This window comes from Nelumbo lutea, chromosome 1, assembly GCF_056320005.1.
Source record: "Nelumbo lutea isolate HS-2025 chromosome 1, American lotus-T2T, whole genome shotgun sequence".
Classification (NCBI taxonomy): Eukaryota; Viridiplantae; Streptophyta; class Magnoliopsida; order Proteales; family Nelumbonaceae; genus Nelumbo; species Nelumbo lutea.
Genome location: NC_142684.1, coordinates 110808933 through 110881021, shown reverse-complemented (window position 1 = coordinate 110881021; position 72089 = coordinate 110808933). Strand labels below are relative to the sequence as shown.

At 40.4% G+C, this 72089-nt stretch overlaps 3 protein-coding genes across 4 annotated transcripts; 2 read left to right on the top strand and 1 right to left on the bottom strand.

The window, feature by feature from the left end:
- Window positions 1-16096: 16096 nt before the first annotated feature.
- Window positions 16097-19716, top strand: UNE2 (Major facilitator superfamily protein). 2 transcript variants are annotated; one of them, XM_088970149.1, is made up of 3 exons: window positions 16097-16800; window positions 17739-18490; window positions 19012-19716. In XM_088970149.1, the coding sequence occupies exons 1-3, from the start codon at window positions 16513-16515 to the stop codon at window positions 19517-19519; spliced, it is 1548 nt and encodes a 515-aa protein (XP_088826275.1). In that variant the 5' UTR covers window positions 16097-16512; the 3' UTR covers window positions 19520-19716. The 2 variants fall into 2 exon arrangements, with proteins under 2 accessions (XP_088826275.1, XP_088826279.1); XM_088970153.1 differs by having other exon boundaries at window positions 16339-16944.
- A 23409-nt stretch (window positions 19717-43125) lies between these two features.
- On the bottom strand, window positions 43126-65120 carry LOC148876788 (S-adenosyl-L-methionine-dependent methyltransferases superfamily protein). The gene is made up of 8 exons (XM_088970119.1): window positions 64823-65120; window positions 47665-47762; window positions 47363-47503; window positions 46873-46957; window positions 44760-44953; window positions 44458-44569; window positions 43755-43862; window positions 43126-43437 (listed from the first exon to the last, which is right to left on the bottom strand). Exons 1-8 carry the CDS (start codon window positions 64985-64987, stop codon window positions 43297-43299), a joined length of 1044 nt encoding a protein of 347 aa, XP_088826245.1. The 5' UTR covers window positions 64988-65120; the 3' UTR covers window positions 43126-43296.
- Window positions 65121-65157: 37 nt separating this feature from the next.
- On the top strand, window positions 65158-71275 carry LOC148876787 (Pentatricopeptide repeat (PPR) superfamily protein). Its single transcript, XM_088970112.1, has 4 exons — window positions 65158-67801; window positions 69406-69867; window positions 70004-70057; window positions 71024-71275. Exons 1-2 carry the CDS (start codon window positions 65295-65297, stop codon window positions 69530-69532), a joined length of 2634 nt encoding a protein of 877 aa, XP_088826238.1. The 5' UTR covers window positions 65158-65294; the 3' UTR covers window positions 69533-69867; window positions 70004-70057; window positions 71024-71275.
- The last annotated feature ends 814 nt before the right edge of the window (window positions 71276-72089 follow it).

The following is a 72089-nucleotide window of genomic DNA, read 5'->3' as shown; positions in this document are numbered from 1 at the left end:
CAAAGCTACATCATGCTAAATAACCGCAATTTAAGGCGCAAAAGGGCCACGTGTGTGGCATGATAGAGTGGGACCCGCGATGTAAGCAATAATGCATTAAAAATGTTGCGTGATAGCGACGGCTAGTCTACATCGGATTGGGCCGTGGGTGTAAGATAAGGGGGCCCACGAAGGCGGGGCGGTGGCTCAAAACCTGCTCCACATTGCACGGAAGTAATGAAGCCTCCTCTCTCTCTCTCTCACAGTGAGTCCTGACTGACACCGTCCCCACCCCACCTAGCTTATGATGTCGACATCGACAATGGTTGCTACTTGTTTGTTACTGTACAACCTCGGCCGGGACTGAGAGTATTATACGCTCTCCCTCTTGTTTTGTTCTGATGGAATGGAAGCGAAAACAATGATGTGACTCGTGATGAAATGTGGGCCCATAATGATCGGACGGCTACAAGATATGTTGTATTATACTGATTGAGTAGGGTGGGCTGGACTGGACTGGGCTGGGCTGTTTGTGGTTTGGCAGGAAGTTGTCAAGGTCTGATGTGGAGAGAGAGAGAGAGAGAGAATGCATCATGAATTAGGGGAATAATTTTAAGATGGGACGAGACGAGACGACAGATGAGTTTTGGACGGCAAGGGAAAGCAAGCAGGAGTAGTCCATGACTACATGTGAACTGTGAAAGAAAGAGAAGCCGGCCCGCCTTTGAGAGTAGCAATGATAACAATAATAGATGATGATGCGACTGCGTCGGCCTGCTAAAACCCAAAACGTGCGTTGATGTCGGGCGTTGGCCCTGTTTGTTGTTTGTTCTTTGTTGCGTAATTTCGACAGACACAGACCAAGATGGAGGGGAGGACCCCCGGACCCTGACCTCGCCAGTCACCATTACGAATCTAATCTTTCACTTTGAGAATTAATGCACGTTTCAGAACAAATTGCCTTCACTAATCACCAATCACCATGTTATATTTTTTAGTCTGTTGGGCTGGACTACTAAGATTGAGCCATAAAGTCTGAACATCTTTTTGTCTTATGGCCAGGCCCTTTGAAGCTTTGATTGGAACTAGCTTGGTACTGAAAGCTCAATGAGAAAAATGGCTTAAATTCATTCGTATTATATAATTTTTTAAGACTTATATTTTTCTTTTCTATTTTTTATAACACATAAGTTGTGTTCATTAATTATTATTGATGGTGCGCTATTACCCTCTCGCTCCCTCGTGTCAATGACTTGATCCGAATTGCGTTCTGATCTGGCAATGCCGAACTGTATTATCGAGCTCATGGTTTGCAAAACTGGACCAACCGGATGGTCGGACCGGAAAAACCAATAACCGGTCAGCCCTCGAGTCCGGTTTTACTAAAAATTTGAAATTGTAAAAAAAACGTTGAAAAGGTTAGAAAACCGCTGACCTGGGCGGTCGGACCACTAAACTGTTCGACCCAGTCAGCGGTTCGTGGGTTAGTATTTTTATTTTCAATATTTTAAATAAAAAACAACAAAAAATAAAATACCTATTATATCCCAACCCAGTTTGAATCACGTACTCCCTTTAGCTTTAGGGTTAGAATTTCTAACCCTTCCCGAGTTCCCTCCTCAGTCCTCTCTACCCTCACACCCTACTGATCGACCACCTGCAGCGGCCATCACCTCCGGCGTCCGACGGCGACCGGCGAGCTTACAGCGACAAAAAGACTCACCCTCACCAGCACTTGCAACGGCGTTCAACGGTGAAAACTGAAAAGACTCACCAGCACTTGTAGCAGCAGACAACGAGCTTGCAGCAGCACTTGGCACTCAGACTCGGCATCGGGCATTGGCAAGCACGCCCACTGTCTTCGAGTCGGAGTAGTACTCGTAGGCTTGCGGCAACAATTTGCCTGCAACCAAGCCCGATTGCCCGAGCCCATTGGCGGCGAGCCCACTGTCACACCACCATTACTTGCACTCGGCAGTGAAACCTTGAAGGTATAATTTTTTGTGATTTAATTGATTTTTTAAATTGTTTTGCTTAATTCTTTGTTTATTTAATCTTGCTTTATTTTTTTGAATTCTTTGCTCAAAAAAATTTATAAAAAAAGGAAAAGATGTAGATCCAAATTAGAATTTGACTATTCTTGTATGGAAAATTTGCAATAAAACCTATGAAAAGTTGTACTTTTAGTGATGTATTGTATCGGGGAGGTTATTGTAACTCATCAGAAGTATTTCTTTTTCTTTTTCTTTTTCTTTTTCTTTTTTGAGAAGAGGTTATTGTAACTCATCAATTTGATTAAATTCAAAATTTAAATCAATTTCTGCTCTGCCATTTTCTGTTAATAATCATATTTGTCATCAATTTGGTTGGATACTTGGAGAGTTGGATCTATGGTATTTTATTATTTGAACAATAGATTTTTATGGAAACCCTCATATTGAAGACTGTTGAAGTTATTCTGTAGATGTATTCTCCGAATCCTGTTAACTTGGTATTACACATACATCATACAACATACCCTACCCCATGCCCTGTTATGTTGGCATGAATGCTTCAGGTAGGCCAAAGGGTCTAAGTACTACAGTTTCTCTCAAATCTGCAATTTATACATTGATATGTGTAGACTTCATGGATTTGATATTTCGATGAAGGATTGGAAATGCATGAGTGCAGTTAGATCACATGGACGTTTGAAATTTTAAGTGAACAGAGAAAGCTCCATGGCAATTGTAAAACAATGGAGGAAATATATAGGCTTTGCATCAATGTTCATGGCTAATTTCCATATTTAGAAACCTTGAGAGAGAGAGAGAAAGAGTAAATGTTCAATGGGTAATTCATTGCTTGATTGGGAAATTTAGAGAGAACTGAAAGGATCTTCACCTGATTTTGATTGACTTAGAGGAAAATGATAGAGTCCTGAAAGAGATAATTGTGAGGCTTGTCAATAAGGTCTGAGGTTTCAGTATTATTTGGTAAAAGAAGTTCATTCAAACACGTGGTATCTTTGGCATGTATGATGTAGCTAGAAGCTGTTATGTAGATTCCAAGGTTTTAAGTTATCAAGGGATTAACAATTATTATGTTTAGTCAAATATTAGCATAAGCAATCATTTATCCAAAGGGTTGTAATTGGATATTTCCTTGACTCGTTTTGGTTTCACAAGTTTGATAGTAATTAATTGAAGGGATGAGAGATTCATCATATGGATAGCCGAACCCTACAGGTAGATAGAGTGAAATTTCAAAAATTTCCCTCTCTATTATGTGGGAATCACATTCCTTGTTTTAGAAAATTTGCATTTTTAATGATCAATAATGAATCTAAACCAAACCAGATATAAAACCAAAAGGTAGGAGAGGGATATACCTGATAGGAGTAGCAATAACTCCCAACGAAGGTGTTCACACCCAAGGAAAGCTCCAAATTCCCACTGAAGATGACATAGTGTAGGGTGGAGCAGAATCAGTAGGTGGTTCTTCACAAGAACCGAATCCTTCAGCAAGAATTCGATGGAGGGTATGTGAGCACGACTTCAGATTAGTTTTTCTCCAAAAACTGATATCAAGAACCCTTCTTGATCGCTCCTACAGTGGAGAATGAACTGACAATGGCGGCAGTAGGAGGAGGGCGCAAGAGCAGAACACGACACAATCTTATTGTAGTTGTCTTCTCTCTTTCTTTGATTTGAGATTTGAATGTTGTGTGTCTGGAGGTTCACCCTCCTCCTCCTTTTATAGCGTTAAGGAGAGCTCATAATCTCATTAAGAGTTTCCTAATCCAAATCTGTATTTGGATCAGGACTCTCTTCAAGAGATAAGGATAAGCCCTTATCTTATTTGCAAATTAGATCAGCCCTCCTAATCTTATTAGGAGTTTCCAAATCCAAATCTATATTTGGATCTGGACTCTCTGAGTGGATAAGGATAATCCCTTATCCTATCTGTTGATCCAAATCCCAGATCCACCCCTCTTTAATTAATCTAATTAAACCAGTTCGAATTGGGCTTTAGGCCCATTAAGTACATGTGCTCACTAACCTTCCAAACTGCTGCCTAGTTGGGTTTCCTTGTATGGTGTGGAACCCAAACATTGATTTACACATCAGCCACATGGGTTCAGCCTAGCCTCTGTTACAAGGTCTGGCTGAATTCACTGTTATGGACAGTGAACCCCTGAGCCCATCACCATGGGCTCTTAATGGGCCCAACACTTACACTAAGTGGTCCCTGGGCCAAGCCACCTTATAAAAACCCAAGGACTGTGGGCAGATGCAAAATTAGCCCATCAGGCATTACCCTCAATGATCTTACACTTAACCTCTCAGCCCATAATGATCAAACATTGCTCGACAAGAGAGGACCTCTCCCTCGGCTGCAAGGAACATTGTTGCACTCTCTACTCATATGGATCTCAGGAATTAAAACATTTTGCAAACATTTTGAAACCGTAATATATATGTATATCTTTATATATAAATATATTTTGCAAAAAACAAATTTCAACGATTGAAATCGGCTATCGGTAGCTTTGGTTTCCATCAGAGAGTGTGTATCCCCAATCATTACCTTTGTCCGACAAAGGGGCTGATCCTGTCAATATGATCACCCACTCAGATGAATTCTCGGACTGTCCCAACATACCCAGGTTTTGACCCCCTCTAAGGATCTCACTAATTAGCATATCAAAGACGGCCCAATCTAACACCTAGTGAAGTATCATAATCGAGTCTAGGGGTCAGGTGTAACATTCCAGTTTTTCCCATCTATCTCCAAGGTCCAGGGCAATACTGGAATTCTGATCCAGTTTAGGGTTTCAAGAAAACCCACACTGCATGTACCTTAGGTCTCACCCTAGCAGATGAGACAAGCCACCCCAACCAACTTGGTGGCACATCAGTGTCAGCCTTGACAGGATAAATCTCCCTAGATCTATCCAAAGACTGTGAAGATTATAAACTAACACGAGTCTCATTTGTGTCCAGTTTAAGGGTATTGCATAGAAACACACTATAATAACATGAATCAAATATGTACTTTATTAAATGTCATAAGGTACATCATTTTGGTTGGAGCTAAGGGCATACACTGTCTAACATTAATTTGCCTAGAACTCCAGTTGTTCAAAACACTTTTGGAATAGAAGTGCCAAATTAAGTTATCTTTACCTAGGTCTCATGAATGATTTTTTTGATTGTGAAGGTGCAACTGGCTCATCTGGTAAAGTCATAAGATGTATTTCCTACTGACCTGGGATTGAATCCCACATTCACCCTTCCCACCTCAAATTTTGAAACTTATTGACTTTAGAGATATAGCTATAGTTGGGTTGCATCAATAAAATAATTCTCTTTGTCTAGTTTAGAAGGATGATCTAGTATTAGCTTTGGTTCAAGTAAACTACGTCTCTAAAAAAAATTAATATTGGTAGCACACCATTAACTACAAAATTCCATTTACAAGTTGCAACTTGCTTTACCTGGTAAGGCTGGGGATGAATGATGATGCCTGATCTATGTAGGGAATTTATCTCACCAAGAAGATATTTCAATTCTTGAAACTTATTAAATTTACACACCATATATTTCTTGTGTCTCTAAGCCTTTTGATTCAACAATTGTCACATAACTAAGCCTTCTTGATGCTTTGTGTTAGATACCGAGTTCAGAACTGGTTTGGAAAGGTCTAAGAAATTAACCAAGGATTTAGATTGTTTCAAGGAGCAAGGCCATATCATTCTAGAACCATCATCACCTAGGGTATCTTATAATCATTATCTTGAAGACTTATAAGAAAAGGATCCTTAAGCCTTCCTCTGTCACTTTTACAATATCTACTTTGCCCATTCTGTTGGGGAATGATGTTTGATGAGACAGAATGTTTTGAATCTGTCATGTCACCATCCATCAATATGGTAGAAAAATTGTCTCATTTCTGATCCGTCTGATTCAGTCCATGACTGAAGACGTCGAAGACTCAGAATGGATTTTGAGGGTTGTTAATCCCTTGGCTTACTCTAGCTAAATTGGAGGTGAAAGCACTTTTTGTAGTGTGTACACTTTGCAGAGAAAAGGGCTGATTAGCTTGTGGTACCATTTGTTTATCTATTGTTGATGTTATTTTTCTATCATTAGTTAGTTGTGCCAGGTTTTTTTCATATTGGTGGAAGGGGTATTCTTGTCATTATACTTCTTTTATTTGTTTTATATAAAAGAAGCCACATGGTAATTTTCTATAATTTTTTGAATTTTTTTTGTATTGTTTTGTATTTTTTGTATTTTATTATTTTTATATTTAGATATTTTTATTTTTTTCATATGTTGTTCTTTTTCTTGTATTTTTCTATGTATTTTTTGTACTTTATTTAAATTTTTATGGTATTTTTTAATATATATATATATAATATAAATATTTTGTTTTTTTATTTATTTATGATGTCATGGGTTGAACCGTTTGACCCAGATAGTTGAACCGCCGAACTGGAAAATGGTGCCCAGAACGGTTCCATTTTCAAGTCGGCTTTAAAAACAATGGTTGAGCTGGTAACTCTAAGTCCGAGCTGAGAAGGGCTGTGAAAAGAGAAGAATTAGAGTGCCTGGGTAGGTTTTACCTAGGGGAACACTCCGATGCTTAAGTCAATAAGGAGATTTTAGTAAGAGCTTGTGAGAGAGTTCAAGATCTTTTGTGCACATACCTTTCAGAGTGATCCTGGGGGTCCTTTTATAGCTATCTGAGGTTTAGGTGCCATCAGGCAACGTCTTTGACTCTTTTGCAGAGTTGTTTCTGCAGTTTGGGGTGTGTTGGGCAGTTAGTTACTAGATTCATGCGGCGGTTATAGGTCACCTGTGGGTCTTGTGGCGTACGGTTCGGCAAGCTATTCCTATGGTCTCAGTAACAACATTCATGCAGGTGTGGTGCGTGGGACAATTTCGGGGCAAGCTGGCTTTGTTGGCGGTCCGGTCTCGCCCTAAATCGGCCGTACACCTACTATCGATTCCCACGTGCTAGTTTATCGAGTTGTCTTGCTAAGTTGGATGTTGTGTCTCAAACAGCGTCCATGTGTCAGTGATGACCAAAATGCCCCTCATCAATTGCCCTCCACTCTCGAGCCACTATCCAATAGGCGAAGAGAGTAGGACTTTTGAGGGTGTTTTGGGCTTGCTCACTCTAACTGTCGGTACAGTTCGCTCCTGTTACCAGCTCATCTCACTTCTAACACCGGCCCAGCTCGCCTGGCTCAGATTTGGCCAGGGACTCTTCTTCTAGAATGTTTTGGCGGTAAGGGCGCGACTTTCGTGCATGCGAGATGCCGGGCTTTTTGAATTTGAAAGCGCACACCTCTTTTGAATTTGAAATTGGGCGCGCTAGGGGTTTGAGCACACATGCCAAATTCTTGCTGCTGACAATCTGTCGTGTACTGGCACCATTGGATCTTTGGTAGTGTGCTCCCGCCAGTTGTGACTCTTCATCTAGGTCATCAATTCCTTCACTCGTGAGCTTTAAATATGGGATCCCTCAAGGTCCCCACTCTGTCACTATTTTTGGACTTTTCTGGAGAGAGGAGAGTGATCTACGAGTAGGTTTCTGGAGGTCTATTGAGGCGAGCTCCATTTTCCGCCAACGAGCTTTGTTTCCTTCTTCTCTGGGGTTCGGTTGCTATCATTAGAGGTTCCTTTTTGCATTTTCCAATAAGTATTCCTACTATCTTCTCATCATGTCTCATAACTACGCCGACGATAGGGTATCTGGTAATGGGTCGGAAGAGGAGTCTAGCTCCTCCGGCGAATAAACTTTGGAGTCATTTCTTGGTGGGGCCTTGATAGGTAAAGGGGATGAGGTTGAGGCTGTGATAAACTTGTTTGGGCGAACCCAACTGTTTGGGGAAGAGATAGTTGAGTTGTGCCATAGGTATGAGATTCCTTATGAGTACCAACGGATCGCTCCCGCTTCTAATCACTATCCTTGGGACCACGACAGTGAGGGCCTGTGTGTTTATGAGGAGTCCTTGGCGACTAGCCTCCACTTCCCCCTTCATCCTTTTATCAATGCTGTGTTGAGACATTACCGAGTGTCACTGGGTCAAATTGCCCCTAACGGGGTTAGGACGTTGGTTGGGCTGATTAGCTTGTCCCACCACCGTGGCTTCCCTTTGAGTATTGAGGCCTTATCAGCTCTGGTGCAAATGAATAGAGTTTCTAGCCATTTTTGTTTCTATCTTCCTTTCCGCAGCAAGAGGAAAATTTTTAATTTCCCCAACAAGGTTAGGGGATGGAGGCAAAGATTTTTTTCCTTGAGAAGGAAGGTGGTTGGGATGTTAATACTGCCTGGTATAGTAGTCATCTGAAAGTTGCTGAGTGCAAGGATGACAAGCTATGGGCTACTGTTCAGTGACTCCCCCTGGAACACGTTAGGATTGAGGATTTTCTAGTCGAGTCGATGCTCGTGCAGGCGGTTCTGAGCTGTATAGGTGGGTGGGCTGTCAAGTCGCACATTGCATGTTTTGTTCAGATTGCATATCTATTTGTTTTTTCTTTCTGCTAGCTTGGGAACTAACATTTTTGTTTCTACAAGCATGGCAAGCTTGGCTTCTATGATGTTTGTTGATGAGGATATGAGGTCTTCTCGTAAGAAGTGCTGAGCTGAGCACAGACTATCTAGGGGGGTGAGATGGATCTTGCAGAGGTTGGAGCTTGGATGACCTAGTGCAATATTTAGGTTTTGTTGCCTTTTTCTCCATGGGGTTTCTTGGTTTTTGTTTTCGCAGGCAAACTCCTATGGTTAGGCCTTGTTGGATCGTGCTCACTCCAGCCAAAAAGAGAGAGCTAACTTGTAGACTAGTATTAGTTTGCTTAATGCCGAGGTGCAATTCGGAAGGGGAGTGTGTGGAGCGCCAACGATTGTATTATGTGAACCTAAACCTACAGTGCAAGTTGACTGAGTTGAGGTTGAAGTGTACCCAGAAGGTGTGTTCAGGAGCCGAGTGAGCTAGGGAGGAGGTTATCGCCTCTTACTTGGAGTCTCTTGCATATGAGAAGCAACAGACATTAGATGGGATCCCCTCTATGATGAAGGGGTTCAAGTTATGCCGCCACTACTTAAATCCTTGTTTCCCGATCTCGACGTTAGCTTTGTCACTTCACGAAAGGTCCCGCATGAGCTCGTCATGCAGGTAAACAAGGAGCCTTTGACCCCGGAAGAGGAGGAGGATGACGAAGAGGGGGTTGGAGGAGAAGGCGATGAGGAGGCTTAGGATAACATCGGTAGTGACGAGTAGTCTGCTCTCTAGCTCGACCAGTAGCTCTGTGGTGGGGTTGGTGGTTCTTCTACTATTTTGGGGGCTTCATGCTCCTGTAAGATTTTGGGGCCTGCGTGCCCCGTATTGTTCAGACCTGTTGAAACTCCCTTTTTCTTCTTTTTTCTTTAAGCGATGACTTGGCTTGCTTCTTGTAAGGCTTGCTTCTTGATCAATGTGGTTCAGCTACTTTTCCATTATAGTGCGGTTTTTGTTGTCCTTTATCACCGCTAAATGAGCTGTCAGTCGGTGAGCTACCTAGCGTCCTGTTTAGACATAGTACCGATGCAAAGTTGCCCACGTTCCACGCCCGGGGTACTACCTTACCCTCAAGTGTTTTAAGCTTGTATGCGTTCCCACCTATAGTCTTAGAAACCCTATAGGGGCCTTCCAATTTGGGTTGAGTTTCCCTACACCAGGTTCGGGTACCATAACTTTTCTAAGCACCAGGTCACCAACTCTGAAGTTGTGTTTCTTGACTCAGGCATTGTAGTATTGAGCTACACACTGCTGGTATGTTGCAGTCCAAATGTAGGCAATGTCTCTATCTTCTTCTATCAAGTTGAGGTTAGGTCACAACTCTTCCTCATTTGAGTCTTCGGCATATACTTCAGATCGAAGAGTTGGAATCTCTAGCTCACTTAAGCTCGCCGTAGGCATCACAGGTAAGGTAATGTGAAGGATTTCCTGTAGAGCAGCTCACTATTATCACGTAGCGGGTTGCCTATTGCTCTATTCACCGAGTTGCATTCCTTTTTATCGGTAGTGTTTCATGTCTTAGGTAGTCGTAGATTGGGTCGATCTAGCTTGGCTCTGCGTTTGTGATGCTGGTGATCTCTTTACCCATCCTTTCTATCAAAGGGCGAAATAGTTCTTTGTAGATATTTTGTTTTGTCGAGTCAATCGTGCTTGCAAGTTTAGAAAGGGCATCAACCTCCATGTTTTCCGATCTCAGAATTTGTTTAAGGTACTAAGAGTTGAAACCGGGGAGGAGTTCTCTTACTTTGGCTAGGTATGCTTCCATGGAGGGTTCCCGGGCATCATAGTCCCCATTTACCTGATTTACGACGAGTTGTGAATCACTACAGATGATTGTGTTTTGCTCCCACTTCCTTCTCTAGTGCCAAGCCTGCTAGTAAGGCCTTGTATTAAGCCTCGTTATTCGAAGCTCAGAATTGAAACCGGAGCGCGTACTCCAGCTTTGTTTCACAAGATTCGTATAGCATTAACCCAGCTCCACTTCCACCCTGGTTGGATGAGCCATCTACATGAAGTATCTAGGGATCCTCGTCCCAACTCGCTATCTCATGAGGAGGGGGTGCCGCTTTGGATGAAGCTTTCGCTTCCAACTCTATTGGTTCGGGTGATGGCGAGCTAAAGGTACACTCAGCAATGAAATCTGTCAGGACTTGCGCTTTTATTGTTGTGCATAGTTCAAACCGTATATCGTATTCACTGAGCTCGATTGCCCATTTGGTAAGTCTTCCGAAGACCTTAGGGTTTTGAAGGACTTGTTTTAGAGGTCAATTGGTTAGTACCACGATGGTGTAAGCTTTCGGGCGGCTAGCACCAACGCGAAGGCTGGCACTCTTCAGTCCACTCAAAAGCCTGGTTTTTCTTTATTGCCTTGAAGAAGGGAAGGCACTTCCCAGCCAATTTAGACATAAATCGGTTCAAGGCTGCTACACGTCCTGTTAGTCTCTAGGTTTCTTTAACTGACCTAGGTGGTCTCATGTCCCAGATAGCTTGGATCTTCTCGGGATTGGCCTCTATGCCGTGTTGGCTAACAATGTAACCTAGGAACTTGCCCGAGGATACGCCGAAAGCACATTGTTTGGGTTTAATTTTAGGTTATGTTTTCGTAAAACACTAAACACAAGATTTAAATAAAAAACCAAATCTTTTGAAAAAAGCATTTTTACAACCATGTCATCCACATAACATCCCACTTTATTGCCAATTAAATCAGAAAAAACAAAGTTCACTAAGCACTGGAAGGTCGCCCCAGCATTTTTTAAACCAAAAGGCATGACCTTGTAGTAGTACAAGCCTATTTTAGTGGTAAAGGTGGTCTTCTCTTGGTCCTCTGGATCCATTAGGATTGGTTGTAGCCTAAGTAGGCATCCATAAAACTGAGTAGCTCAAATCCCGAGGTTGCATCCACCAGGCGATCTATGCTTGGTAAAGGGAAGCTGTCCTTTGGGCAAGCTCAATTCAGGTCTGTAAAGTCTATGCACATCCATCATTTGCCATACGCCTTCTTTACTAGAACTAATTTTGCTACCCAGCTTGGATATTGGACTTCCTCTATGAAGTTCGTTGCTAACAGCTTCCCCAGTTCCTTGTTCACAATGTTCCACCTTTCCGGGGCAAGGTTTTTCTTCCTATGCTGGATTGGTCTAACTATAGGGTCCACATTAAGTTTATGAGTTATCAAACTAGGGTCTATACCAGGCATTCCAGCTGCCAACCAGGCAAACATATCTAAGTTATTTAATAAGAAGCTTACCAGTTTAGATCGCAAGGGTTCCTTCAGGCGAGCTCCAATCTGGAGCATTTTCTCAGGCTCAGCTTGGGAAACCTGCACCGCAACCGTTTCCTCAATTGGGCGAGTTCTTTCCTCTGTGTTTTCTGGTAGTGGCTCTAGGTTGATATCAATTGTAATCTTGCCTTTGGCTTTCAACGAAGCTACATAACACTTCTAAGATTCTAGTTGATCTCCTCGTAACACTCTTATACTTGTGTCCGTTGGGAATTTCAGCACTAGATGATATGTTGAGACCACAACCCGCAATGCGTGTAAGGTTGGCCATCCCAAGATTGCATTATAAGGTGATGAGGTGGCCACTACCAGTGAAGTGCACCGTGTGGGGAGGCAAGCCCGCCTTGACCGGCAGCCTTACCCTGCCAATCGGGCGAACTACCTCACCACTAAATCCCACTAATGGTATATCTTCGGGCTGGAGGTCGGCTTTGCTAAGTTCCATCCTCCTGAACACTTCTACGAACAGAATGTCTACCGAGCTACCCGAATCTACTAGAATCCTCTTCAATCTAAAGTCATTGACTAGTAGCTTCACCACTAGGGCATCGTCATGGGGGTATTGGACCCCACACATGTCATCTTTTGTGAAATAAATTATTTCCTCCTTCCGAGGACGCTTCATGGCTGACTATCCTCTTGCTCTAGTTCTCATATTGCACTCTTTCTTGCTGACGTGGCACAACCTATTATTATTGAGCCTCCAGTAATTACATTTATGGTCCCTCGAACTTGTCTATCCTGTGATTGCTGGTTTTGGGGAGAATGCTCCTGCTTCAGACTGCCGTTCATCTTTGATAAATCACCTTAGATAACCTCTCTTGATGAGGTCCTTGATTTCGTTTTTCAAGTTCCAGCAATGTTCAGTATCGTGTCCAACATCTTTATGAAAATAGCAATATTTATTTGGGTTTCGGGTAGTAGGATCCATTCTTATCTTTGGCGGCCATTTGATGTAGTCATTGGATTGAATTTGCATCAAGATTTCTTTCCTCTTAGCATTCAATGGGTTAAACACTCTTGTATATGCTGGCGGTGTCGCTAAGCGCTAACCTAATCTTCTGACTGGAGACCTGCTCTTGTGACGTGGCGAGCTATTGCGCCTCCTTCTTGGCAATCTGCTTCTCTTCGACGACTATCTCCTTCATCTAGTCCTACTTGTGCTTACTTCCTCATCAGTTCGCTTTCTCTTCCCTGTTGTGTCAAACTCCGCTCCTACTACCTCTTCTGCCTTGATGAAGTTGTGAGCTACATAAAGGAATTCTTACATGGTGGCTAGTGGATGTAGTTCAAACTCTCATTTCAGTTTGCGATGCTTGATACCTTTCTTTGCTGCTATGAGCTGCACAACGGGATCCAAATCTAGAATCTGAAGTCGCTCCTTGTTAAACAGGCATGATGCTGATTTGGAATGTCGCTTACTGGTGACAAATTGGTTAATGAAGAGTCTAGCAAATTGATCCCCATTTTTGATGGATCCCGGTGCCAATCCCGAATACCAAAGCCTCACCTCCTCCTTCAGTGTGGTGGGGAATGCAATGCACATGCTGGCATCGTTTGCTCCGTGGAAGAGCATGAGGGATTGGAAGCTGTTTGCATGCTCCACCCGGTCTGTCTTTCTCTGGTCAAATTCCAAGGTTGGGGCTCGAAAGTTCTTCGGATGTGGCGCTTTGAGAATCTCCGATGCAAGTGGGGTTTCTTGAGTCAAATTGGGCGGTTCCAAAGGGGAAACCATCTTACTGGTTGCTATGCTGTTCTCTCCTAGTTGGGTTTCGCTGCTTGCGCGGGCGAGCTGTATTTTTCTCCTCGCATGATTTGTACACTTCTTGTTCTTCCTTTGGGAACATTCGATGGAGCTAAATACATCGATTTCGGCAGGAACCTTAGCTCGGCTCTCTACGAAGCACTACTCATTTCGGGCTACTACATCTTCCCTATTTGGGACTTGAATTTGACTGTGCACCTGTGGGCGAGGTGGGTCCTCCTGATTCAGGTTATTATTTTGCGGAGGGAGTTGCTAGTTGCTCCTCCAAATATCCGGGTTGTTGTTTGGAATGTGCTGACCTTTGAACAGGACTCATTGGCTATTGTGGGGTTGTTGTTGGCTGTTGCGAAGCTAGCTGTTACGTGGCACTTGTTGACCATCGCATGGAATTGTCTAATCCGATGCCACGAGGTGCTGCTACTATTGTTGGAACTGCTGTTCTTGTTGGAATTGTTGTTGTTGTTGTCCGGCAACAAAGACGAACCTATTCTCCCACGACTGAATTTGCTCAGTCATGTTGTGCACATATCGCACCAAGTCGTTGAACTGCTGGACGTTCACTGTTGCAGGAGGTGCCATGGGATCCACGGTTGGAGGTGGAGGTGGCACACTCACATTGTTCTGTACATCGACTGGCGGTAAAGGAACATCAATTCGGCCTATTGTAATAGTTGGTACTTGGCCATTGACATTGTTCGCAAAAGGGTTGCCGGAAGATGCCATCAAGGAATTTCTTTGAGAAGAATAAGAGAGACAAAGAGATTAATGAAGGGAACAGTAGCTTTTTGCTACGTTTTCCACAGACGGCGCCAATTGATGATGTGCTATTCGCTCGCTCCCTCGTGTCAATGACTTGGCCCGAATTGGGTTTTGATTTGGCAATGCCGAGCTGGTAACTGTAAGTCCGAGTTGAGAAGGGTTGAGAAAAGAGAAGAATTAGAGTGCCTGGGTAGGTTTTACCCAGGGGAACACTCCGATGCTTAAGTCAGTAAGGAGATTTTAGTAAGAGTATGTGAGAGAGTTCCAAAGCTTTTGTGCGCATACCTTTCAGAGTGATCATGGGGTCCTTTTATAGCTATTTGAGGTTTAGGTGCCATCAGACAATGTCTCTGAGTCCGTTGTGGAGCTGTTTCCGTAGTTTGGGGTGTGTTAGACTGTTAGTTACTAGATTTGCACGGTGGTTACAGGTCGCCCGTGGGTCTTGTGGTGTATGGTTCGGCGAGCTATTCCTATAGCTACGATAACAACGTTCGTGCAGGCACTGTGCGGTGCACGAGACGGTTTCGAGGCTGGCATTGTCAGTAGTCTGAGCTCGCCCCAGCTTGGCTGCACACCTATTTTCGATTGCCATGTGCTGGTTTGTCGAGCTGTCTTTTTGAGTTGGGTGCTGTTTGATCCACTTGTCAGTGATGACCAAAATGCCCCTCGTCAATTATTATTTGGTGATTGAAAAGTTAACAACTTTGAACTATTCTCCCCTTTTTAGTGGATGTAGGCTAATAATAGTCGAGAACTCGAACCGGTTAAATTCATTACTTCCTCTCTGCCCTGTTCTGAATCCATGTTGATGTTTTGGAATATTTTTAGCACTGTGCTTTCACATGCCATTGCCATTTCAGCCGTCATCAAGCGCTACCGTGGACTGAACTTGTGCTTGTGACATCTACTCAATCGCCTTTTGCCTGTGGAGCGTGGAAGATAAATATATAAGAACGAAGGAAGCACATTTTATTTTCAATTGTCTCTGTATACATCATTTGCAGCAGGATGTTTTATATTTCTCTCTCTCTCTGTCTGTCTTTTGGACCTTTAGGATGGCAATCAGTAAGCAGATAGATGGGAGGTGGAATGGCAAAAGCTGATGTTATTTCTTGTAACAGATTCATTTGGGCCGAGGTGGATCGGCCTGAGGTTGGTGGAGAAGATTTGAGAGGTGAATTCGAGCATGTACAAATCCAAAAGAGGCAGGCCCAAAGCTCAAGCTCATTTTCCCAGACCTATAGTCCAAAGGAGGAAGAGTGCCTTGTGGAGTTGGAAAAGAATTTTCAATTTTGAAAGGTGAAGTGCTGCTGGTGAAAGCCTTGTTTCATACGGCCCTTGCCCACTTCATAAATGGGCCAGGTCAAAGGGAAAGGGCCCACTAAACGTGCTGGAAACTGGAAAGTTGATGATTAGGGTAGGGTCGGTGTATAGTATAATCATAAATAGTGATACTCTAAACAAATCATGTCTATGTGGTTGATCTTGTACAGTCAGAGATACCTATTAAAAAACAAAACAAAACAAAAGCTTTATTGATCTGCCGTTGCTACTTGCTATCCTATTATGCCCCAAGCTTTCTATTTTGGGCAATTTTATTTCCCCAGAGTCAAAGAGTCCCAGACTCTCAAACTCTTCCTTCTTCCCATTAATTTAATTTTGGCAAATCTCTCTCATCCCTGCACTTCCCAGCAGTTAACACCCACCCAACCTCCTGCACTTCCATTCATTTTACGAAATGTGTCTCATTACAGGAGGTGTCAATGAAAAATATAACAAGTCAAGGTGAGTCAAACCACCAACCAAAATATTTCGCTCCTTCGGTTTACGACGCAACCGTCCTTCCGACCACACCACTGATAGACACGTACTCGGTATTATTGTATAGATACTTGATGACTGACGTCATAATGGCTTACGTGTCCACAAGTGAAGTGCTCGGGAGGAGGCAAGCGTACGAGTGAAGCTATACTCGAGTCGACTGATCTCCTACCGAAAAACCAAGCAGATAGAGATCCTCTACATTCCTCTTCTCTTTCCGAGGGAGGAAAGAGAAAGCCGACTAGCCGAGAGCACCGAGAGAATAACCAGAGAGAGAGAGAGAGAGAGAGAGAGAGAGAGAGAGAGAGAAGCACTTATTAGGATGACAAGGAGGTGATCAAGAAGAAGAGCAAGATGAAATCGGAGACGTTGACGTTTATACTGGTGAACCTGGCGGGGATAATGGAGAGGGCAGACGAGTCCCTGCTGCCTGGGGTGTACAAGGAGGTCGGGGCCGCCCTTCATACGGACCCAACTGGTCTGGGTTCACTTACTCTCTTTCGATCCATCGTCCAGTCTTCCTGTTATCCCCTCGCCGCCTACCTCGCCGTTCGCCACAACCGCGCCCATGTCATAGCCCTCGGTGCCTTCCTCTGGGCCGCTGCCACCTTCCTCGTCGCCATCTCCTCCACTTTCTTTCAGGTTCACCCTCTCATTCTTTCTGAATTTTCAATTCGTCACCAATTGCATTAAATTACTCGTGAATTCCCATTCTTTACATCCAAATCTAGTTGGAGTCCGCTTGAAAGAAGAGCTGATCAATGATCATCCAACGCTTTTAGCCAGGTTGGATTTCTTGCTTTTCCCTGTCTTCTGCTTTAGCTAATATGAACAAGTTACTCCTTCGTTCTGGACATGCTCTGATTGCTTTGTCTTGTAAAACTGTTATACATGAAACAATTTGGGTTACTCGATTAATCCTACTACAAAGAAGATAACTTATCGGTCTCAAAACTGATCTCTTACTATTAGAACTAGTCCACCTACATATATCTTATTTCCTTTGATCGCTGTAGTTCCTGTCCTTATTACAACCTTACAAGACAACTTTCCGATTGCCAATTTCGGCTAAGCAGGGTCAACTGTTAATGTAGAAATGCAAAACCTAACAAGTGCATAAATCAGTGCCCTGCTACATTTACAAAGACTAAGGCTGGAGCCATCATCAGATTCATCACTTGTTTATGGACACACTTTTCGGCAGTCGTGTGTATTCAACAGGCTGTTAAATCAAATGCACAAAATCAGTGAGTTAAGATGGCTTACCTTCCAATTGGGGTAAACCAACAATCCTAAAATTGTATATGTGAATGCATGTACTGATTTAAATGATAACTGTCCAGTATAGGACATACACATCAAGTGAAATGCAGCCTTTGAAAAATGAATGAAACATAACATAAGCCCATACCTTCTGAGAATTGTGCTCCACATGGACAATCTATCTTCTGTGGTGAAATGGAGCTCCAAACAGTTTATATAAACCAAATCAAAGAAGCGATGGAAAAAAATGAGATAGAAACCACAGTTCTTCTTTCATGATCATGTCTATTCTAATCTGTTCCATGCCTACTGTTTAGGTGGCTGTCTCAAGAGGTTTAAATGGAATTGGGCTTGCCATAGTTACACCTGCCATTCAGTCTCTTGTTGCTGACTCAACTGATGACACCAACCGCGGTATGGCTTTTGGGTGGCTTCAACTAACAGGGAACCTGGGCTCAATCATTGGTGGCCTCTGTTCAGTTTTGATAGCTTCAACATCATTCATGGGGATCCCTGGTTGGAGAATTTCCTTCCATCTGGTCGCAATAGTTAGTGTTGCTGTAGGAGTTCTGGTCCGACTCTTCGCTAATGATCCACGTTTTTCAGATGAGGGTAGTAAGCCTAGCGATTCTGGTCCAAGTAAGTCCATATGGTCTGAATTGAAGGACCTGGTTCTGGAAGCCAAGTCAGTAATGAAAGTCCCATCGTTTCACATAATTGTAGCTCAGGGTGTTACTGGCTCATTTCCCTGGTCAGCTTTGTCATTTGCACCCATGTGGTTAGAGCTTATTGACTTCTCCCACAAACAAACAGCGTTTCTAATGAGCATGTTTGTAATTGCTAGTTCTCTTGGGGGACTATTTGGAGGGAAGATGGGGGACATCCTAGCTAAGCGTCTCCCGAACTCTGGTAGGATTATTCTATCACAGATTAGCTCAGTCTCAGCTATCCCACTAGCAGCAGTTTTGATGCTTGTTTTGCCCGATGATCCCTCCACTGCTTTTCTGCATGGTTTGGTCTTGTTCATCATGGGTTTATGCATATCCTGGAATGCACCGGCTACAAACAAGTATGTTCTTATTTCCCCTCTTGTTTGTGTGCAGGCTTTACTTTTCATTCTTTCTTTCTTTCGATAACAATAGCTTTGCTAATACAATAAGAAATGATGATTTCACTGGAGAGATTGTCTTGTCAGTAATACTGTAGCTAGTTCACATAACTTGTACATAGATGTTGAAGGTCACCAGGCAATTAGTTCTATGGCTGGGGATCCTAATCATTTTGATCTAACAGGATATTCTGGACATTCAGAAAAAATTACACAATGACTCATCCAGAAAAATGCCAAATAACTGATGGTTAGGATTATCTGGTTGACTCGATCCTTCTTGGACAATAATATATCCTTGACGAAGCTGGGATGGTTGTCCAACTCCCTGCTTATCAAAATGTATTTGGTTAGCAATACATCCATGAGCTTTTCTTGTCATACCACACAGTTATGTGGAAAGGACAAAGAAATTTGACCTTACATTAAATGGCAAAATGATACACTGCATCTTTATTTATTGATACATATGATGTTTGCAGTCCAATATTTGCAGAGATTGTACCTGAAAAATCACGACCAAGCATCTATGCTCTGGATAGATCTTTTGAATCTGTGTTGTCATCATTTGCTCCCCCAGTAGTTGGGTTACTGGCTCAGCATGTTTATGGTTATAAACCTATTCCTAAAGGATCCAGCAAATCTGTTGAGATTGCAACAGATAGAGAAAATGCTGCATCTCTAGCAAAGGCACTTTACACTGCAATAGCTATTCCAATGACTCTATGTTGCCTTATCTACTCCTTTCTCTATTGCACTTATCCAAGAGACAGGGAGCGAGCACGCATGCATGCATTAATAGAATCAGAGATGCAGCAGATAGAGTCTGAAAATCCTCTTGTAGGAGAGTACACAGAAGTTCAGTTCTCGGAATCAGATGAACAATATGAAAATGAAAGAAGTGTGATTGAAATAGATTATGGAGAGGACGGTATTGAAATTGATGAAAGTGATGAGAAGACCTTGCTTTCCGACCAACTGGCATTGTAATATAGTCTTTGATGGATTTTATCATTTCCATACAAGTGCTAAAAAATTGAAGCTAATGGTTTTTTTGTTTGAGAGTTGAGAGCATATCTGTCCATCTGATTGAAAGAACAATGCAACATTATGGTCTAAATGGGATAAATGTATGGTCTCAGACTGTTCTCCACCTTGTTAATTTAATTTTACTAAGTTGATTTGAATATTGTACGAGTTTCATATTCATTATCCCAACTACCAACTGGTGGTGGTTCAGTTGGCAAGTTTTCTGACTGGCTGTGCAAAGACTTGGGTTCGAATCCCATTGTCACCAGGGTTAGGGGTAGCCTCAGAGAGAGAGAGAGAGAGAAGATGATGATGATGATGATGATGATGATGATGATGATGATAAAGTCTTATCTTAACCATATGGGGCCAGATGCATGAATCCCTTTTCACCATTCTGCTCTGTTTAGTGCCAGATTCTATTGTTAAATTAGCACTTAAATCATCTATCATGTCCACCTAGTCTATTCACCCTTCTATCCCATTCAACTTGCAATAGATTGCTGCTTCTTACAGGTGCTGTATATATGGTCTTATGCGCGCGTGACAAACCATTCTAATCTACTTTCTCTAATTTTATCACCCATTGGTGTTATTCTTAGGTTCCTTAAAATGAATTCTTTTGTTTATGACACACTTGTAGACTAATTTTCTATTGACAAAGATGTATGACACAAAACCCTGTTAGAGTATCAATCCCCAGCACGATTTAATTAGTTGTATTGCTGTAGCATGAACCAATTCCTCAATGCACTTGTTAAGAAAACAATCAATTCTCTTTACAATATCTGTATGATACATAGCTATGGCGCATTATATACCAAGAAAATTAAATGAACCTCATTCAAAATCTGTGGGGCATTAAAAACTGAACTTATTTTAGTTGTTGCAATTATATTTTACGTGTTGAAAACTTGAAATACTCTGGCAGCGGTTGTCAGAATTGTCAAGGCCACTATGTCCGTCATTTAATCTCAAAAAGTGATCTATTACAAGTTGAAATAAGAAAAGAGTAAGCCAAAAGGGCAATAGTTCTAAACTTCAAATGAAATGCCCAAGACAGAAATAATTCATTAATCAAGTATTTTTAGATACAAATCACCGATTAACACTCTTAATGCCACTTATGTTTACATTCTTACTAACTAACCACATTTGATATACATAATTTGACACGTGTAATATTCTCCCTCAAGTTGGAGCAAGAGGTGTAACAACGCCCAACTTGGGTAGAAGGGACTGAAGGTGATCCCATCCAACAGCTTTAGTCAAAATATCTGTAGGTTGTAGTTTAGAAGAAAGATGGGCAGTACTAATGGTGTTGGACTATAGATGCTCCGGGATGCTCAATGTGCTTTGTGTGCTCGTGTAACACAGGCTTAGCAGCAATGTAGAGAATTGTTTTATTGTCACAAAATAGACGCATAGGTTGAGGGTGAGCTAAAGCCCAAGTCTGAGAAAAGCCATTTCAGCCAGAGCAGTTCGTAGGTGGCTACAGCCATGGAGCGGTACTTTGCCTTTGCGAAAGATCGTGCTACGGTAGTTTGCTTTTTTGTTTTCCATGACAAGGGAGAAGCACCAAGAGTCACAAAATACCTATAGGTAGATTTGTGAGTGGTTGTGCTCGTATTGAAATATCACTCACTGTAGGTAGAAGAGTCCCATGATCTGGTGAAGATTTCAAGTAACGCAATACATGCATTGCTGCATTAAGGTGTTCTTGTCGTGGATCATTAAGAAATTGGCTGAGAACATGAATTGAATAAGTAATCTCAGGCCAAGTGATTGTGAGGTAAACAAGACGACCTACGAGGCGTCTGTACTGTTCTGGATGGCTATGGGAGGCCTAGCATCAGGTGTGAGATGGTGTTATTGTGTCATTGGAAATGAGGCTAGCTTGCACCCTAGCATACCAGAAGTTTAAGAAATTTTAATGCCCAAGAAATAACGTAATGGGCCAAGGTCCTCTATAGGAAAACATGAACTGAGGTATTCCTTAAGAGAATGTATCTGTGTTGAGTTGTCACCTGTAATGAGCAAGTCATCCACATAAACAACAACAAGAAATCCACTAGTGCTTCATCAAGTGAAGAGGGTGCGATTAGCAACACTTTGAGTAAAACCGCGACAGCTAGTGCCTCAAACCAATTACGTGAGACTTGTTTGAGACCATAAATGGATTTGTTCAATCGACAAACTCATCTACCATTAACAGGAAGAAGTTCACGTGGTGGCAACATGTAGACTTCCTCATGGAGGGTGCCATGAAGAAAAGCACTATTGACATCCATTTGTTGCAAATCCCAATTGCGCACTGCTGCAAGAGCTAAGCGACATCTGATAGTCATAGGTTTGGCAACAAGGGCAAATGTTTCAATGTAATTCACCCCTTCGGTTTGGATGAACCCTTTTGCCACGAGATGGGCCTTGTATTGTTACCATTGGTTTGTACTTGATGCGATACACCCACTTACAGCCAATGAGCTTTTTATCAGGTGGCAATTTAATCAAGGTCCATGTATAAGTAGCTTGAAGAGCAGTCAATTCATCTGCCATAGCTTGATGCTACTAAGGAAGTTGCTGGGCTTGAAAATATGAAGCTGGTTCAGATAGGCCTTGAGTAACGAAATTGAGGGTAATGTAATTGCTGATAGGATAAAGTACGGTGGAGGCCCATGGTTCATTGGGAGGTAAGATAGGACAAATGGAATCCTCTAAATGAGCTGGAGGATGTCTTAACCGAATGGGTCATGCGGGTGGGTCAAGATTAGTGGATGCTGAATTCTTAGGTTGATGGTCCTAAGATAGTGAAGATTGTAGTTCAGCTGAGACTGTGGGCTGAAGCATGGGAGTAGGAATGCTAAGACTGTGGTCTGCTTCATCATCCAAAATAGTTAACGGGACTACAGTTGAAATGAGCTCAGATGATGACCTGATTTTGAAAGGAAATTGTGTTTCAAAGAATGCCACATCTCTTGAGACCAAAAAATGTTTGGTTTCAAATTATATAACCTATGCCCTTTCTGCCCATGTGGGTACTCGATAAATATACATTGGTTGGCATGAGAAGCAAACTTGTCACGGCCTTACTGTGAAGTACTGGTATAACACAAGCAACTAAAAACCCACAAGTGCTGATAGGAAGGCTTACCAAACAACATCCCATAATGTTTTACCATTTAAGATAGGAGTTGGCAAATAGTTAACTAATTATATAATTGTCACAATGCTTTTACCCCAAAGCCAACTTGAAAGCGTAGAGAACGAGCCACTTCGAAAAGATGTCGGTGCTTCCATTCGACAACTCCGTTTTGTTGGGGAGTGTCAATGCAAGAGTAATGATGTATAATACCATGTTCTAACAAATAATGTTGCATAGGACCAAATGTAAACTCAGACCCATTATCTAAGTGTATGCATTTTACATTGGTATGAAATTGGTTTTGAGCCATGCCACAAAAGAGTACAAAGTACATATGAGCCTCGGATTTATGCTTTAATAGGTCTATCCAAGTGGCTCGGGAATAGTCATCCACAAGAGTAAGAAAGTATCTGGAACTAGTGTGGGACGGGGTACGATAGCCTCTCATATGTCACAATGTACAATTTCAAACAATTTTGTAGATCGTGTAGTACTGATGGGGAAAGGTGATCTTGTGTGCTTGGCACGAAAACAAGTGTCACAACAAACATTGCAAGGAAGTAAATGTTTCAATTTGAAATGAGAGACAATATATGATAAGAAGTATGATCTAAATGGGAGTGTCAAAGCTTGGGTGTGATGGTTGGGGTAGCATGTGAAGCAAATGATGGCTGAATGGGTTGAAAGTAGTAAAGCGCATCACACATAGTGCCCAGCCCAATTAGGGTCTTGGGGGTTAGGTCCTGAAATACACAAAAGGATGGAAAGAAATGCACAACACAATTTAAGGTGGCAGTAAGTTTGCTGATGGAGAGAAGATTGCATTTAGGGGTTGTTTTTTTTTGTATTTTTTGTGGGAGAAAGTTGGTCAATTGGATCTTGGTTCCTATTGACCAAGAATCCTATGTTCTTTTTTCAGTTTTATGTAGAAATCAGGGAAAATTTATTTTCCAAGGTACCACTTACCCAAGAAATTGATACCCATCTCCTATATGTAAATAACTTTCCACATAGAGAGAAAGTTGTCAACACTTGAATATGACAAAAATGCCCCTTTTAATTAATAATGGATTTCTATGACTAAAATGATCATTGCCTTATTTACCTGATGATATTGGGATCGATCTTTGGAATCGTTAGAATTCTTGGAATTCCCTTTGGAAGAACTAGTGGCTACATGAAGTGCAGCTGCTTCAATAGTTGGTGCACGATGACAACAAGTTGATGCTTTTCTTCTTGCAAGATCAAGGCATAAATCTTGGCCACACTTGGTAAGGGATCCATTCCAAGGATGTTAGAATGGATCATGTTAAACCTTTCACCCAGCCCCATTAAAAATTGATAAGCACGTTCTTCTCCCTCTCGATAGCCATATCCTTTGCTGCACCACCACAAGAGAATGTCGGGATCATTGTGTAAACTAAGAGCTCATCCCACAGGCCCTTTAGTTTGGTATAGTAGATGGAAACTAAGAGGCCTTCTTGTTGCAGCAAAGCGATTTCACGCTTCAGGTGGAACACTCTTGGTGCGTTGCCTTGAGAAAAACGTTCTTCCAAGTCTCGCCAAATTTCTTGCGCTGTGTCAATGTGTGCTATGCTATCGTGCATATCATGAGCTAGAGCATTGAATATCCATGATATAACTATGGAATTACATTTTTTCCATGCAAGCAGCTCTGAAATCAGATTTGACGATTGTTCCATCAATGAAACCCATCTTGTTCTTTGCATAAAGAGCGATCATTGCTCTCCTCCAAGTCTGATAATTGTCACCATTTATCAAACAAGAAAACAAAACAATTCCAGGGCTATCTGAGGGGTGGAGATAGTAAGGTGAGGAAGGATCGGTGAAGTTATCAATGTTTTCTTTAGTAGGCATGATGAATTGGTTAAGGACAGGTAACTAATTGTTGCTGGTAAAAAAAGCAGAGTACTGATCTTGAAGAAACAAGGTGCAGAAATTCAAGAAAATCTGAAAGAAAATTTGTTGTCGTTCTTGTAAACGAGCTGTTTCTCAGATCAATCAATTGATTGGATTTGAGAATGCGAGTAACTGAACTCATTCACCAAAAAAACAAGATTGTCAGAAAAATAAGAATATATGTCATCGGAGCTAAAAGACCAGTAGCTCTGATACCATCTAAACTTCAAATGAAATGCCCAAGACAAAGAAATAATTCTTTAACCAGGTATTTATGGATACGGGTCACCGACTAACACTCTCGATGCCACTTGTGTTTACATTGTAGCTAACTAACCACATTTGATATACATATATATTTTGACATGTGTAATAATTGTTGAAGTAGTGAAAAATGATTCGAGGGCCCATAATTTAACTATCAAATATTACACTGAACATGGTGCAATGACAGAAATAGTTCCCGTGTAGCAGAACCGATCAGATTAGCTGAAAGGAATGGCTATGTAGCGGGCTATTGGACCAATTATAACAGCCTATGCAGCCAATCATTAATGCATGTGGGTCACAGCCACTCACTCTCTCCCTTGGCATTGGCACTTGCATTTATGGCTGATGAGGCTTAGTTCAGAATTGCATAACAAGAAACAAAGTATAGGCAAAGATGCATGTTTAGATGGACGGAAGCAATAGATTATTGAAAATGTTGGTCTTCATAAAAAAGATTTACTTTGCAAGGTGCCAACTACCCCCGTTGTGTAGCCCTTAAAATGATATAAAAAAAAAAAAACAAAAAAAGAAAATGTTGGTCTTCATGATCAATCTATCATTTTTCCATTAGTTTTTAAAATTCAGAATTTGAAAATCATTTGGATGTGGTTTAATTACTTAGAAGACTCTCTATTTGCTTATAATGAAGTTCTTTAAGGCTGTTCGAAGGTTCCTTGGAAATGCAAGTGGTTGATAGAAGATTGTCATGAGAAAGCCAGTCAACTATCAGGGCGGATTGTCTAGAACGGAAGGAAATTGAGGGGGCAAACTGGTTAGCAAACATCGAGAGGAGTGCTCTCTTTAGGTTTACCCCGGGGCCTTAGTTCTATTGTTTTTTTCTTTTCTTTCTTTATTTTTTTATGCAATTGGCAGGGCTTGCCCTTGCTGGTACTGACTATCTTCCAAATTATCAAAAATAAAAAAAAAATCTTAATTTTAAATTTATCCCTCTGAGGTTAAAAATATATTTCTTCAAACTATGAAACCTGATGGTGCGCGACCTAACTATTCCTAGCTGGAGGACGATATGGATTCTAGGTGGACGGTGAGCTGGATCGGTGGACTGCAAAACAATCTATCAGAGAACCCGGGGTGGTTAACCCGGCGAGGTCGCTCCGATGCTTAAGTTAGTATGTTGTAAATGCAAGCTGAGTGCTTGAGAGCTTGAGTGCTAGAGAGTAGAGTAATCACGCGTACCTTTACCTTGAGGTTCCTATCTTTATATAATGGAGTAGTCGTGGGTCTCACGAAAGAGCTCCGGGATCTCCGGGGTGTAGAGATAGGGTTCTTTCTGCTTCTAAAGGAGTAGTACGTAGATAAGGCTTTATCGTTTCACTTCCGATTCTGGCGGAGTCGGGATGAGTCCTCATCGTGATCTCGGAAAAGTCGGGATTTGTTAGCTCATCGTGATCTTGAGAGATTCGGGATCTATTAGCTCATCGTGATCTCGAGTAACTTGAGATCCATTGGAGAGACCTCTGGAGTCGGTTATGATGCTTTGACTTGTTAGCCCCGAGCTAGAACTTTGATTCCTCAGTCTCGAACTAGACTAGATACCCGAGGTGCCTCTACACCGAGGCAGGTCTGAGCCGAGGTGGCTGGATACCCGAACTGTGAATGTTGCGAACTAGGCTTGTCTGGCTGAGTTGTCATCCCTTGATTAGATCATGCCCACATGTCCCCTTCTTACTAGGTTGGGCCAAATAACCCATCATCAATTGCCCCCCACTCCTCGAGCAAGGGGTCTCAACCCAGTGCGGGGAGTTCATGACGAGTCCAGGTGGATTTGGCACGAGGTCTAGGTGGCTTGACAGGTAAATCGTTGGTCGGATCTGTTCGACCACTCGACTCAACCCAGGAATAACCTAGGTTGCGTCCGAGTTAGTGCGAACGTCACACCATTTTATAAACTCCGCAGACGTCAAAACACGCACTAAATCGATTTCAACCTTGGGGGTCATGCAACTGGTTTCCCTAGGAGTCGTTCGATCATGTTGATCTCGACCGTTGATCCCCAGATATACTAGCTATAAATAGGGGCCAAGGGGCTCATTTTCCTCGCCATAAGTCCGCAAATCCACAATCTTTGAGGTCACGTTCAAGTTTTTCGAGGTCGTTTTCCTTTCTTTGGTCTTCCTTTTGATGAGTCTTCCTTTGTTTTTTCTTTTCAATTCCATGTCTTTTTAGTATGTCTAGCTTTAGTTTTGGTAGTTTCTTAGATGGGAGCGGTGAATCCGCTGGAGCCGAGGTGGGTACCTCGGATCAAACCGTGGATCCTCATCCTACCGAGGAGGTTACTTCGGGCCAGGATGCGGTCCACAGTCCTCCCGAGGTGAACTCACCTCGGCGGGAGCGAGAGGCCTCAGGCAACCAGGCTTCCACCTCACATTGAGGTCAGCTTCTAAACAACTTTGGCCCGTCGACAATGACGGTGGACAGGCTCCTAATCCTAGTAGCTCGGCACAAACTTCCCAACGACTTTGTGTATAGCATTCCCTTAGGCAACTTTCCTTGGGATCATGGTCACGATGAGATCATGATCTTCGAGGATCAGCTTACAGCTAGTCTTCGCCTTCCACTTCACCCTCTCATAGTCAAGATCGTAAAATTTTTCAACATCACCATAGATCAGTTACACCCGAACTCTATCTACAACATCGTAGGGACCATTTCACTTTTCCATGATTACAATCTTCCCCTTGACCTCGACGTTTTTTCTTCTATTCTTTCCATAAAGAAGAATTTGTCTTGTGTTCTGCCCGAGCACAAGTGAACTTACTATCTACCACCTCGCCCTGGTTTCAAAATTTTGCACGAACTCCCTGACAAGGTCCTGCCCTGGAAGATGTGCTATTTCATCGTCTGCAACATTGAGGGGTGGCCTTTACCAACTCATTAGAGGGCAACCATCCAGGACCTTGGTGTTAGATTGGACCTGAAGACAAGGAAGGCCTCCGATCTTGGGCGGAGCTTGGCCTAAAGTTCAAAGACTTTGTAACCGAGGAGAAGCTCGTGCAAGCCGGTCTAAGTCCTGGTAGGTCACTGTTTGATGTACTTTCCCCATTAGTTTTACTTTGGTACTGTATTTTATAGCTCATTTTTTGTCACAACTGTCATGGACATCCCCGCCAACGAACTCTTTGGGAGCATGAAGAAGGGGAAGAAGAAGACAGCCACCAAGAAGGCTCGCGTTGAGCACCAACTACCTGCCGTTCCTGAGCCCAAGCAACCGTCAACTGCCGATCAGCCTCCTATTATAGATCTGGTTGAAGAGGACTCGGGCAAGCCCTCCCCACCCTGCATGCCCGAGGAGGCTATGCCTTTGGAGCCCGTCCTGGTAGCTGCCGCTTCTTCGGGCAGCGACGACGCAATTCAAAGTATTTTGACTCCAAAATTTGGCCTTCTTAAGAGCAATGGTGCGGTATTTGTTGAGGAGGTCGCTTGTTGGGCCGAGTTTCCAGTTGCTCAGCTCGGGGCCCGAGTAGCTACTCACTGCATGGTGGTAAGTTCTCAGACTTGTTTTTTCAAACTTTCTTTACTTGGATTTTTGCATACTGATGCTTGTTTTCTTCTCTTGGCAAGTGAATTCCACCATCCACGCCTTGGCTTATCAGTCCGAGGTGAACTTGAAGTGGGCCCTCAGAGCCGAGGAGTCTTTCCGGAAAGCCCACGCTGAACTGAACTTAGCTCACAACAAAAATAAATAGCTAAATAACGACGCACAGGCTAAAAGGGAGCTACTTACTTTGTTAATGTCGGAGAATAAGGAGCTCGAGGAGCGTGAGGCAGCATTGAAGAGGGAAGTGGAGAACCTCGAGGCCCATGTGAAGGAATGAATCGAGCTACTTCTTCAGGCGATGGAGGAGGCCAAGGCTAAGGCTGTCGAGGAGTACAAGTCCTCAATGGAGTTTCGGAAAGAGATGGTCGAGGTAGGGATGGTGAGTTACCGCAAAGAATTCAAACTTAGCAGGTGGTTAACCTGACGTGAATATCCCCAGCTCGACCTTAATGCCATAACCACTTCGAGAATCACGAAGGAGATGGCCATCGAAGTTGCCCAAGATCCGGACTCCGAAGCAGAAAGTAATAGTGACCTGCTTGACGAAGATGAGACTGGTGTTGGCAAGAGCCGCATGGAGACAAATCCTCCCGGCAAAGCCTCCAATAAGGATGAGGAGCTTCGAAGTGACTAGATGCTTATTTTCTTGGACCCCCTTCTACAATACTCCGAGCTCGGTCTGATTTCTTTATAGCTAGGGCTGTGGAAAACTTAACCATGACAATGAATATAATTTTATTATAATTTATCCAAGATTGTGATTTCCATATATTCTATGAGTTATTATGCTTAATGCAATTAGGAGTGGCCATCTCTTAATTGATTGGGTTTATGTGAATGAATCGGGAGAGGAATTCATATAATGAACTGAATAATTCATAGTGTGAATTGAATTGTATATAGGGATATATATACATGATTCATCTGAATGTATAAGTTTTTCTTTGAACTTAATGCATTTCTATCTTGAGAACTCTAATCGATGGATCAAAGGGTTACTTGATAGAAATAGATTTGATATATCTTGGAAAAAAGAATTAAATAAATTTGGAAAAACTTCAACTAATGGAAATGATAAATTATCTTGGTTAATCTCATCCATTAATACTCATTGGAATGGTTAGGTGGACCAACGGTCCTAGTGATTTCAGTTAGTCGTTGCATATTCAGTTATTGATTACCCTTGCTTTTATTTTCTTTCTCTATTCTTAATTTTCAGTAGTTCTTATTGTTGGATCTGAATTTTAGTTGTCCAAATAATTAAGGAAGGCTGTAATTCTAATACTTATTTTGTTAAATCCTCGTGGGAACGATGTTTTTATACTACTTGATAACTAATGCACTTGCTAGGGTTATAATTTTGGCTATCAAGTTTTTGGCGCCACTGTCGGGGATTTAATCCTAAAATAATATTAGAACTTATTAACCTTGGTTAATTTGGATTTTGCTCTTTATTTAAAGAGAGCTTAAGAAGTGTCATCACCATGGAATACCAGTTTGGCATCAAATTCAAACTTTTTATAATGGTATTACTCCATCTAATCGCTCCATTATTGATGCAGCTGCAGGAGGCACAATCATGAGGAAAACTCTAGAAGAAGCCTATGATCTAGTGGAAGAAATGGTATCAAACACCAATGGAATAATGACAGAGCTGGTCAAAGGGGAATGCATCATATAGATTATTTTTCAGCTTTATTTGCTCAGCTTGCTAGTTTGAATAAAAAATTAGACAATCTTAGTGTTGCTTCAATAAATGTGTCATCTTATAATCCATGTGATCTTTGTGGCCAAATGGGACATATAAATTCTAATTGTCCAATAGGTAATCCTTTTGTTTCACATGAAAGTGCTAATTTCGTTTCTCATGGTGGCAGGCCAAATTTCAACCCTTATTTGAATACATACAATCCAAGGTAGAGGAGTCATTTGAATTTTTCATGGAATAACAACCAACAACAAGCACCCATGAGATTTCAACAACAGCCGCCCCCACAAGAAAAGAAGGGAAATTTAGAGGATTTGATTTATAAGTTCATTAATACTGTTGAAGCAAAGTTCCAAGATCACAAAAAGAGATTCTTAAATCAAGAAGCAGCTATTAAGAACTTAGAAGTTCTAGTGGGGCAGATTGTGAGCAAGCTGTCAGAAAGAAGAGAGGGATGATTGCCTAGCAATATAGAGAAGAACCAAGGGAGCAAGTGAATGACATTGCCTTAAGAAGTGGAAAGACTATTGGCGAGTTCAAGGATGATGATCAAAAAGTTGAGGTAGCCAATTCTCAAATGGAGATCGAAGGGAGTACAACTAAACTGAATTTAGATGCTATTAAACTTCCTCTCCCCTACCCTAAAAGAGTTTTGAAAGCTAACTTGGATGAGGAAGTTAAGGAGGTTTTGAACTATTTGGAGGCCGGTCAAGAAGAGTTCAAGCCAAGACAAGAAAAATTTTTTGGACCGATCTCTACCAAGCAATTGCGACTTTCCATTGAAACACCTCCAGCTCACACAAAACTCCTCCAATCTATTGTGCAGGTCCCTATTCCAGATTTAAATCCACCCATGATGGATGAGAGGGGAAAACATCGGAAGTTGCAACTACAAAGCCTGGAGGATCCAGTTTATGATTAAAAACAATGAAGTTTGCTTTTCTTTTCTTTTTTTCCTTCTTGTTTTTATAGTTAAGTTACTTCCACCTTTTCTTTTTACCATATATTGAAGACAATACGTAGACTAAGTGTATGGTGGGGGAGTGGGGGGGAGAGGAAAATTGAAATAATGTTCTAGGAAAATTCTTGTGAACTTAGTAATGAGGTACGATCAAGGAGTACATGGCTTATCTGAAGCCATTTCCAGTTAAGCTAGTCCTAAATTCAGGTTTAAGTAAATGGGGTAGTTGTTTTATCATTGCTACAATTGGTAGGATGGTGTACCAGCAAATTCAACAATAGGATGAAGCATAAAATGCACCTACTAGCCAGCAAATTCAACAGTAGGATAGAGCATAAAATGCACCTACTGGCCGAGTGATCCAAAAGTGAAACAGAGCATAAAATGCACTCACTCCCGATAAAAAGAAAAAAAAAGAGAAAATAAAAGAGAGGTTTTCCCTGATTTACTACCTGGTTTGTAGTAGCAAAAATTGGATTGACTGATGAATGAGATGTGTATGACTTGGTTGTGTAAATTTAACGGTTTGCAATAGTTAACCTAGAATGTTTGTGGAGAAAGATGAAGGAGAGTTGAGTTTAAAAGTTAGTATTATAGTTAGTTTGTTCTTGTTTATTTTTGCTTGAATTTTGTCTTGCCCAAGGATGGACAAAGTTTAAGTGTGGGGGGGTTGATGTGAATAAAAATTATCATATTCTTATCTATGAATATTTAGTCTTTCTACACTTAATTAACACTTAATTGGACTCATTACGTTGGTATTTTGATTCAGGGCAAGGAAAGAAGTCATAAGAAGGAAGACAAGGCTAATCGGATGGTTTTTCACAATTTCGGCACCGTTCAGTAATCTGGTCCTAACTCTTATATCAGGGCTCCGATTGGGATGATTCAAGATGCACTGGAAAGATAAGAGCGAAATCTACAACTTTCATATTTTGGGTTTTGACAGATTCAGCCTGCACTGAAGTCAAAATCAGGCCCAACGTCGAAGCGGATCCGTAGTAAAGCCCAACTCACAGCTGAAGCCCAATTCACAGAAAAGCCTTGTAGCAGCCCAACTTATTAAAGCAGTCCACTCGAATTCAAGAATATAGAGTCCTCTTAGATTTGAATTCTAAATGTAATTCTAAAAGTTAAAGAAGATTGAGATCATTAGATAAGAGATAAGATAAGATAGGATAAGATCAATGTAAAACTAACCTGGATTATCCATTCTTGAGATAACTCCAAGTAGTTGTAACAGCCCCTTCCCAAAAACTATGTAAAGAGTGGGCGTACCAGCACCTGGTATCAATAAATTACTGAAGCTCTCTCTGAAGCAATCAAGAACACCATCAAGAAAACTTCAAGAAAGAGATCAACAAAGGCAAAAAAGCTTCAAGAAGGAGGTGGCAGCAAGAAGAAGAGAGGATCTCAGCTCCAAGGGCGATATCATGAGTTCTTTCTTTCTTCTTGTTTGTTTTATTTCCTTTATCATGAATTGGTTTCTTTATATCTAGGGCTGTGGAAAGCCTAACCATGACAATGAATATATTTTTAATCTAATTTATCTGATATTGTGATTTCCATATAGTCTATGAGTTATTATGCTTAATGCGATTAGGAGTGGCCATCTCTTAATTGATTAGGTTTATGTGAATGAATTGGGAGAGGAATTCATGTAGTGGACCAAATAATTCATAGTGTGAATTGAATGGTATATATGGATATATACACATGATTCATCTGAACGTATAAGTTTTTCTTTGAACTTAATGCATTTTTATCTTGAGAACTCTAGCCGAGGGATCGAAGGGTTACTTGATAGAAGTAGATTTGATATATCTTGGAAAAGAATATTAAATAAAATTGGAGAAACTTCAACTTATGGAAATGACAAATTATCTTGGTTAATCTCATCCATTAATATTCATTGGAATGGTTAGGCGGACCAATTGGATCCGAAATTCAGATCCAATTTGTCATTTCCATAAACTGAAGTTTCTCCAATTTTATTTAATATTCTTTCCCAAGATATATCAAATCTACTTCTATCAAATAACCCTTCGATCCCCCGACTAGAGTTCTCAAGATAGAAATGCATTAAATTCAAAGAAAAACTTCTACATTCAGATGAATCATCTGTATATATTCCTATATACCATTCAATTCACACCATGAATTATTCGGTCCACTATATGAATTCATCTCTCGAATCATTCACATAAACCCAATCAATTAAGAGATGGCCACTCCTAATCACATTAAGCATAATAATTCATAGACTATATGGAAATCACAATCTTGGATAAATTAGAATAAAAATATATTCATTGTCATGGTTAGGCTTTCCACAACCCTAGCTATAAAGAAATCAATTCATGATAAAAGAAATAAAACAAACAAGAGGAAAGAAAGAACTCATGATGTCGCCCTTGGAGCTGAGATCCTCTCTTCTTCTTGCCGCCACCTCCTTCTTGAAGTTGTCTTGCCTTTGTTGATCTCTTTCTTGAAGCTTTCTTGATGGTGTTCTTGATTGCTTCAGAGAGAGCTTCAGTAATTGATTGATATCAGGTGCTGGTACGCCCACCCGTTACATAGTTTTTGGGGAGGAGCTGTTACAACTACTTGGAGTTATCTCAAGAATGGATAATCCAGGTTAGTTTTACACTGATCCTATCCTATCTTATCTTATCTCTTATCTAATGATCTCAATCTTCTTTAACTTTCTAGAATTACATTTAGAATTCAAATCTAAGAGGACCTTGGATTCTTGAATTCGAGTGGGCTGCTTTAATAAGTTGGGTTGCTACAAGGCTTTTCTACGAATTGGGCTTCAGTTGTGAGCTGGGTTTTACTACGGATCCATTTCGACTTTGGGCCTGATTTTGACTTCAGTTCAAGCCGAATCTATCAAAATCCAAAATATGAAAGTTGTAGATTTCGCTCTTATCTTTCCAGTGCATCTTGAATCAGCCCAATCGGAGCCCGGATATGAGAGTTAGCCCTAGATTACTGAACAATGCCGAAATTGTGAAAAACCATCCGATTTGCCTTGTCTTCCTTCTGACGATTTCTTTCCTTGCTCTGAATCAAAATACCAGCTTAATGAATCCAATTAAGTGTTAATTAAGTGTAGAAAGACTGAATATTCATAGATAAGAATATGATAATTTTTATTCACATCACGATCCATTGTAAATTTTTTTTTGTACCCGAAATTCCATATCAATGAAATACAAGTGTTTTTGCAATCTTTGTATGCAAACTTTTTTTTTCTAAGTGTAGATAACTCCCGGACTAGCGAACTAAACCAAATAGGAGTGAATGCTTTTTAAGTGTAGGTTACCCCAAATTGTCGAGCTAACGAGCTGGACTCCAAGGAGGGATAACTTCGTATCATTTTATGCCGAGGTGGGCGGACATTGTAGGGTATATACCCGACCTGTCTACACACATGCTACTCACTTAGGTGTTGGTTATCCCTTAGTGCTGAGCCAACGGGCCTGACTTCAAATGGGATTAACTTATTGTTATACACCGAGGTGGGCTAGATGTCGTAGGGTTTGTATCTGAACTGTCTATGTCTCAGGCGTGAAAACTGGTATCCCTATGCCAAAGAGGCAAATAGGACTTGTCTGCCTTTGCCGAAGAGGCAACTAGGACTTGTTTGCCTATGCCAAAGAGGCGACTAGAACTTGTCATAATGTCGAGGTCTTATGTCAGCTCGGCACCATGGCCCTTACACTTTTGGGAGTGACTTGCAGTCCTCTCTCCAGTTCGGTGATCCTTTCTGATCCATTCAGTGGTCACAAGTAGTACCTTCTCAGGTTGTCGATATTCCATGCTCGAGGTACTTGCTTCCCTTCCAAAGTCTCAAGCTCGTATGTGTCTTCCCCGAACACCCATCTTACTCGGTACGAACCTTCTCAATTCGGTCCGAGCTTACCAACGCCAGGCTCAAGTATCATAACCTTCTGAAGAACTAGGTCGCTGATGCAGAAGTGTTGTTTTTTTACCCGGGTGTTATAGTACCGAGCTACTCTTTGTTGGTAAGTTATAGTCCGAATGTAAGCAAGGTTTCGTACCTCTTCTATCAGCTCTAGGCTGGTACGGAGCTCGTCATCATTCGTCTCCTTGTCATAAGCCTCCAACCGTAGTGTGGGCACCTTGATTTCCACTAGGATCACCGCTTATGTGCCGTAAGTGAAGTTGAAAGTGGTTTCACCTGTGGCAGTCTTAATGGTAGTTTGATAAGCCCAAAGGACACTGAGCAGTTCGTCCACCCACAACCCCTTGGCTCAAGCTAAGCGAGCTTTCAGTCCACGAAGTATCACTTTATTATTGACTTCTGTTTGCCCGTTCACTTGGAGTGTGCCACCGAGGTGGAATTTTGTTGAATTCCCATTTTAGCACACTAGTTTTGAAACTTGATATCCTCGAACTGCTTCCCATTGTCGGAGATAAGTACCCGAGGTAGCCCGAAGCAACATACTATGTTTTTCTAGAAGAAATTTTGTATGTTGCGGGCTGTGATCGTTACCAAATGTTCAACTTCCACCCACTTCGTAAAGTAGTCTACTACTACGACTAGGAGCCTCCTCTATCCTGTCTCTGGTGGGAAAGGGCCAAGGATGTTGATTGCCCACTACGCAAAGGGTCATGGGCTAGTGAGGTATTTCAGATCAACAACAGGTTGATGGTGAATGTTGGCGTGCCTCTGACACCTGTCACACTTCTTGACGAGTTCGAGTGCATGTCTTCATCGTGGGCCAGTAATAGCCTTGTTGCAATGCTTTCTGTGCAAGAGCTCTACCCCCCAAGTGTCTACCACACAACCCTTCATGGGTGTCGCATAGTTCATGCTCGGCCTCTGAGGGTCGCAAGCAGCGCAGGTAGGGGAGCGTGAAAGATCTTTTGTACAGTTGTCTGTATATAAGGACATACTTAGCTGACTAGCGCACTACCCTTCGGGTTGCATTGTGTTTTGCAAGTAAGGTCCCATGAAGCAGATAACTTACGAGTTGGTCGATCCAGCTCGGTTCCACTTGTGATATGGGAGAGACCTCTTCTTCCCCCCTGAGAATGCTAGGCCAAGGTAAATCCTCAATGTACACGGTCTGGTCCGCATGGTGTTGCTACTCGTACTGGCTAGTCGAGACAAGGTGTCGGCCCTAGTGTTCTCAAACCTTGGGATTTTTTTGATGAAGTAGGAGATGAAGCTGCATAGGATCTCTCTGACTTTGGCCAAATAAGCTGTCGTAGTGGAGTCACGCGCTTCGTACTCCCTAATAACTTGGTTGACCACTAGTTGCGAGTCGCTGCATATGACGAGGTGTTTTGCCTTCTTCCCTACGATAATGGACCCACCGGTAATCATGTTAATTACCCCGCGGACTAGTCTCTCTTTTGGCAACTGTTGTGGCGGTTGCTCGTTTTGCTTGCTGGCTTCTGGGGCATTCATCTTATCTCCTTATCGGTCTGCTTGCCAATATGTCTGTCTTCTTTCTTTGCACAAGATGAAATTCTTCAAGTGTCCATGTTGGATGAGTTCCTCGATCTCATCACGGAGGTTCCTGTAGTTCTCTGTACTGTGCATGTGATCTCGATGAAAGTGGCAATACATGTTCGGGTTTCTTGCTGTTGGGTCTCCTCTTAACCTGGGAGGCCATTTGACGAAGGAGGAATCCATAATGGCCATTAGGATCTCTCCTCTTTTAGCATTCAGGGGTGTGTAGTTCGTTCTCTCCACAGGAGGGGTCTTGGACGCCGACTTGATTTACGAGATCGTGAAGGGGATTGACTTCTGGAGTTGTTTCTTCCCCTGGTTGGTGACTTGATTTTCTTCCTCTTCTATCCACCATTACTCATTCCTTCACTTTCTCTCTTCCTCTTCTCTAAGGGTGGGTTATCGACCTTCTGATTGATCTCCTCCTCGGTGCCAATGAACTGGTCTGCGAGCTTTAGGAACTTAGTAATGTCCTTCGGTTTGTTTGCTACAACATGCCATTTGAACTCCTTGTGGGTAATTCCCTTCTTAGCTGTAGTGAGCCTCACTACTGGGTCGAGATCCGGTATCTACAGGCAGGTGTCATTGACGCATTTGATGTAGCTCCTAATCAATTCTCCTTCCCTCTGAACCACATTGAGAAGGATTCCCTGGAACTTTGGACACTTTTTGCTGGTGATGAAATGTCCAGTGAACAAGTCAACGAACTGCGACCAGCTTTTGATCGATCTCAGCGCGAGGTTCCGATACCAAGTTTGAACTACCCCTTTAAAGGTAGTAGAGAAGGCTACACACATGCAAGACTCATCAGCCCCAGCTAGGTGCATCTGGGACTGGAAAGAGTCCACATGGTCATTAGGATCGAAGGACCCATTGTACTTGTCTAATGGGGGCATCTTAAAGTCTTTTGGCATCAGGGCCGCTAAGAGCTCAAGAGACAGGGGAGACGACCTGCAAAGTAGTGGAGGACCGGCCTTTGTAGCCACCGAGCTCGCTTCTTCCTTCCCTTTGGTTTGCCCTTCTCGTTGGCTTGGCTTTGCTAGCAGGCTGTTCTGAGTCGAGGTACGATGTGCCTTGCAACGTCTCCGTTATTGTTTCTTCACTGGCTCGGCGTTGGTGCTATTGACTTCAGCTCATCTAGTAATACGGCTCTGTTGCGAGGCAGATCTTGGTTTCTCAAGGGATTCTGAGGCTGACTATCACGAGGGACGGAGAGGTCCTGTCTCGAGTTCGCACCCCGAACACCGAACTGGTTATCTACTCGCGAACCATCATTCTCTTGCTGTGAGTGCCGAGGCGGGTTTAGTTGACTATCCCCGGACCTATTCCTGAGATTTCCTTGCGAGGCCGGTGGAGTGTGTTGACCGTCTCTCCTCCCTCGGAGTGAGACCTGACTCCTAAGAGGAATCAGTGCTTGTAAGGTCTCTTCGCCCCGATGGGGGGATCGATTGATGTTTTGGCTAACTCCGAGGCGATTCAGATTCTAACCATGATGGGGCCCTAGGTGCCGAGGTGGAATCGGTTGCTGGTTTGGCTGTCGTGGAGGGAACTGGTGTTGATATTGCTGGTAGAGGTAATAATGTTGGTACTGTTGAAACTGTTGGACTTGCTACATTTGAATCTAAATGGCCCGGACGCACTGAACGAGGTTGTGAAACTGGGAACTCCCCACTCCGGGAGGAACCACGGAGGGCTCAAAGAAAGTTACGCCTACCACCGGGGGAAGCGGGGCGCTCACTTGTGCGGTGCTCGGTAGTGCAGTTAATGATGGGACTCTAGACGTTGTGAGCGGAATGGTGAACTGTACAATGAACACCGTAGGAGCTTGGGGAAAGGTTGGCTACTGGGCTTGCCCCCGGTGGTGTTCATCTTGGCGCTTTTCCCGATGTGGCTGGAGGATGCCATTGAAGTTGAAGTTGCAAAGAGGTAGGAATGACATTTCGATCATTTTCCCATAGGCGGCGCCAATTGATGGTCTGCGATCTGACTACTCCTAGCTGGAGGATGATCTAGACTCCAAGTGGATGGTGAGCTAGATCGGTGGTCTGCAAAACAATCTATCAGAGAACCTGGGGTGGCTAACTCGGCGAGGTCGCTCCGATGCTTAAGTTAGTATGCTGTAAATGCGAGCTGAGTGATAGAGAGTAGAGTAATCACGCGTACCTTTGCCATGAGGTTCCTGTATTTATATAATAGAGTAGTCATGGGTCTCACGAAAGAGCTTCGGGATCTCCGGGGTGTGCAGATAGGGTTCGTTCCGCTTTCGAAGGAGCAATACGTAGATAAGGCTTTATCGTTTCACTTCCGATTTTGGCGGAGCCGGGATGAGTCCTCATCGTGATCTCAAGTAACTTGGGATCCATTGGAGAGACCTCTGGAGTCGGTTACGATGCTTCGGCTTGTTAACCCTGAGCTGAAACTTCGATTCCTCAGTCCCAAGCTGGATTGGATACCCGAGGTGCCTCTACACCTAGGTGGGTCTAAGCCGAGGTGGCTGGACACCCAAACTGCAAATGTTGCAAACTAGGCTTGCCCGGCTGAGTTGTCATCCCTTGATTAGATCGTGCCCACATGTCCCCTTCTTGCTAGGTCGGGCCAAATCACCCTTCATCAAAACCCAAACCTCGGTTTATGGCTGATTTCCCCTCCTCTTCTATTCTCTCTTTTTCTCTTCTTCTTCTTCTTCTTCTTCTTCTTCTTCTTCTTCTTTATATAATATCTGCAACCATAGTTTTCCTATAAAATTTCAGGCCAATTAGTAGTCTCAGACAAAGTACTAATACTGCCCAAAATGCATTCAACCTCCTCTTCCCTTCTAAATTCCTCTACATTAAACCAACGGTTGAAGAATGTGATGGGCCATGGCACGTTTTGAGGTTTGGGGACCAAAGAGAGACTAGGTCCAAAGTACATGATACTAATATGCAATTTCCCCTAATTATAATTGTTATTAATAACTTATAAGATGTAACCAAAGAATAAGAATAAACCTAGCTAGGACTCTATCTTAATCCAATTTTTTTTTTTGTAACTTCAAATTTAAAACTTAAACTCTCAACTGTTGTAATCTTATCTCAATGTAATCTATCTATCTATATCCATCTATCTATCTATCTAAAGAATTTGAGCCAAAAGGAGCTAGGGGTGTATCTTGGGTTGGGTGGGCCTAACTCGAGCTCAATCCAGTTCAACCCAAGCTTTTGCACAAGTTAGGCTTAGGTTTCGAACTTCAAGTTGGGTTTTGGCCAAAAAACTTAAGGCTAACCTAAACTCAAGTTGGTTTTGGGTTGAGGCCTTGGGTAGCTTAAGATTAAGAATGGAAATGGGGTGGGGCACCCCTTCCCCATCCCCGATCCATAGCCAAAATCCCTTGCCCCATCCGCAGTGGTGGGGAGGGGCACCTCCTCCTTATTGGAGGTGGGAAATCCCCGAATTTTCCCTACCCCGAGACGACACCTAAAAATACATCATATTTGGGGTATTTTGGAAATTATATTATAGGAATTTAGAGATATTTTAAACATTAAATTACAAAAATTTAGGGGTATTTTAAACATTAAATTATTGGATCCTAAAGGTTTTAGGAAATTGGGGAAAATTTATAGACATTTTAGAAATGAATGTTAAACCTAGGCATATTTTAATAATTTACCACCAGGTTCGGGGAATTATATGCAAAACCCATCCTCGCCCCATCCCCAATTCGAGGAAAAATTATTTTCCTTGTCCTTGCCCCATCCCCATTTAAGATAAGAGAAAACCGGCCTAATTTGGGGTAGGACCCCAGTTTTACGGGAAAAGTTGCCATCCCTACTTAAGCTCGTCCTAACCCAATTTGAACATGTGCCAACATTTTATGATATACATATATACATATTATCAATATGTTCTACCTAGAAATTTGGCTATAAAGCTCAATATGCCCAAGCCCAAGTCCAACCCAAGATGTTAGGTTAAGTTCGGGTTGGGCCTAAGTTGGTAAACTTGGGCTTGGGTTAGTAAATTATTAGTCATTACTGTTATTAGTAATTATTGAAAATACCACTAATTTTTCTCTTACCAACCTAGGCCTAACCCAAACTTTAACCCAACATCTTGAGCTAGGCTTGGGATTGGACGTGTTGAGCTTTGTAGCCCAATTTCTAGGTAGAATATATTGATAATATGTAGATATATATATTACAAAATGTTGGGCGAGCTCAAATTAGTTGAATTGGGCTTGGGCTACCCAAGCCTAACTTATACAAAATCTTTGGTTGAGTTGGGTTGGGCTCAGGTTAGGCTTACTCAAGCATGTCACCATGCCTCTCCCTGTTCCAAAACCCCTTCCTAATTTCCTATTCTTTTGAATTTCTTATTTTTTAATTCCACATAATTAATATTTCAATAAGTAAATATCTTAAATAAAAAATATTAAAAATAGATAAATAATTATATAACAAAATATTTAATATTACATAATAACATTAAAATAAATAAAATTCAAATAATGAAAACTTTTAAATATTTTACATATTATTTAATTAAATATTTAAATAACAAAACATTTAACATTACTAAATTTTAAATAGTTAAAATAATGAAATATGTAATAAATTTAAAAAATTTCTTAAAAGTAGAAAAATAATTATAATAGATTTCATAATATTCATATTAATAATAATTTAATATTTTACAAAATTAATAAAAAAATATGCAATAATAGTACTAAATATAATTTTATGGATTATTAAATTCAATAAATAATTAATATTTAAAAAATTTAGATAACAATATTATTTAAATAACTAAATAATATTGTAAATAACTAATTTCACTTATATCAATTAATAATTATAGAAAATAAATTTCAAAAAATTAATACTTATTTGTAATAATTTTACAATAATAGTGTATATTCGTTATATATATATATATATATATACTAAAATTAATATTTATTGTATTTTTATGAATAATTTATTTTATTTTTGTAATTATCGTATTTTTATTATATATCTATTGTATTTTCATTATAATTTTTTTTCAATAATTGTGTATTTTGATATAATATTTTAATAATTATTGGAGATTAAACTATTTTTATTTATAGATTAGACTATTAGATTAGCTAAAATTAGGAGTGTTCAATGATCGGTTGCAGGTTGTTTCAGAAACCAAATCGACCTAGTCAGGTTGGGAGTCTATCACCCGAAACCGACTGACCATTAGTGAAAACCTACCAATTTGTATCGGTTTGGTTTTTTTGTTCAAAAGATTAAAAATTAAAAATTTAATAAATTATAATCGTAATTTAAAAAAACAAATTAACAAAAAATTAAATTTATGATATAAAGTATTTTAGACTAAGAAATATAGGAAATTTCCCACTTTTTCATATTAAAAAATTATATTTAAAATATAGAATGTTAAGATATAGCTATGGTTGAGTCAGTTCAGTTTTGGTCGATTTAATAATGGCCAAACTAAAACTGACCTAACTTAATTGGGTTAGAAAATTGTTGAACCAAAACTGATCAGAAATACTAAAAAAACCAACCAACTTAGACCAAATTTGATCTGATTAGCTATTAAAAAGTTAAAATATAAAATAATTATATACTCTTATATATGTCTATTGTTTAGGTTAACAGAACCCATGCATCGCACAGACCCCGCTAGTTAGATATATAGACTCGATAGAAATCAATACAAGTCTTTCGATTGAAACATGGCTCGTATCAATAATCCATGTATAAAGAATTAGATATCAAGCATATCGCCTTATTTCCACAGCGATTTGGCTTCTCCGAAATAGAAGACAGGGACCTGGGACCAATCAAATCAGTCTCCCTTAAGCTCGAAAGTCAACAATTTTATAGAAAAATCGAGGTTCCTAAAAGCCATTCAACTAGAAATGATTTCTTGCGATACCATGGTGAATTCAGAAAATATCAAGACCCCACAAGCTGTCGTACTGCAGTCATTTCTTTAACCGACTGTGGTTTAGTGTTTTTATGCAACTCTTCAAGCATTTCACCTGCTGGACTCCTTTTTTTGGCAATGGTTAATCAGCTGCAGGGAGTGCTTTAAATGCAGAAAATTCTACACAGAAGACCAACGCAAAGAGAGCTTTAGTAGCCAAGGGCGCACAGAGGAAGAGCCAATAAGCACGGCAAGCCATCATACAGTCAAGTACATATTTTAAAAAATAGTCGAGAATTTTGTCCTTAAATTTTTTCTATCAATCTTAAGGGTTAAATGCTTTAACAAGAAATGTTTTAAGTAGTCTAGTGGTATATTTAAAGTAATTAGCCCTTTGGATGTTTCTGTTATTATATAATTTGCACTTTAGTCTAACTGCATCTATGAGATAAAAAGATGAAGTGACCATAATTGACATTTGACAAGAAGGCGGAAATGGGCCATGGAGAGCTGGCTCCTCTGTGCCCTTTGTTGCCTATCTCTGCTTTTAATGTAAAAAATCAAATCTCCCATTATCAATAAGAAAAAGGAATAATGTTTGATATAGTCAAAATATTGCACCAACCTGTACCTTAAATTAATCATCAATTAGTAAAATTTTACAGAAATTAATTTTTGACATCCTAGTTAATATTTGATACACATGAAATACAAACATTGCTACATACAAAGGTCCATTCATCGTAACAATGTTGAGGCAGGGAGTAGAGAAGGAAACCAAAATAATTAGGTTGGTTTAGTTGCAGACATCATGATAAAAGGTCCATTCCTCGTACATTTAAATCCAACAAGCCCGCATGCCTTGCAAAGATCTTCCAGTTCACGTTCAGATAGAAAGATGTGGCTACTTGAGATTTGCCCTATATACTACAAGAAGTAAATTATCTACCGTAAGTCCATAAGCCAAAGGTGGGCATTGGTTTCCATGGATATCACTATCTACCTGGAGAAGATTTGCCTTGTATACTTTTGAGTACAAGGTGGGCCAAAGGCCACCATCCTTGTTTTTCTTTTGGAAGGTAATTAATGGGTCAGGATCAATATTAGGGATGTCAAGCATTCCTAACTGATAGCCATGCTATAGGCTCTGCATCATGTGTCATTCATTTTCCTGACTCTACCCAACAATCATGAACTACCAGCATAATAATGCCATGGGGAGCTAAAAGCTATAATGACAATACCTGGCGCAATATCCTTGACACTGGAAGGGCACCAACAATACCATCAACGATGTAAGTCGTAGCTACAAATACACCTCCAGGTCGTAGAACTCTACTTATTTCTGCTACCTACAAAGCAAGGGAAATTTCATGCATCAATTTCCAAGAGGCGTTTCCATTGCTTTTATAATATTTATTAAAATCCTAAAACTTGACTGGGACATAAAAAATTAATTTCAACCATTCATCTAATGTAAATTAAATTATGGAAATGACTGGGAACAAAACTGCACGCCCAGATTCAGAAAAAGGTTTCGGTCAAAGCATCTGAATCATTAGAACTAAGGGATCACACAAAAAGAATGTATAATATATAACCTTTTATTTTTAGAAATATCAATTGGATATTTCTTTTATGATGCATCACTATTTCAGCCTACATTTACTAGCAAAAAGTAACCTTTCCTTACTATATGCAAAGTCCATACAATAAGATTCTTCACAATGTAAACCGATTAGATTTCTTAGCAGCAAACAAATTATAAAATCATTATTAATAGAAATCTGATTATTCAATAGTAACAGTACAAAAACAAAAATTTTATCTGATAAAGGCATGTGGTACCGTCTATGATCAGTGTTTGTCAAGTTGATGATAATGTACTAAGCAAGCGGAAGCTTCTAGGTGCCCTAGGTGACACTGTAGATATAAAAAAACACTTACAGCTGCAGATGGTGAGGGCCAACAGTGCAATGCAGCACCGGCGTGCACAGCATCAATTGAGCTTGAAACAAAAGGAAGTCTGGAGATATCAGCTCTGACCAATATTAAATTCCTGGAGGAAAACATTGTAAGTTATAACACCAAATAGAACTTAAGAGGCACAATTTGAACAAAATAAAAAGAATTCCTATTCTAAAATTTACATTGGAAATCTTTCTTGAAAACAAATGTGACCAAGGACATCTAAATGCTTGTACACCACTATTCTCAAATAAGATCAGCTTAAAAGCTAAATATATTACTCTTTTGGGAAGCTTTTCTCCTGATTAATAAAATCATAGCACTGCTTCAGCATGTTCTCTGAGAAGTCCAGAGCAACAACAGAGGAAAATAAGCCACTTTTGGCAAACAGTCTTGAGAATAACCCACTCCCACAACTGGCATCAACAGTTTTTCCACCTAACACGGGCTTCAGATAATCTTTAGCCATTTCAAACTGCAGTACCAAATTATAGTCAACAGATTACGTGCAAAAACAGTGGAAAAGCAATGGCTAGTTTTGTGTAAAAACACCGGCTTCCAAGAGAAATAACAGATAAATTGAGGCATTTTATTTCATAAAAATAGAATAAATAAGCAGTTAAAGTTCATCAATATGCTTTTCAGAAATGGTTTCATAGTGAATCCGCCTTAGAAATGTTTCAACTTATTCTGAACATTCAAATATTCTGGATATTCATGATAGTTAACATTTTACCTTTCATTACAGGGGGATGCATATGAAGTAGAACATCGAAAGCATCAGAGATATACCCCCAAAATATCGTTGATATTGCACCAATATTAATACATCTACTGGAACCCTTTCCTAAGATAGAATCCATGTTAGGTTTATTTATTTATTTACTGTTGTAATTTGTGGTTCCATTGCTTCCATAGAAAGAGTAGGCAACCTAACTATGATCCATTTTAATAAATACAATTAACACTTAAGTGCAATTATGTATTCTTTACAAGAGAACTATAATGCATAAACCTTTACATTTATATTAACAAAGGTACATGCCTATAATAATTAGCAAAGTTATTGACACTTTTATGTACATATTTGAGTTGAGAATATTATGATATATATAAAACCATATACATCTACATAAAAATATGTATATCAGATATATGTGAATGAGCCCGTGACAGCATTTGATAGGGGACCTCTGGATTAGTCATGTCTATAGTAATGCAACACTATCAGCTACGGGATGAAATGGAGAATGCCAGATATGATAATATGCATGTCTACTGCATACCAGTATTTAGCATGTCTGGATCATCTCAGAGGAACCACATACTAAGGTGATATGAGATGGATACGATAATGTAGATCTGAATATGATTTGGGACAGATATGGGTGACAACCAGACACTGGTCCAAATATATAGATCCACCTCATTAAGCACAACTTAGATACAGATCTGAAACCCATGAGAGGTATTTCTATTTGGAGCTAGACCCAGTTCAGAATAAAGCCACTCCAGATATGACCCATTTCATGCACCACTACATCCTACCATGTTTTTCATATTTCCTTGGAATAATGACCATCAGTATTTTTTTTTCCAAATGAAAATGGTGGCATAAAGGGTTCTACATTTTCCATGTGCTGTAAGAGCTACTGGACTGGGCTGGGCTACTACCATCTAAATGAAATTTACCACATGTGAACTTATTGGGCTGTGCAGAAAACCATCCAACTAAATAAGGTGGACCGTCAGTATGTGGTTCCTTTAAAAAATAACTGGGCCCCAAAAACTGGCTTTGAAAAACAATGTCTTTTTAACTTGCAAACATGAAAAAACTTTTTGCAACTTTATTGTTTTAAAATGAAAACCAGAAAAAGGTGCTTACCAACTATGGTTTTTCAAAACTCAAAACTTGAATGGATTATGATTCTGTATTTTTCATGGCATGTATATAAAAATTGTGTATAACGGTAGATACCAAATAAACAGCTCCTTCTTGGAGGTGGCTCCGGATACCTGGGAGGAGGTTTCTGGTGTCAATGGCATCACGGAAACAAAGCCAATAGCATTTATATTCCAAAAGATGAATGTTTGGATTTCTTTTCAGTTTTTGCAAGAAGAAAATAGAAGCACTAGTATTCGGTCTAAGAATATGCTGAATAACAAGCCATGTTGACCTCATAAAGCCCAACTCAGTTTTTCAAAACTATTCCAGTTTCTCAAAACCAGAGAAGTCTTTCCATTTACAAAACCTGAAGTGAGCATTTGTGGGTGCAAACCTGGTTTTGTTTTGAGAACCAAAAAGGAAAAAAAAATGGCACTTGCAACAAAAATGGATAATATTATCTCATATCCTTTTAGTCAAAGAATACTTCAGAAAAAAAATCATATTACCTCTTTGTCCGGGCCTGGAAAACCACCAAAGAAAGAAAAGCTTTGACGCCATCCCCTCTCATAAAGAAATGATACCAGTGGGGTCCTGTTCTAGTGAATAATATGTAGGTGTTATAAGGAAGATATAAGTTTAAAAGAAGTATGCTTTCTGCTTTTCAATTGAAGAAAATCTTCATCTCATATTTGAAATCAAGGCCCAGATCAGCAGTTAGAGCTACCAAATTGAATGGTATAGACATCCATGACAATATATATCAATCAACATTCCGTTTTGATAATTTTGAAATTCAAGAAGTTTACCTTTTTTGGTTAATTAGTTCCTGTATTGTAGATTACATAATCACAAATTGGAAGTGAAGCAACAATTTATCCAGAGCATGAATTTAAGTGTAAACTCTATATTATACCAAAACCATTAGTTAATGACTAAACCACACACCAAAATTATGTGGTTAATTTATGATATCAACTTATGAAGTGATCCTCAAACCTGAAAAGTTCTGTTGAAGGAGGTGTAGATTCACCATACTCCTTGGCACCACTAGCTGCTGTCAAGTCAAGATACTGTTCGTTATTGAAATAAGTTTTTGTGCAAGTTCGGCATTGGAACCTAGACCCAGGTGTGAATTTCCTGTTGAGAAATCATCCAATACAAACACAAAACAATATAAGAAAATTATCAGTATGCTACTCAGTTGATGAAAAGGGAAACAATAAAAAGTTCTACTGCCATTAAAAAGATAGATGATGCAAGAATATGTCAACACATTTGCATTCACCATAAGAACTTACACTGGTAAACCTGGATCCCCATTCCATGTCAATGGATCATAACAAATGGGACAAGCAAATATGTCCTTGCTGGTGCTGATTCTATCTACAATAACATCCTAAAGGAAGCAGTAGCATGTGAAGAAGTAATGAATAATAAGTATAGAATGAAAGAAGGACAATATAGATAACTTGATGAAAGGAAACAATGTATGAATTCTGGAAAAACATTGGTGGGAAATTACATCAACCTTGGCAGTAAATTACACATGAATGTGTATAACCAATTTTGAGGAAAACCCCAAAAAATAGTCCAGGAAAAGCAACCATCCTTGACAAATCCAATTTAACCAATCAAACCATCTTCATGTGAATTTCTATGAACTTCTCTTTGTTAGACAGTTTTGTATGCCCTTAGCTTCAATCAAGATGATGTACTTTATGAGTTTATTGTAAATGAATAAAAGTGCATATTTGATTCATGTTCCCTTGGTATGTTTCTGTGTAATACCCTTAAACTGGACACTTAATGAGACTGCTGTTAGTTTAGAATGTTCGCAGCCAGTGGGTCGGTCTGGGGAGACCTATACTGACAAGGCTGACACTATTGTGCCACCAAGTCGATTGGGGTGGCTTATCTCAGCTACCAGGGTGAGACCCTAGGCACTTACAGTATAGGATTAATTGAATCTTTGAACTGGACCAGATTTCCAGTATTGCCTTGGACCTTAGAGATTGATAGGCAAAACTGGAAAGTTACACCCGACCCCTAGACTCGATTATGATACTGCACTAGGTGTCGAATTGGGATGTCTTTGATGTACCAATCAATGAGATCCTTAACGGGGGTCAAAACCTAGGTATGTTGGGACAGTCCGAGAATTCATCTCAGTGGGTGATCATAGTGACAGGATCATCCCCTTTGTCGGACAAAGGTAATGATCGGGGATGCACTCTCACTGATGGAAACCAAGACTTCCGGCAGCCGATTTCAATCGTTGAGACTTGTTTTGCAAAATATATTTTTTATATGAGATATAAAAGTATATATATATATATATATATATATATATTATGTTTTCGAAATGTTTGCAAATAGGTTTTAATTCCCGGGATCCATACAAGAGAGAGTGCAACACTGTTCCTTGCAGCCGAGGGAGAGGTCCTCTCTTGTCGGGCAGTGTATGATCATTATGGGCTGAGAGGTTAAGTGTAAACCATTGAGGATAATACCTGATGGGCTAATCTTGCATCTGCCCACAGTCCCTGGGTGTTACAAGGTGGCTTGGCCCAGGGACCACTTAGGGTAAGTGTTGGGCCCATAGAGCTCATTTGATGGGTTTCAGGGGGTGCACTGTCCATAACAGTGTATTCGGCCAAGCCTTGTAACAAAGGCTGGGCTGAACCCATGTGGCTGATGTGTAGATCAATGTTTGGGTCCCACGCTATACAAGGAAGCCCAACTAGGCAGGCTAAATGAATACATAACCTTAAATGGGCCTTAAACCCATTTCGAACTGGGCTAATTTGATTAGTCACTTAAGGGGCGAATTCTGAGATGGATCAACTGATAGGATTGGGCCCTGACCCTATCCACTTAGAGAGTCCAAGATCTAAATGAGATTTAGATATGGAAGCCTTCTAATCAGATTAGAAGATGGCTGATCTAATCTGCAGATAAGATAAGGGTTATCCCTTATCTTAAAGGGACTTCTAATCCAAATATGATTTGGGTTAGCAACTCCTAATGGGATTAGGAGTTGATCCCTTTAAGTCTATAAAAGGAAGAGGAGGCGGCAGCCTTTAGACATGCAATGCAAGACACACATCCTTGTCTTCAAAGCTGAGACTACCAGAAGAGAGAATTCTGCACCCTGCAAATATTCTCTTGCCGCCTCCTTCCTGCAGCCGCCGCCTACAGTAGTTCGATCTCCAATTCTTGGGAGAAATCAAGAATGGATCTTGATACCAATCTTTTAGAGAAAAGATTGGTGGGAGTTGTATTCACAATCCGTCCAGTTGATTCTTGCGAAGGGTCAAGTTCTTTTGGAAGAACACTGTTGATTCTGCTCCACCCTGCACTGCGCCATCTTCAGTGGGAGCAGATTTTGGATCCTTCCTTGGGTGTGAACACCTCCATTGGGAGATACTGCTTCTTTGTATCAGGTATTATCCCTCCCTACTCCTTTTGGTTCAGATCTGGTTCAGTTTATGGTTCAAGAATGATCATTGAAAATATGATTTTCTAAATGGGGAATTCGATTCCCAATTGAAGGAAGAGAAAAAATTTTGAAATTCGCTCCCTTATTCCGCAATCTTTGGGCGTCCATGTGATGGATTTCCTATCCCTTCACTCTTATTATCTATAGAGCAACAAATTAGTAGTTCTTTCATAAAGCCAGGTTGCAACCGGGATTCAAAAGCAATCCAGCACAAGCATTAGAAGGTAACAGAGGCAGCTATGAGCTATATGATATGTGGAACAATTCTCCGAATAGGTTTCTATCATGTCAGACACTTGTTGACATAATGTTTTAAAAATTGTAATTGTATCGCCAATCGTAGAGAAAGTTAAACTGAATTGAATCGTGAATTGTATTGTAAACTGTAAGATTGTTTCTATTTTTTACAAACTTGTCAAACATTTAAATATAGATATGCTAAAAGGCTAAACATACAAGGAAAGTGATTTACCCTATTTTTATCCATATCTACAATATATGTACCTAAAACAATAGAATTTACCACTTGTACAATAAATCCTAAGATGATACAATCAAGCTTGACTTAAAAGTCAAATAATCCACATACAATGGCTCTTTAACCTATATATGATGGAAAATAAACTCAATGTCTTGTTTTAAATACTGTAAATAAATCATTTTCCAATATAGGCTCTAAAACAAATCTCCCTTGACAAAAGAAAATATAAACAAAAAAACTGACAAAGTAGAGAATTAATTCTTAATTGAATTTATTTGAATTGTATTGAATTGCAAGAATCATATAAGTTGTAAGATCTATGGATCAAATCAAAGGATTCAAAAAAAAAATTGTAAGATCAAATTGCAACCTTTGGGATTCATGATTCAAATTATGAATCATATTGTAAATTGTAAGATTTTGACAACATTGGTTGACACAACACCCTTCACAAGACATTGGATTCACAGCTGATTACATGTGGATGTGTTTACATTTATTTGTCTATAATGCACATAAAGATGTACCATATGCAATTTATATGCCAACCCACTAATATTTAGTTTTTTTACCCTTCAATATGGTAAAACAAAAAATTACTCAAGCATTTAGAAATATATGTATGCATACTTCCCTATAAATATTTGCATGCCTACTTAGCCTATGTGTATATATGTATATGAATAGCCATGTCCATATTTCTAGATTTTTGGGGGTTTCCTGTCAGAAAACTCATATCTGTGTATTTTTTTGGCAGAGGAAGGGTTAAGGAACAAAAAAAAGTACAACTATAAGGAATTTGGCCCATTCCCTTTTTATAAAAAAATGGACCCAATTGGAATGCAACTCCACAGCATTTTAGCCCTTTTACTACCTCTAATCTTTGGCCATGTGGGGAAAATCTGAGAAGAAGAACCAGGCTGATAATATCTCACTCCAAACAAAGCTAAGAACAGCTTCCAAATAAAACCAGCCACTTTACAAAGAATGAAAAGGTGACCCAATATTCCTCTTGTTCTTTGCATGAGTAACAAATACTAGATAAGCTGAGCCTTGGCTCTTAAGGTGATCAGCAGTTAACACACTGTCCATCACAATAAGCCAAGCCAGAGGTTCCACCTTCGGGGGGCACAGGATTGACCCAAATGCCTCCTAACTGATCAAACTCCAATTGACTCCAATGTAGGGATTAATAAAAATATTTGACAAAGAATTTAATGGTGGAATACTCCTTCCACCACAGCTCATCTCTCAAATGATCTGACACCTTAACTCTTTCTAGCTTTTCCAGAAAATCAATACATTCCTCCATCTCTCCTTCAGAGGTCTCCTAAACTTTGGACACCAGACCAGATAATCCCATGCCTTTCATTACACCGACTGATGGTGATTCCATGATCAGATAAAGCCTTGGGGCACACCTCATTCAGATTACCCACCCCACTACACTCAGCTTCCCAAAACCTTATCATCTTTCCATCTCCCAACAAGAACCTGGTATGGTTTTTAAACTTTTGATTAAAATTCATAATACCTTTCCATACACACACCCCATAAGATAACCTAACCTCCCTCAATTCCCGACCAAACCTCACAACCCCATACTTCCCCACCATCACTCTCCTCCAGAATGAATGTCTCTCCTTCTCCAACCCAAACCTCCACAACTAGTTCCCAAGGAGCACCTTATTAAAATATCTTATTCTCCTAATCCCCAAACACCCTCCCTCCTTCAGTCTGTACACCTTATCCTATTGAGAATGGCTAGACAGGGGTGTTTTTGGTTTTTTTCTCCTTTCTTATACTCTCTCAGTATTTGGGCACCCATATAGGGGCCTTCTTGTAATTATAATTTTCTCAGATTATAATGTATTCTTTTGAGGGTGTGAACAGTGAAACACACACACCCCTCTCGACAGCTCTCTTCTTCCCTTTCTTCTTCTCTTCTCTTCTCTTCTTCCTCTCTCTTGAAACCCTAGTTTCTGCAACCTGGTATCAGAGCGGGTAGAGCATTTGGGAGTTGTTCTCTGCTGATCTACCCAGAGGCGAACTGCTAGCGGCAGTCTATGAAACCAGCACAGTTTGATTCGCCCTGATTTTAGAAAAATTTTGGTATGACTCTTGTCATCATATGAAGCTTCTATGATTTTTGGTGGATTTTTTAAGGAAAAAATTGCAAAAATTCCAGATCTGATGTTGAGCCATGTACAACAAGTTTAATGATATTTTTCTGCTGTAAAACCTAGACCATTCAGGTCGTTTTTCAATTTAGCATTGACGGGAAGTGGTCTTGTATTTTCTGAGCACTGTGTGATTTTTGGGAGATTTTTTTCTCCTTCTATTTTGCTGCCAACCTAGTTTTTTCGGGATTCCTTTGGTTCTTAACCGTGTGGTAACTTGGTTTTTGGGTCTGGAACCTTGGTTAAAGTGTTGGGGGTCCTTTTTGGTTGGTGAAAAGGTGTCTTGTTAGAATATGGAATCATCTAAGGATTTTCATATGGTTCTCGGCATGCTCCCGGGAACTGCAGATATTTCCAGTGGTATGATAACTACTGTTAAACTGGATGGAACTAATTTTTTAGAGTGGTTTCAGTTTGCTAAACTTACCATTACTAGGAGGGGTAAACTAGGATTCATCACAGGAAGGGAAGTGAAGTCGAGTCCTGAAGACTCGAAATTTGCAAGGTGGGAACAGGACAACTCCCTTGTTATGTCATGGCTGATTTGCTCAATGCAACCACATATTGCTCGAAATTACATGTTTCTTCCATCTGCCAAGGATATCTGGGATAGGGTGGTTGCTACTTATTCCCAAGTTAACAATACTGCTAGAGTGTATCAGCTTCGAAGGGAAGCTTGCAGTATGCGTCAAGGGGAGAGATTTGTTGCTATGTATTTCTCTTCTCTATAGTCTATATGGGAAGAAATTGATCACTTGAAATCTCTAGATTGGAAGGACCCTGAAGATGGTGAGTAGTATCGGAAGTACATAGAGGAGAATAGAGTCTTTGATTTTTTGGCAGGCTTAAACCTAGATTTTGATTTCACCAGGCAACACATTCTTAGTGCAGGCGTTGTCTCTCTTGCTACAACTTACTCTCTTGTACAAGGGGAAGAAAGTCGAAGAACTGCCATGATGCAATCCTCTGTGATTGATCATTCTGCCTTTATGTCATCACGATCCAAACAAAATACTAGCAAACATCCCATTGTAGAGAAGGTCGATGACGTTATTTGTGAGTACTGCAAGAAGCCAAGACACACTAAAGAAAGGTGCTGGAAGCTTAATCCTCATCTAAAGCCGGAGAGGTACAAAATCGGGAAGAAGGGCAATGCTCACATGGCTACAGTTGGTAATGATGCTCAGCCCTCGAATGTGCTTAACTCCTCTGATTGGTGTAACATGCCTGCATCTTCCATGAATGAGTTCAGGGATCTTTCATAGTACTCAGCTGCATTGTCCGACCGAAATTGCTTAATCTTCTTCTCAATTTGTGTTTCAATCATCTTGCAAAAAATCATGGTTACCCGTGGAACTTCATCACGTCCTTTTAACAAATAAATCCAAGTGCACCGAGAATAATGGTCAATAAAACTGATAAAGTAACAGAAGCTATGAATGGAAACAATGGGTGAAGATCCCCAAACATCATAATAGACCAAATCAAAAAGAGCTCGAATTTCATTACTAGAAATTGGATACATTGTTCGACATTGTTTTGACATTTGACATACATCACAAATTAAACTTTGACTTGGAATTCTCTTGCATAATTCTGGAAACAACATTGCTAAAGACGGGAAAGACACATGACCTAGCCTAGCATGCCATAGGTGCAACTTAGCTATTGATTCTAAACTTTCCAGACTAGTAGTAACAGAAGCTTGTAGGGCTGAGTTGATGTCTGCACCAAAATAGTAGAGGCCCCCATACTCATGACCACTCCCAATCGTTCTCCTCGTCAATCTGTCCTGGAAAACACAATGAGAAGGAAAAAAAAGTTATATTGCAGTTCAAATTTTTTGTAAGCTTTGAAACAGACAACAAATTTGAGGTAAGACTAGGAACATGTAGGACTAATTTGAGTGAGAGATCCTTACTAAGGTCAACCACCCCCTTTCCAGAGATGGTGGAAAGACCCATCAGCCACTCTCATCTTATCTTGGCCAGACAACAAATGATATAAAGAAAATAAGGACATGTGTGTCATATGGTCAGTGGCTCCGGAATCAATCACCCAAGAGGTAGAATTAATGGAACTAGTCGCACTAAATGCAGAGGCTGTACCTGATTTGGCAAGAGAGGTGGAAGCTAAAGGATTGTTCTTCAGACGGGCTAATTCCCGACTGAGAACCTCTACCTCACTAGCTGTGAAGCCCAAAGTACTTGGTCCAGAGGAGTCGGCAGCCTACCCTGTGGAGGAAGAGGACACTGTCAGAGTACTCTATGAGTTGTCACCACTATTGTTGGTGGCAAGATTCCCACTTGTTGTGTGACCCTTATGTTGCCTTTTTTTCCTTTCTCAAAGCAGCTGGCTTCAGATGAGGATACAAGACCCAACATTTCTCCTTTGTATGTTTCTCACCACCACAATGAGTACACTTGAGGGACTTCTTGTCTAAATATCTATTTCCCTTAGTGGAGACTAGGGTTGAATGTTCTCCAGATAGTCTAGTTGACTGTGTCTGGGAGTCAACTTGCATCTCTCTTCTCCTGACTTCTTCATTTCTCACCAGGTAATAGACATGGTGAAGCTCCAGTAATTCATCTCTCCCTAGAATTTGTGACCTTATACCCTCATATACTAGGTCTAGGCCAGCCAAAAACTTGAAGGCTCTGCTCTCTTCAATTTGCTTATCATGTCTCTCCTTGTCCCTGGCGTTTTCCCAATCTAATATCAAGTGATGGTCAAGTTCCTCCCAAAGACCTTCCAGAGTTGCAAAGTATGTTGCAACTATCATATCACCTTGCCTTAGGGCAGCAATGTCTTGATTCAATCTGTAGATTCTAGCATTGTTTTTCTTTTGTCCATAGGTCTTAGACACCTTTTCCCAAATCTTGGTTGTTGTAGGAAAATGATGAACAGTCTTGGCAACCCAAGGAGTCATAGAGGCAAGCAGCCAGGACATAACTGTGGCATTCTCCTTGCGCCACACAGCATAATCTGCATTGCCAACATCAGGTTCCTTCTTGCTCCCATCTAGGTAGCCAGTGAGGTTACGGGAAGTAATAAACAGCATTGCAGAAACGGACCACTCCCTGAAGTTGTATTTGTCCAATAGTACACTTGTAATCTGTAGGCTGTGCAGATTAGGGTTTCTAGATTTGAAGACCTTGATGCGGGTCTGTCATCCCTAGAAGAAACATCTCCAAATATTGAAGACATCTTGACTGCAGCCTCTGTGTGGATGGCATTAATTTAAGACTAGCTGAAGTAGTTCTGAAGCAGTTCTGAAGTAGTTCTGAAAGTTCTGAACCAGTTCTGATGCAGGTTCTGATTGGCCGAAGTAATCTCAGCAGGCCCTGGCAGCTCGCAACACAGTTCCAGACTTGCCAAGACTGTCACAGTTCTGAAAGTTGTTCAGTTACAGCAGAAAAAGGTGTTCTGGGCTGGTAACCGACCTGTACTATGTAGACTCCACTTGAACTTCGAGTACTGCAACTGTAAAGGGAGTTCCCCTCCTCACGGACAACACTAGGACTGCTGAAATCAGTCCTCAACTAGGTCTGTCCTATACAGACCTCTTCTTAGCAGTCGAATAGCTGCTAACTGCTAGAAACTAGGACTCCAGCTTCAGGGTCTTACCTCCCTTGCGCCCTACAACCAAGAGAAACCCTAGGTCGAACCTTGTGTTGTTCTCCTGAAACCCTAGGATTTCACAGCAGCAACCCAGATAAAAAAAAAAAAAAAAAAAGAAGAAAGACAGCAAGAAAGAGGAGATGGCATCGGCTGTAACCAGGAAGGTGTTCAATGCTCTGATACCATGAAATCTGAACCACTGCAGTCGATGTAGTAGAAAAGAGGAGAAAAAGAAGAGATGATGGAATGTCGTACTAGCCAGTCGACCAAGCTATTATTTTTGCAGCGAATTGGTGAGGTTGCATATAAGCTGGAATCTAGAGCACAGTAGGATTCATGATGTTTTCCACATTTCCTTGTTCAAGCAGTTTAAGGGTGTTCCTCCTACCAGTGTTCCCTCCTTACCACCTTTGAAGGAGGACAAAATCATTCCCCATCCTCAGTCTATTGTTCGTTCCAGAATTAATCGAGGTGTTGTTGAAGTTCTGGCGGAATGGGCCAGCTTACCAATGGCTGAAGTTACCTGGATTCCCTTGACTGTGTTTCAAGACACCTATCCTAAATTCGAGCTTGAGGACAAGCTCTTAGTCCAAGAGGGTAGTAATGTTGTGGATGCTTTTATTGGAAAGAAGTACATCCGCAAACAGCAGCAGTAATGGGCATTAAATTCAGTGTTCCTATCTTATCTCTTAGCTAAATTTTAAGATTTCCATTTTAAATATTTTTCTATTAATTAGGCAGTGGCATTATTATTTCCTATTTAAAGATAAATGTTTGTTAGGTAGTTTTCCTAAAGAATGACTCTTACCTTCTTGTAATTCCTATTTAAAGGAGCAGATGATATTCAATAAGGCTCTAAAGATAGGTTCCTATCTTATCTCTTAGCTAAATTTTAAGATTTCCATTTTAAATATTTTTCTATTAATTAGGCAGTGGCATTATTATTTCCTATTTAAAGATAAATGTTTGTTAGGTAGTTTTCCTAAAGAATGACTCTTACCTTCTTGTAATTCCTATTTAAAGGAGCAGATGATATTCAATAAGGCTCTAAAGATAGGTTCCTCGAGAAAAGGGAGAAACAAGGGAAATCAAGAAGTCTTTCCCGTTAACCGACTTGTGACGAGATCCTATTCGCGGGCCCTTAACACAGATAGGGGAGCAGACGAGGGAAATTCAAACTATTGCCACAAATTTTTACAAATCTCTGTTTTTGGAGCCTTGGAAGATCCCAACCTCTGCCAGAAGGGATACAATTTAAAACTTTAAATGAAGCTTAAAAAGAAGATCTAGAAAAACCTTTTTCGGAAGAAGAAATTTGGGAAGCAATTAAAAAGATGGATGCGGATAAATCCCCGGGACTTGATGGATTAACAAATCTGTTTTATAAGAAATGCTGGAATATTATCAAGGTTGATATATTAAAGGCTTTTCAAGAGTTTCATGATTCTGCTTCTTTGGTGAGAAGTTTAAATGCCACTTTCATTACTTCGATACCAAAGGTGGAAGGGGCATTAAACCTTAAAGATTTCAGACCAATAAGCATGCTGAATAGTTTCTACAAGCTTCTTACAAAAGTGCTGGCCGAAAGATTAAGGAAGAATCTAGGAAGTGTAATTTCCAAAAACCAGTGTGCTTTAATTGGAGAAGACAAATCTTGGACAGTGCTTTAATTACCAATGGAAGTGGTTGATTCAAGAATGAGGGCAGGAAAACCAGGAATTCTATGTAAGGTGAATCTTGAAAAAGCCTATGATCATGTTAATTGGAGATGCCTAAACTTCATTCTTGAGAAAATGAACTTCAGCCAAAAATGGAGAAACTGGATGAAGGTATGTTTTTCTTCACCAAAATTTTATGTTATAATTAATGGAAATTCATCTGGTTTCTTCAAAAGTTCAAGAGGCATTCTCCAAACAAACCCCTTGTCACCTCTTATTTTCCTTTGCGTGATGCAAGTCTTAACCCAATTCATCAACAGGACAGGATAGGCTGGTCCTTGGGAGGGCTTTGAATTTAAGCCACGGGGTGAAAGGGTCAATGTGCTCCACTTTTCTGATCACACATTGTGTTTCATTTCGCTTATTTTGCTCAATTAGAAAAACTAGTGGGAATTTTTTCTTGGTTTGAAGTGGTAACAGGGCTAAAGTTGAACTTGGGAAATCTTCTCTGATTCCGGTGGGCAGAATTGAGGACATAGCTATGTGGGCAGATACTCTGGGTTGTAAAGTGAACAAGCTCCCAACTACCAATCTTAGCCTTCCGTTGGGTGAAAAGTGTTCTTATACAGCAATTTGGGAGCTGGTGTTGGAAAGACTTGAGAGGAAACTCACTTCCTGGAAGGCAAAAATACCTTTCAAACCTGCCAACTTATCAATAGCAAAGAGAATTGAAAAATTACAATAAGACTTTTTATGGAAAGGGTGAGAAGATGAAAAAAAGATCCACATGATTGCATGGGATCAGATCTGTACTCCATAGAATTCAGGTGGTTTGGGACTGAGAAGAATCAAAACTTTCAACACAGCCTTATTGGGAAAGTGGATCTGGAGATTTGGAGTGGAAGAAAACAACTGGTGGAGGAATCTCATCGCATCCAAATATGGTCTTCAACCAAGGGGATAGACAACTGCTATCAACTTGCCTTCATATGGATGCTTGATATGGAAAGCTATACTGAAGACTCTTCCTAGTGTCCTAAAAGGGGTGGGTTTCAAGTTAGGAGATGGAGGAAGAATCCGCTTCTGGAAGGACAAATGGCTTGATGATGTACCTTTGGAGGAGAAATTTCCTATGCTTTTCTCAGTGGCTGAGGATAAAGAGGCAATGGTTGCTGACTCTTTCGAGTTAGTCCTAGGTAAAGTGGTGAGAAGCCCAAATTCCGAAGAGACTTCGAAGACTGGAAAGTGGACGAAGTTGTGAACTTGCTAAGCAGCTTAAATAAATTTTCTTTTCAGCTCCATTCAGAAGACCAATGGATCTGGAATTGGACTGCTGATGGAAAGTTCTTAGGTTAGATCTTTTGCTGATGGTTTGACTATTAGAAGGGCAGCTGATTTCCCCTGTAAACAGATCTGGAGCCCTCATTCTCCCTCCAAAATCAACTTCTTGATGTGCGCCTCAGCACTAGGGAAATGCCTAACAAGAAGCAACCTGGCAAGAAGAGGTTTCAGCTTAGATGGCCTAAGTTGTGGAATCTGTGGTCTTGAAGAGGAACCCATTGAACATATCTGTATTCATTGCAAGTTCGCCTGGACTATCTAGTCTCATTTCTTTGATCCTGTTGGTGTTTGTTGGTTAATGCCAGGTACAGTGAAGGATATGTTTCATTGCTGGTACCTTCCAAGCCTCTCAAAAAAAAAAGGAAAATACATTTGGAGAGCCATACCAGCAGCAGTAATCAGCACTATATGGTCTGAGAGGAATGCCAGAGTTTTCAGAAAAGAGAAGAAAAAACTTGAGGTGTTAATCCGGTGTATTGTGGCCAGACTTGCTTCTTGGCTTTCTATCATCCCCGAGTTTTGTAATCAGAACTTATTTGTGATGCTTAGCTCAGCTAGTTTGTGGGAGCTATGATCATATCCTTTGGGGGTGAACTGGCCTGTGGTTTCCCCCATTCTTGTATGATTATCTTTACCTTATAAATAAAATTTACCTTACCTCTTTTCAAAAAAAAACTTCTTGGAACACCCTCTCCACCCACACTCTCCCAAAGAAAATCCCTTTTTGGCTGTGTTTGGTTGCAATGCAAACGCAAATATGTACACTGCATATTTACCCTCTTTTCGGTTCATGAATGCAAACATGGTTCAGATTTTAAACCGTTTTTGCACTCATCTTGTTTGTTTGAAATCGGTGCTAAGTGTGGGCCCCATCATTGAATGCTCCAACTACCTTATGCTCCAATGCCTTAACTTTGGTTAAAAAGTTGATTATCAAAAGAATACAAAATTGTATCCAAAAAATAGGTACAGTAATGCTCTCTTTTCAGAGTACAAAAATGTCAGAAAATACATTTTTGATCTGATAATCATTACTTTTTTACATGTCAAACAAACGCTCGCAAACATGAATCACAGTACATAAATACCCTGGTTTGGCATTTGTATTGCAAACAAACGGAGCCTTTGTAATTTGTCACCCTCTTTGCAACTTCTACTGGCACTTTTAACATAGAAAGATAGTAAGTTGGCAAGCTTGACTACAAACTTCTTATGAGAGTGATTCTCCCTCCCAAAGATGGATACCTTGCTTTCTATCCATCCAGTCTTTTTTCAATCCTTTCAATGACTGGTTTCCATATAATAGAGGAAAGGATTCCACCAGATACCCAGATAGGAAAAAGGTAGCTCCCCAATTCTGCACACAAAAGCAACTCCAATCAGCATACTCTTTGAGAGATTCACTTTCAGAGGCTCAAAGTTAACTAAAACAGCTCTTAAATTCAGGGGTTGCTTCACTGAGGCGTCCAAGAAAATAAGGGTGTTGTCTGCATATTGAAGATGTCAAATGCAAGGACACCCTGTCCCAGTTGAGAAACCTTCTATCAAACCCGGCTGAACGCTTTTAGTCCATAGTAGATTTAATACTTGCATTACTAATACAAATAGAGGGGGAGAGATTGGATCTCCTTGCCTTAATCCCTTATGGGCTCTGAAAATTTCTGAAAAAACCCCATTCAAAAGGATAGAAAAAGAAACCGAAGACAGACATGCAAACACCCAATTCCTCTACTTCTCCCCAAAGCCCATTAGCTTCTGAGTCTCCTCCAGAAAACCCCACTCCACATGATCATACACCTTCTCTATGTCAATAATCTTGCTTGCCACCCGCACCCCATCTAAAATCTGTCTCCCTTCCACAAATGCCATTTGGGAAGGCAATTGTAAGATGTGTATTGCAATATGCTTTGGATACACATGGATATGATGGAATGATCAGGATAGACATGAATATATTAGGGAAACTCATATGAATCCCATAAATGTATCTAAAACACTAAATTTAAGGCTCAAACACCTATAAATAAGGTATAAACACATCAGAAAAACGCATTTTAATTGCTTATGTGAAGCACAAAATACCAGGATACAATTAAGAAATGTTGGAAAATGAAAGAATTAATATACGCATGTGTACCTCAGGAAACCAATATAAATTTTAATAATATTAAGGGGGCATTCGCCAATATGTATGTTTTTGTTTTTCAAAACAAAAGCAATTTTGGTCATTGCACCTATGCCATGTGTCAGTCACATTGCCACCATTGTGTTCTTCTTCTTTTCTCTTTGTTTTTATTTTAATTTACTTTAAATTGTTATCAATCAAAACAAATAGTGAAAAGATAAAAATGGAGTTAAGCAGTATCTTGGTTGATATTGTACATTTCTTTCTTTTTTTTCTTTTAGAATACCTGACCTAACTAAATAAAACATTTAAAAAATCTTAAATATACAATATTATCACCATTGAAGATGCATGCCAACTCTACAGAAAAATCAAAAGGATAAACTGCATTATTAACTGATATGCAGAACGAAGCAAGAGAATAAGTTACTCCATTGGCCCCTGTCCAAGTATGTAAGATTTCCTTCGGAGGGAATAGCAATAGAGAATTTGCAATAGATAACAGAATTCATCTATCTATTCTTTGCTGAATCCCATGCTTCTTGATGTAGGATACAACAAGAGCTGCATCTTTAGCCAGTATTTCTAAAATATTTAGCCTACGGGAAAAGGAGAACCTCCTCAATGGAAAACAGCTTGTAATGAACTCCCCATGGAAAGTCTATTTTAGATGCAGAGCTCATGATTGGGACCAATCATAATATCTAACCATACAGTAGTAATAAGACATAGGAAGCCAGAGTTTATTAACATAGGAAGCTGTTGGATAGCCAAAAGTAGATTGATTCCGGTGGGTAAAGTGGAGAATCTTGAAGAGCTCACGGAGATTTTACCTGGTCAGATTGGAAACTTGCCTATCTCCTATCTTGGCCTTCATCTTGGAGCTAAATGCACCTCTGCGGTGATGTGGGATCCAGTGGTTGAGAGAGTGGATTGACCAATCCCAGAGTTGATTGGGACCAATCATGATTGCGTTTGTACCAGGTAGGCAGCTGTTGGACAGTGTGTTGGTGGAAAATGAGTTGATTGACTCAAGAATAAGAGAAGGTAAACCAGGGCTGATTTGTAAGCTGGATTTGGAAAAGGCATATGATCATGTAAACTGGAAGTGTTTGGATTTGGTGCTAGAGAAAATGAAGTTCGGAGAGAAGTGGAGAAATTGGATTAAGGTGTGTATTTCCTCTCCAAAATTCTCAGTTTTGCTTAATGGGCAATCCATGGGATTCTTTAAAAGTTCAAGCGGACTAAGACAAGGGGATCCCCTCTCCCCTCTTCTGTTTATATACATAATGGAAGTTCTAACTCTGTTTGTGCAGATGGTGGGGGTCAAGGGTCTATGGAAGGGTTTTGAGGTCTCTCCGGGTGGGGAAAGTGTTCAGATGCTACAGTTCGCCGATGATACTCTGTATTTCATTGATGCAGATGTTGATCAGCTGAAGATTCTCTTGGGGGTGCTTAGTTGGTTTGAAGTGGTTTCGGGACTGAGAGTAAATTGGACCAAAAGTAGATTGATTCCGGTGGGTAAAGTGGAGAATCTCGAAGAGCTCACGGAGATTTTACCTGGTCAGATTGGATACTTGCCTATCTCCTATCTTGGCCTTCCTCTTGGAGCTAAATGCACCTCTGCGGTGGTGTGGGATCCGGTGGTTGAGAGAGTGGAGAGTAAGCTTATGTCTTGGAAATCCAAGTACCAGTCGCTGGGGAGCAGAATCACATTACTAAAAAGCTTGCTTTCTAATCCTCTGGCCTACTTTCTATCTCTTTTCCCAATTCCAGTCAAAGTTGCCCAAGGAATTGAGAAAATCCAAAGAGATTTTCTTTGGAGGGGCTGGGAGGAGGACAAGAAATGTCATCTGGTTAACTGGGACCAGGTATGTTGCCCTAAGGAGAAAGGGGGGCTGGGGATCAGGAAGCTTAAGTTGCTTAATAAAGCTCTCTTGGGAAAATGGATTTGGAGATTTGAGAAAGAAAAAGACAGATGGTGGAGGAAATTAATTGCAGAAAAATATGAGACTGACAGTGGGAACTGGGTAACCACTAATCAATTGAATTCTTTAGGTTGCTCACTGTGAAAAAATGTCATGGAAGCTCCACCTTGGATGAGTAGTGGTCTAACTCCAAAAGTGGGGAATGGGAATAGGTTGCATTTCTGGAGGGATACTTGATGTGAAAGTACACCCCTGGCTGAAGTATTCCTTCAATTGTTTCAGATTGTGGAAAATCAGAATGGATTGGTAGCTAGTCAATTTGAAGTGAGTGGGGGCACTATTATTTGGAGCCCTTCTTTTAGAAGGTCATTTCAGGACTGTGAAATTAGGAAAGTTGCAGACCTCTTGGGGCTGCTTCACAGGCAGTCCATTGACTTGTCATCTGAGGACTCTTGGATCTGGAAGTTTAGTGTGGATGGTAATTCCTCGGTTAGCTCTTCTGCGGAGGTGCTAAATGAAGCTGTGCATCCTAAAATTCCAGTGGTGAAAATTTGGAACCATTCTATGCCTTCTAAAGTGAATGCTTTGGTTTGGGCTGCATCTCTCAACAGATGCCTTACGAAAGACTCCCTGATTAGAAGGGGTGTTCAGATTCAGGACCACCTGCGTGTTCTTTGTGGAGATATGGAGGATGATGGCAGGCACCTATTCATTCACTGTTCAGTTACAGCTGCAACATGGAATCACTTTTTATGCTGCAATGGTGTATGCCTGATTCAGTTCTGGGCATGATATGGGGTTGGGAGCTGAAGGGTGGTTCAAAATTGGCGAAGTGCATTTGGAGTGTCATGCCTGCAGCCATCTTATGCACAGTCTGGACGGAAAGAAACAGAAGGATCTTTCAAAATAAGGCCGCTAGAATAGAGTGCTCGATTGCCTTTGCATTTGGAAAGATAGTTTCCTGGGTGGCGGCGGTGAAGGAAATTCAGGCTTCTGTCCTTTGTTCTCGGCTGAGATCTCGGATTTTTCTTGAGTTATGATGTATTGTAGGTGTTAAAGTGAGTTTTGTTGGCTCTTTGTCTTAGGGGCCTGGGTTGTAATCTGCCACCTTTGGCTATTTGAATAAAATTTTACATTATCTTTTTCAAAAAAAAAAAAAAAAAAGACATAGGAAGCCAGAAGCAGGATCTGGTGAGGAATTGAAGAGCCCAGAGTAGTAAGAAAGCTTAAGTCTGATATAGTTCTCCTGAATGACAGAAGGCAGTACGAAGTTGGACCATTTCATTTATAATTAGAACTGTATCTGCCTTCTGCTTTGTTTCTGTGACCCTGAAGATGGGCTCACTACGAAGAAACCAGTGATCAACTAGACAACTATACTGATCAGCATGTCAAAGGTTATCTGTAATAGGGTAATTAAAAAGAGGCTTCTGTTGCAAACTCCGGTTACGCTTGAGACAATCGAAGGAAGCAACTATGATCTAATTCACATGTTTCACCCAGTTGGAGTCAAGATTTAAAGTAGAAAGTTTCCAGGTGTTTTAGAGCGTTCCACTATGAAATATCCATAAAAGAAGGAAAAGTAAATCTATAAATAAGAGAGGAGGTTAGATAGAAGAGTACAGGCTTTATTTCAAAGTCGATGCTGGTGGCAGTTGAAGAAGCTCGAATTGTCGCCGCGAAAGGAATCCGGACAGTTGTTTTTACCGGTTTGAGAAAACAATGTCTTGAATCACCGATCTGTCTCGGAAGAAAAACGGTCGAGACTCTGCTGATAATTGCCTCCATATCTCTCTCTCTCTCTCTCTCTCTCTCTCTCTCTCTCTCTCTCTCTCGTGTTGTGTTTGGTTCTGTTTATCTATGTATTATACTTATGTATCTGCGTGTCAGTTTTAAATTCAAGCTATTCTCCGGCAATGAAATTCCGTCTTCGGTCTTGAGCAGAAAAGAAAAAAGAAATTCCGTATGCGGCGATAGTTGCAGCCACGTGTGGATTCCAATCCGACGGTTTGAAATAAAAATGGCCCAGTAAAGGACCTCATATGCTTTAAAAACCAGATCGCTCCTCTGCCGGGAAACAATTTTCAAGTGTTACATGGCCGAAGTGGCCACTCTCGCAAATACCGTTGTCAAGAAGACTAGAAGCAATCCCTCCTTGACATGGCAATTCTTCAAGCACCATCTTTCCTCTCCTGCCACTTTCAAATCCTGTCTTCAGTCCATTTCCGCCATTGCGCAAACTCTTGTTCGCGCCAAAATGCTACCTGAAATTGACCAACTCCACCAACTCCTCCTCCTTCAGCCCCCTGAAACTTCCCGCCTCTCTCTTACTACTCTCGCTCAAATCTCAGCGAAATTGGGGCTACTCGATAAGGCCCTCTCTCAGTTTCAATCTCTTCGAAGTCAATTCCCCACTGAACCTCCTCCTGTTCGTCTATACAATGTGCTTCTTGAGTCCTCCCTTCGAGACAATCGGCTAGAACTTGTTTCTGAGCTATACAAAGACATGCTTGTTGCCGGAGTTTCACCAGAGACTTATACCTTTAATATCTTGATATCTGCTCTTTGTGATTCAGGTCGTTTGGAAGATGCCCAAAAATTGTTTGACAAAATGCATGAGAAGGGGTGCAAGCCGAACGGGTTCAGCTTTGGGATTTTGACTCATGGGTATTGCAGAGCTGGCATTAGTTCTCGGGGCCTGGAGCTTTTGGATGAGATGAGGAGAGTTGGATGTTCTGCTAACACAGTAATTTACAACACTTTGATCTCTAGTTTCTGCAAGGAGGGCTGGATTGAAGAAGCTGAGAGATTGGTTGAGAGGATGAGAGCAGATGGGCTCTTTCCCAATGTTGTTACCTTCAATGCCAGGATTTCAGCTCTTTGTGGTTTAGGGAAGATCCTAGAAGCTTCTAAAATTTTTAGAGATATGCAGGATGATGAATTGGGGTTGCCTAAGCCTAACCATATCACATGCAACATAATGCTAAGAGGCTTTTTCCAGGGAGGGATGTTGGATAAGGCTGACCTTTTGATCAAGTCTATGAATAAAGATGGTTTTATGAAGTTGGAGAGTTATAATATATGGTTGATGGGTTTGGTGACGAATGGTAAGCTACTGAGGGCACGATTGGTGCTTACGGAGATGGTTGACAAGGGCATAACTCCAAATATTTACTCATACAACATATTGATTGATGGGTTGTGCAAGAGTGGGATGATCTTGGATGCAAGAATGGTGTTGGGTTTGATGATTAGTAATGGTATTTCACCAGATACTGTAACATATAGTATCTTGCTCCATGGATATTGCAGTAAAGGGAAGGTTTTAGATGCCAATAAAATTCTCCATGAAATGATGAGGAATGGGTGTTATCCAAACACTTTTACTTGCAATATTTTGTTGCAAAGTCTATGGAAAGAAGGGAAAACCTCCGAAGCTGAGAAATTGTTACAGAAGATGAATGAGAGAGGGTATGTTTTAGATATCGTGACCTGTAATATAGTAATTGATGGTCTCTGCAGAAGTGGGATGTTGGATAAGGCCATTGAGATTGTGGATGAGATGTGGGTTCATGGAAGTGCTGCCCTTGGCGTACTTGGAAACTCATTTATTGGGCTAGTAGATAATAATAATAATAAAAGGAAGAAATGCTTGCCTGATTTGATCACATACTCAACTATAATTGATGGGCTATGCAAGGCTGGAAGGATGCATGAAGCTAAAAATAAGTTCATCGAGATGGTGGGGAAGAAGGTGGAGCCTGATTCAATTATCTATGATACCTTTATACTTGGTTTCTGTAAACATGGAAAACTCTCATCAGCATTCCGGGTTCTGAGAGACATGGAGAAAAAGGGTTGCAAGAAGAGTACTCGAACATACAACCCATTGATCTGGACTCTGGGTAGTAAACATCAAGTAGATGAAATGTATAAATTGATGAACGAGATGAGAGAAAGTGGGGTTTCTCCTGATGTCTTCACCTATAATAGTATTATTAGTTCTCTCTGTGAAGTAGGGAGGACACAAGATGCTACATCTCTCTTAGATGAAATGTTGCAGAAGAGTATATTTCCTAATGTTTCTTCTTTCAAGTTGTTAATCAAAGCCTTCTGCAAGGCTTGTGATTTTGGAGCAGCACATGAGGTTTTTGAATTTTCTGTAAGTATATTTGGCCACAAGGAAGCACTATATGACATAATGTTCAATGAGTTACTTGTTAGAGAGAAAGTTTCAGAAGCTAAGGAACTACTTGAAGCTGCAATAGATAGAGGTTTTGATTTGGGGGGATTTTCATATACATCTCTAGTTGAAAGGCTCTGCAAAGAAGAAAAGTTAGAAGGAGCTCATGATATCCTTAGTAGGATGATTGACAAGGGATATCAGTTTAATCCTGCATCATTTATGCCAGTAATTGATGAGTTAGGTAAAAGGGGAAAGAAACATGAGGCTGATGAACTTGCAGAGAAGATGATGGAAATGGCTTCAGAAGGAAGAGTCACAAATAAGCCTTATCACAAGCGATGTTACAAGAAAAAATCGAAACAGAGTGAATTGGAAAAAGTGTGTGGTGAAAGTGATTGGAAGAATCTATTGCACAGGTATTCTATTCTTTTCGATCTTTGTTTATGTATTTGGTCTAACATCTCTTTATGTTTACCCGCCAAACTCCATTGTTTTAGATGCTTTCCTTTCACACCTCGTTATTCATTTTTGTAGCTCCTTTGTGAAAAGATGAAATGTACCTTATTTACAATAACAAAATTTAGTACAGGGGGTTAAGTGCTTCTAGACATTTAACCAGTCATGTTTCCCCTTAAAAAAACGGTGTGTGCCCAGATCACTGCCTTTTTATTTTTGAGAAAGAAAAGTTTCACCATTTCCTTTAAAATTACAGCATGCACAATGCACATTATTTTTAGCACATGAGCCTCTAGAAATTGATGGGATGGGAATGGGGACATAGCTATACACAAATATTCAATCTATAAAATAATTAAAACTTATAAGCAAAGAGTAAATAAATAAAGGGTTCGACTATGATGCTGGAAAGATATGATACCGGAATAACTTATAATCAATCAAGTGGCATCATCATAGTGCTAACCAATCAGGTGGGTTTTCATCAAAATTCACAGGAGGTTTTGATTGGTTTCATGTCTTTCTGGCATCATAGATTTTTCAAAATGGAGGAAACTTTGCCTTATTGAGGAAGGCAAAGAGGGAAGCTGATGGAAGAAAATGAGAAGAATGCTTACCTTTCTAGTCTAGAATCTTGTATATACTATGTATCCTAATCCTACATGGAAATTTTTGAGGAAGAAGAAGAATGAATAAAATCCTCAATCAATATGAGGACGGGGACATAGGCATATATAAATATTCAATCCATAAACTATTTAAAATTTAAAAGCAAGGAGTTAGTAAATAAAGAGAGAAGCTGGTGGAAGCAAATGAGAAGCATGTCTTGCCTTTTTATTATACAAACTTGGACATACTATGTATCCTATAAGTTAACTTTTGAGGAAAAAAAGGAAAAAAGAATGAAATCAGGGAATGGGAGCAAGAAAAAAATAAAAAACAATTAACAAAACCTCTATGCATGTGTGTCATTTATTTGTTTATTTTATTGTTATGTTTCAGCATGTATGATGCAAATGCTTGGCACATGTTAAAACGCAAAATTCAAAGTTTTAGAATCTTAGCCAGTACTTTGACACCTTGTAGCATCTCTGCTAATTTGTTTTCAGTAACGTAAATTTGGAGTGAAGATGCCAACTATAACAGTTAGTAATATGTGGGACTTATTACCATAGACCTGTGATGTAGTCTCCCTTACACCTTTCCCATGCTTGCCACATATATCTGTCTCTACTTGAAGTCTGCCTTAACCACCCTCTTGCCTTTTGGGGGGAAAAAGCCTTGGAGCATCATCAGCATGATGTGAGGATGTCATACAAGATGCCAGATGTTAGTACAGGATCCAACTTTCCATGTTTTGTGTCAGGTACCTATTGTTATGCCAGTATTACCTAGTGCTGTGAAGGAACTGGAAATTTGGCTCCCACCCTTTTCACCTACCACGTGGATGGTTATGATGTTTGCTAAGCATTCGTTATATGTTATCTATTGGATAATTTGATTCTGTATGGTACAATTATGATGTCTGTTCTACTTTCTTATCTAATGACCCTTTCATTTGCAGAGATGATGGGAGCAGAATAGCAATAAAAGTTCTTAAACGGGTGCAAAAAGGCTGGGGTCAAGGCAGTATATTAAGTGTGCAACCCCAAAAAAGTGATTTTCTTGACTACTGGGAAGGCACTGGGTAGTTTTCTGCTTTGTGGGGTAAATGCCAATGTTTAGATTATAGAAAGGAACTAGCAGGAGACAAAGAATGAGACCATGGGAAGAATGGAAGACTAAGAATTTGCTTTGTTCATTACTTGCATTAACATGCCAGTGACAAATGGCTGGCTAATGACTGACTGCACTCATCAATCTCTGATTTGAAGCTGAACTGGTGAAGGCATCTCTTGTCTGCCATCATCTTTTTCAAATACTCATGACTGGTTTTTCTGATCATTTGACCTGAGGCAGGGTTTTCTTGCATTGTTATTCATGGAAATTGCTCTGTCATTGGACCCCATGTCAGTGCAGCATGAAGGTATGTCACTATGTCCAAGCTACTAAGGCTTACATTTTTCCATCATTACCTGACTCTTTTTATGGTAAGTTCTGCTTAATTGTATGTATGTATGTATTCTGTGTTTTATCTTAATGGGGTTCTCAATGTTTTTCAGCCAAGTTGGAGGTCATCTTCTTGCTCATCCGGAGAAAGGATGTGAATCAATAGGGTAACGTTTGACTTGACATCTTTCTTCTTAAGAAATTTCAGTTCTCCTCTCTAAGAAAAACCTTAAGAAACAAAAAACCAAAACATTATGCATAAAACACATCAAACCTAGATAGCCATTGGATATAGGACATCCAAAACTATAGTCTCTGGGTGCCTACTACATCTGGAGAAAGGATGTGAATCAATAGGGTAATGTTTGACTCAACATCTTTCTTCTTAAGAAATTTCAATTCTCCCTCTAAGCAAAACCTTAAGAAACAAAAAACCAAAACAATATGCATAAAACACATCAAACCTAGATAGCCATTGGATATAGGACATCCAAAACTATAGTCTCTGGATGCCTACTACATTAGTGAAGTTTATACAATCAAAATACCACTGCAAAGTTAAAACATGTTTCAAGAAGAGCGGAATGACTTGCCACAAGGGGGAGTTTTTTTGATCCAATGAAGTTTGAGCAACCTCTTCCACTACTAGTTTAATGTTCAGCCTGACCACCCACCTAAGGCCATATTAACAACCCAGAGTTATGCCTCCTCAACACTGCTGGTATTTGATAATTGATCATTTGTCCCTCCACTGAATTTGAAGAAAAATTACCACTCCTGGGGTATTTTCCAATTGAAACATCACTGATAGGGTAGGAAGGGTGCATCAAAATTCAATTTGGTGAAGCTCTGTTGGGATGGCTTCCATTATCAGTGGTCTGTCCAAAGTTGTACTTGCTGATTCGGGCTGCATGGGAATTATTTTGCCCTGGTAGTCTTCTTGGTGTCTTTGTCAAGGGAAGTCCATAACCTACCAACAACTTGATTAGGCTATGCTTCATTTTATAATGCCACTTTGATAGACCAGGTTAATAAGCTTGGAAATGGCCCAGTATAGCAGTCCACCCAGAACATGCCAATCTGTATATACGGAGTTTTTATACGACTAAACACTCTGTTCCATTGGTGCACAGTTTTCCGTCTGTTGTGAGCTGTTTTCTACTGTATGGATCGCTTGGAGTTCTAAAGCAGCAGAGACTGAGAAGTGAAGAACGTGATTTGGATAATCCCTTGGGTTCAGTTTGGACTGCCATCTCGGTTGTCATGATCAAGTACCATAGAATCAGCACCTGAAGATTGTATATTTGTATTTATAATTTTGTCCGAAGAGAAAAATGTAGCAACTTGGTTAATTGCAGAAATATCAAAAGTTTTTACATGGAAAATTATCTAGTCAAATGGGATTTTTATTGATTACATTGCAGAATTAAGTCAAATTATCTCATCAAACTGAATTAAGTGCATTAGGAAGGTAGCCTTTCAGAATTCATGCTCCTGATGTTGGCAAGTCTGGCGGTATGGGGAGGATGATGCAATTGTTGGTGATAACCTATTGGGTCAAGGCCTGGTTATGGTATTCCCAGACGGCCAGACGTGGATCCGTTTTATCTCTGCATTCTGAGTTTTGCCAGGTCTCTTTTCGTGTTTAGATATGGTATGTGGTTCTTGACCCAACCAATTAAGCTTTTACGATACAATCGGATAGTTGGAATTTGACAATTTCTTACAGAAAAACACTAAAACCTAAAATGTTTTTAAAGACTTACACGATTTACTTTTATATGCATACACCATGGTTTCCAAGCTATCATTGATTCGGACAGTTGGACCATTCGGCTCAGAAACCATTCAGGCAACCTGTTCCGTTTCAACCTCAACTTTTTCTTTGGCCAAAAACCATAAACTTGGCCAGTGACCTGCTGACCCAGGCAGTCAAACAACGGTTTTTGGCCATTTTTATTTTAATTATGTTTTACATTTTTAAGTTTTTAAATTAGACTGGGCCATTCATTTGCAGATGGTCGAACTGCTGATCCGGAAACCGGTGGCCAAAGGGGCTTTCGTTCCGGGTTGGTGTTTAAAAACATTGGCAAAGCATGCCAACCGGTTCAAGAGTTGGGCCCAATTCTTAATGGGTTTTAAAGCAATACCAGAATGACAAGTACGGTCCAAGATTCTGAGGGAGCAGGGCAACAGGGG

Coding starts and splice junctions, on each gene's coding strand:
- UNE2 (XM_088970149.1), top strand. CDS start 16,513: ATGAAATCGGAGACGTTGACGTTTATACTGGTGAACCTGGCGGGGATA. Junction 16,801..17,738: donor TCTCCTCCACTTTCTTTCAG/GTTCACCCTCTC, acceptor CCTACTGTTTAG/GTGGCTGTCTCAAGAGGTTT. Junction 18,491..19,011: donor AATGCACCGGCTACAAACAA/GTATGTTCTTAT, acceptor TGATGTTTGCAG/TCCAATATTTGCAGAGATTG.
- LOC148876788 (XM_088970119.1), bottom strand. CDS start 64,987: ATGGAGGCAATTATCAGCAGAGTCTCGACCGTTTTTCTTCCGAGACAG. Junction 47,504..47,664: donor GGGGATCCAGGTTTACCAGT/GTAAGTTCTTAT, acceptor ATTTCTCAACAG/GAAATTCACACCTGGGTCTA. Junction 43,863..44,457: donor GGCCCTCACCATCTGCAGCT/GTAAGTGTTTTT, acceptor CTTGCTTTGTAG/GTAGCAGAAATAAGTAGAGT.
- LOC148876787 (XM_088970112.1), top strand. CDS start 65,295: ATGGCCGAAGTGGCCACTCTCGCAAATACCGTTGTCAAGAAGACTAGA. Junction 67,802..69,405: donor TGGAAGAATCTATTGCACAG/GTATTCTATTCT, acceptor TTTCATTTGCAG/AGATGATGGGAGCAGAATAG.